Source organism: Pistacia vera, unplaced genomic scaffold (genome assembly GCF_008641045.1).
Source record: "Pistacia vera cultivar Batoury unplaced genomic scaffold, PisVer_v2 Contig260, whole genome shotgun sequence".
In the NCBI taxonomy this organism is placed as follows: domain Eukaryota; kingdom Viridiplantae; phylum Streptophyta; class Magnoliopsida; order Sapindales; family Anacardiaceae; genus Pistacia; species Pistacia vera.
In genome coordinates, this window is record NW_022196069.1 from 1,343,686 (window position 1) to 1,415,600 (window position 71,915).

General features: G+C 36.5%; 7 protein-coding genes and 1 non-coding gene across 8 annotated transcripts; 6 read left to right on the forward strand and 2 right to left on the reverse strand.

Moving 5' to 3' along the window:
* The first annotated feature begins 11,758 nt into the window (after positions 1 to 11,758).
* Positions 11,759 to 15,815, forward strand: LOC116132774. The gene is made up of 2 exons (XM_031418445.1): positions 11,759 to 12,723; positions 13,572 to 15,815. Exons 1-2 carry the CDS (start codon positions 12,057 to 12,059, stop codon positions 15,401 to 15,403), a joined length of 2,499 nt encoding a protein of 832 aa, XP_031274305.1. The 5' UTR covers positions 11,759 to 12,056; the 3' UTR covers positions 15,404 to 15,815.
* A 13,335-nt stretch (positions 15,816 to 29,150) lies between these two features.
* Positions 29,151 to 33,155, forward strand: LOC116132816. Its single transcript, XM_031418481.1, has 4 exons — positions 29,151 to 29,237; positions 29,403 to 30,063; positions 30,912 to 31,306; positions 31,349 to 33,155. The coding sequence occupies exons 1-4, from the start codon at positions 29,151 to 29,153 to the stop codon at positions 32,741 to 32,743; spliced, it is 2,538 nt and encodes an 845-aa protein (XP_031274341.1). The 3' UTR covers positions 32,744 to 33,155.
* Positions 33,156 to 33,742: 587 nt separating this feature from the next.
* Positions 33,743 to 34,891, forward strand: LOC116132819 (protein SRC2-like). The gene has a single exon (XM_031418491.1). It carries the CDS (start codon positions 33,798 to 33,800, stop codon positions 34,725 to 34,727), a length of 930 nt encoding a protein of 309 aa, XP_031274351.1. The 5' UTR covers positions 33,743 to 33,797; the 3' UTR covers positions 34,728 to 34,891.
* A 157-nt stretch (positions 34,892 to 35,048) lies between these two features.
* On the forward strand, positions 35,049 to 36,828 carry LOC116132821 (glutathione S-transferase F13-like). The gene is made up of 3 exons (XM_031418492.1): positions 35,049 to 35,905; positions 35,995 to 36,043; positions 36,111 to 36,828. The coding sequence occupies exons 1-3, from the start codon at positions 35,759 to 35,761 to the stop codon at positions 36,560 to 36,562; spliced, it is 648 nt and encodes a 215-aa protein (XP_031274352.1). The 5' UTR covers positions 35,049 to 35,758; the 3' UTR covers positions 36,563 to 36,828.
* A 151-nt stretch (positions 36,829 to 36,979) lies between these two features.
* On the forward strand, positions 36,980 to 37,959 carry LOC116132754 (glutathione S-transferase F13-like). Its single transcript, XM_031418420.1, has 3 exons — positions 36,980 to 37,153; positions 37,250 to 37,298; positions 37,373 to 37,959. The coding sequence occupies exons 1-3, from the start codon at positions 37,007 to 37,009 to the stop codon at positions 37,822 to 37,824; spliced, it is 648 nt and encodes a 215-aa protein (XP_031274280.1). The 5' UTR covers positions 36,980 to 37,006; the 3' UTR covers positions 37,825 to 37,959.
* Positions 37,960 to 45,495: 7,536 nt separating this feature from the next.
* LOC116132856 (60S ribosome subunit biogenesis protein NIP7 homolog) lies at positions 45,496 to 46,308 on the forward strand. The gene has a single exon (XM_031418528.1). It carries the CDS (start codon positions 45,568 to 45,570, stop codon positions 46,129 to 46,131), a length of 564 nt encoding a protein of 187 aa, XP_031274388.1. The 5' UTR covers positions 45,496 to 45,567; the 3' UTR covers positions 46,132 to 46,308.
* A 1,815-nt stretch (positions 46,309 to 48,123) lies between these two features.
* Positions 48,124 to 48,194, reverse strand: TRNAG-CCC. The gene has a single exon. It is a non-coding gene; the product is annotated as a tRNA-Gly (tRNA).
* A 3,909-nt stretch (positions 48,195 to 52,103) lies between these two features.
* LOC116132868 (flowering-promoting factor 1-like protein 3) lies at positions 52,104 to 52,806 on the reverse strand. Its single transcript, XM_031418549.1, has one exon. The coding sequence runs from the start codon at positions 52,692 to 52,694 to the stop codon at positions 52,395 to 52,397; it is 300 nt and encodes a 99-aa protein (XP_031274409.1). The 5' UTR covers positions 52,695 to 52,806; the 3' UTR covers positions 52,104 to 52,394.
* Between the last annotated feature and the right edge of the window lie 19,109 nt (positions 52,807 to 71,915).

Below are 71,915 nucleotides of genomic sequence, written 5' to 3' on the forward strand. Positions count from 1 at the left end.
ATGTCATGAATCCTCGTGAAAAGTAACCTTCACAATTCGTGGAGATCAATCGATGTTTCCCTCTATTGGAAACGTCAAACGTCAGCATGGTTATCTCCTCCACATTAAATGCGCCATCATTCACATTTAATGCTTTAAAAGAGAATTTCGTTTCAGCATTGATTGCATTTAATGCTCATGGTTGACACTTATTACATAAAGACACGTCTGTTAGATAAAACTTATTTTATTGACCAAAACCGCTATCAAGTGCAATGGATAACATTTGAAGAGGTCATTCGAATAAAACACTCTTCTCTATATGTAAAGCTCAAAACGAAGTGATTTCCAATTTTTGATAGCAAAATACCCTAAGTATTTTCAGGTCGCGAATAATAGATAGAGTTCGAAACACATCAGTATAGCATTGAGCAGGATCCGACATAGGTTGTTGAACCTCTTGAGATGATCACCTCAGGTCGCTTGTGTAACTCTTAAAGATCCATGTCGTGACCTCTACTCAGCTTGCTGATTGAGTTAACCCATTAACCTCATGTCGTTTTGATTGTACTCAACTGCTAGTTCGAGTAAGTTCTCCTCCAAACAAGTCAGATCGTAGCATAATCATGAAGTCCGTAAGATCCAATTCTTGAAACTTAAGAACTAGGGAGCTTCTATTAGGCCTAAAAAATCAGGGCTAATGCGAGCTTACGTCAACGGGCACCAATCAGAGTTCAAGAAGGCTTTGCATAATCCAAGAGCTCCCACGTCGTCCAAAGACAGAAAGAATAAGGTTGTCATCAACTTGGCAAATTCACTATGAGTGAATAAGGATCGCACATCTATCCATACACCAGGCGATGCGAGGAAATTTCCTAGGTCATCGGCCAATGGGAAGCAAAGAAGGATTTGCACGGTACCTGCCCACTTGCAGATTTGTAATCATTACCTTGATTTCCTCCACTATAAATAGAAGACTCTCCTTCTCATTTTTGGGATTCTGAAAGCAAAAACTACACTCTAATTGTATCTCTGCTCACTATTTGCTATACGCGACCTTATTGTAATCTATCATATATACAAAAATAGTGGACGTAGGATTCTCTTTGAGCATCCGAACCACTTTAAAAATCATCTTCCATTTATTTACCGCATTAATCATTCACGTGTAATTTCTAAGAATATCTTAGCACTTTGTACTTGCGAGTTATTGGTGTCAAAATCAAGCATCAATAGATTGTAATAATTACGATGATCAAATTGAAATTGAAGAAGAAAAATTTGGGATATAACCACGAAAACTTTAAAATAAAAAAAATTTTGGCAAAAAAGGGAGTGATTTTAGTTTATATATATATATATATATCAAAAGTTATTAGTATATATTAAGTATTTTTGCGAACAAAACATTTTTGAATAAAAACAACATTTCTCAGGTTCAAAAACGTAGATTCTGGATTCTCCAAGATTGAGAACGCTTCTTTCAAAGACTCTCCAAGAACCGGAAACTCTCACAAGAAAACCAAGATTTTTCTCAATCTTGGAGATCTTTTTAGGTTTGTTTCCCAAATTCTTAGAAATATGTCCACGAATTGTTAGTTTTCAATGCTTTATCAAATTAATGTAGTAATATTCAATGCATTTTGCAGGTACTTTTCATTTTAAGAATCAAGATTTCAAATGGACTTTCAAACTCATGAAGAACTGCGTAACATCGTAGTAGGAGCACATGAACATGAAAATCTATCTTTTGCGACAGTAAAAGAGATAAAACGAATCTTAGGTAGCTTTGGCTATTACTGGGCCCCAGATGGATTGGATGAAGTGATGGTCGGGTTCTACCAGCATAGTAATGTTGAAACTGCACAGCAGGAACTTGGTCACCTTATGGATATTGCTGTCCCTGACGACCGATTTCCCGACATTCTATTAGAGCACATTTCGGTATTGCTTGCTGAAGCCGGAACCCTGCTTTGGAGGCCAGAAAGGGCAGTGACACTTTACGCCCTTTCCTACAGAATCAGGAACATTCTGAAACCACTGCAGTTCTCTCTCCAGCACATAGTGGAACAAGTTATAGAGGGTGCAATCCAAGTGGAGGCTGCTCTTGATGAACTTGAAGGACTCTTCTAGTGATGAACTTGTGATGGCTCTTGGGCATATATCAAGTGGTGACCATGCTCACATGCTTTTCTTATATTGCTTGGATAGTTGAACTAGAGCAAAATTGTCATTTGTGATTACTCATTTCATTGGGCTATAAATTTAGGCTCATATTTCATATGAATGGAAGTGTTCGTTCATTTTTTTTTTTTTTTTGGATCAGTGAAGTTGAACTTGATGTGTAAAATACGCTTTCTCAACAATGGCTTTCTCATCTAGATTCATTGCCTATTAAGTTTTTTTCCCCATAAAGAACTCGTATGTTGCTTTTTCCCATCTATAATTGTTGTCAAAATTCATTTGTACATGTTTTGGTACGTATGGATATGGTCATAACGATCTGACATATGGATGCTATAAAAATGAAACAATTAATTCCTCGTTATTTCACTGCAAAATACTAATGAATAAGAGGAGGTCTAAAATTTTGATCAACTCTATCATTTTTATGTAGTAATAATTAAAGGATAGTGTGATGTAAATTTTGAGCTCAATTAAGTTGCATTAATTCGATTCAAGCAAGATATAAATTTAGCTTGTTTGAAAAGAACACTTTGATTATAGAATTGCTTAGATTATGAATATTAAAAAGTTTTATGAAACCGAACCATTATATTATATGGAATCAATTTTTATTTATTTATTTAAAGTTGATATATACTTGAATAAATATATAGTCAAAAGTTAATAAAGTGATAATTTCTTTGGCAACTGTTTTATTACCTAGTAAGGTTACATATTTAAGAAGATGTAGATAATGTATTTTGTAAAACTCCTAGGAGAGTTTAAATAGGTCCACCAAATTTCTTCATTTATTGTTATTAGTATGAGGAAGTTACACATTTGTTGTAATTGCATGAATTCATAGCCTATAATCGGCAAGGCTGGGCTTCTCATTGGGTGATCCTTTGGAATAAAACCGACCAACATATTCACTCACCAGTACCTCTCCCTATTTAGTAGAATTTTCTTCATATATCAACTCCTTAATGGGACCATACAGCCTTGCCGGTGGAGCAAATCGTCCCGCGAAAAAGCATATTGCAGAAACTCTTGATTTACAGAAGCACTCTATGCAAATTGTGTTGTGTTAATCTGAAGATTCACAAACTCTAAAACGCACAATCCCACACAATCAATCAAGAATCAAAACTGAAAACTAAACAAGAAGATAGGAACCCAAATTGGATAAGCTACATCCACGTTAAGCTCTAGTAAACTTGGGGCTTATTGCACTAGAGATCAATATTTTACACAAGTACAATCAGATTGAACTCAATCAAATCACTCTCCCTGCAAAACCTCCCTGGACTCAACTGTTACCCTTTTCTATGAGAATACTAACACAGATCCTCACAACATGAAGGAAACTCAACCCTCAAACACGATTACAACAATCGCACTAGCTTACAGGCCTATGAGATACACATAAGAAACCCTAATAGAGAAGAAGACCTTAATCACAAAAACAGTGAATATGAAGCTCTGAAATTTGACTAAGGACCCTTCTTTTATACTTGACCTGTTGGAGTAATTATGGTCGTCAGATTCAACTGGCCATCAATGATTAGGATCAATCTTGGAGCTATCTCCTAAAACGACAGCGTTGAACTAATGCCCAACGACATCGTTTTGAGCTTCACACCTTAAAATTCTCCACCTTAAAGCTCAAAACTCCTTGCTCAGTTCATGTCTCCCTAGTGCAGCTACCACCCAAGAACCCTTCTTAGCTCTGTAGTTTGCTATCTATTTTATAAACAGCAGGTTCAAGTAGGGCTTGAACTTTGCAACAGTTACTACCTTAGTGCCCATATCAACTGGATTATCCTCTGTTGGTATCTTCTTTAGGTCTATAACTCATTGAGTCACCAAATCCCTTACAAAGTGGAACCTCGCATTCATATGCTTTGTCCTTTCGTGGTAGACTGGATTTCTACTTAAGTGGATTGCACTTTGGTTGTTAGAAAAGATTGTTACTTCTTCATCTATCAACTCCACCTCAGACAATAACCCTTTAAGCCACAATGCCTCTTTAAACACATCTACCATTGCAACGTATTTTGCCTTCGTGGATGAAAGTGCCACAATAGGTTGGAGCTGTGACTTCCAACCTATGCAATTTCCTCCTAATGTGAAGAAGAATGAAGTGGTTGATTTTCTTGTATCCGTGTCCCTTATAAAATCAGAATCTATAAATCTCACAAGATCAAGTGAATTTCCCCTTTTTCTATATTCCAATCCAACATGTAATGTGCTATCAATGTACTTTAATAATTACTTTAGTGCTGACCAGTGTTCTATTCCTGGATTAGACATGAATTGGCTACGAAGAGAAATTGCATAGGAAAGGCTAGGTCTGGTGCTGATCATAGCGTACATAACAAATGCTATAACATTAGCATAAGGTATTTTTTCCATTCTAATTAATTCAGCATCAGACTTAGGACAATGTGTCTTACTAAGCATAAAGTGACTAGCTAGAGGGATGGAACCCAACTTAGAACCAGACATTCCAAACCTGGAAACCAATTTTAGCAAGTAGAAGGACTACTAAAGTTTTAGTTCACAATCCTTCATACTTCTATCTATTACTATCCCTTGGATCTTTTTAGCACATCATAGGTCCTTGATATCAAACTCAGAATTCAACCTTGACTTCAAATCAGTTATCCTAGACTTTGATTTACTGATTAGCAGCATGTCATCCATATAAAGGAGTAAATGTACAGGCATGTCAACATTTAAATCATAGTAAAAGCTGTTAGGAAACGACCCGGTTGCGCAGCGGAAAACAAAAATTTTACAACTACGGATCGTTCCTTAGAACCCAAAATCAGGGCATAGATTTTACAGTTTATGCATAATATGAATCTGCAGAAAAATAAATCCAAAGGTTTAGATTTATACCCACGTTTGGAGGCTCCACCAATGTTGTCTCTGAATGTGTTTGCTACCGATCCAAGTGTAGGATCGAACCAAGAAGTCCACACGAAGACAACCACCAAGAACCAAGGAGGGATTTGCTAGATCCTCCTTGGCCTTAAGAAATCAAGAAGAAGATCAGTATTTGATTTTTCAATCAAACAGTGAGATTGGCGTGAGAGAGTGTATAAGGGGCTGCTGTGTTTTCTTTTAAAAATTAAAGAATGAATCACACACTATTCTTTTTATAGGCAAACCAAGTTGCCCTATTCCCACATGGAATGGGCTTGGGCTCCAACCCAAACACCCCATGTTGCCAAACACTCCCAATTTGATATTTTAATTTAATTCATCATTATCTTAATTAAAATCAATTAATATTTAATTAACATTTAACAATAATGATGATTTAATTAAATATGTGCGAACACACATTTAACCGTAATTTCACTTATTTAATTTTTTAACAAATTAAATAATAGGCTACGACCTCAGCAAATTTAATTGCACTGTGAAATTACCAAAATACCCTTTTGCCTAAAAAGACGAAAACGCCCTTCTTTCTTCTTGGCTCTTAAATTATCTTCTATGTGTGTGACCCATAGGCTCCTCATCATACCGGTAGTGTATAGTATCGCGATTAACACCAATTAATCGTCTCACTAATACACAGACCAAGATTGGCCCCTAGCAAGGCATCATGGCCACCCGATAGATTCGGATTCAGCAAAGTAGCTACCTGTCAACGATATGGTTACCGTACAATACGATCCTTTCATCATTCGTTATCTCGACGAGACGAAGGCATAGAAATAGTGTCAACCTTCGGTTACTCTCGATATTATATATTCAGTTTCTGGACCAATGACCCGTATTATAATCTGGATAGAGCAACAACTCAATCCCACTGTGGCCACAGTTTTAGTGTCATTGCCATATACTGAATTGCGCCGTGAGATAACTTCTCCCGTACCCGGGAGTGATGAATCCTTTGTCAATCCACCATAGTCTTGATACACTCCTTGATATAGCCAATCACCACCGTACTGACAGCTCTGAATAGAACTGCGTTAGGCTAGTGTCAAACTGTACCAATCGGTGCACAAGGCGCTCCGGTGATCTCAAGTCTAAGGATCACATGCACCACCATTCGTTAGAGGATTTGTTCCATAGACACTGGGGTTACCATCCATATGGAATCCTCTGGTGGGTCAGTCCAGTGAACTTGCTGCGGTATATCCGCCTACAACAAGCACCCATGTGTTGCACCAGGTTGTCACCAAACAACCTTGACAAGTGAGATCAGTCACTGCCTTTCGACAGGGTCGTTCAACACTATGATAGCCTTACCGTATTATCTGTGCCCTTATTTCAGAATAATACTAGGGCTACGGACGTTTCTAGAATGGCCACCATATGTGCTCATAGGGTTCTCACTATCAAGATTTGAAACACTTGATACCCTCGTCACGGTTCTACCATTCTAAGGACATATATCAATACATATTGCAATAATAATAATGATTTACGCGATATAGAATAAAATGCCTTTTATTATTGATTAATGAACATTATTACAAAGAGTCAATTCCACAATAATTGATTGGCTCTAGGGCATCTACTCTAACAAAAGCAGCTATCATAATCACTCCTATTAAAACCAATGCTAGTGATAAATGTATCAAACCTTTTATAATATTACCTAGGGGCTTGTTTGAGCCCATATAAAGTCTTGTGCAAAAAACACACATGATCAGGGAATTTGCTATCAATAAAGCCAGCAAGCTATTTCATGAAGATTTTTTCCTCTAAGTTACCATGCAAGAATGCAGTTTTTATAAGCGATACTTAAGCGATCATGGCCAACACATATTAATTATGTATTTTCTCCTCAATTTGACAACCTATTTGCATCAACACATGTTAACTCTGTATTTTCTCAATTTGACAACCTATTTGCATCAACACATAGTCATTCCATCTTTTCTCCTGAATTTGACAACCTATTTGCATTAATACATATTCATTCCATTTTTTCTCTTGAATTTGACAACCTATTTGCATCAACTCATATTCATTCCATCTAACAACATCACTAAATAAACTCAAAGTCCAAAAAGGGAAAGAAATACTGAATTGCTTTATTAGAAATCTTAAATGTGTCAATTACATGAAAATACAACATTATACACATTAACTAAATGTCCTAAACCAACCCAGACTAATAGCAGCCTCGACAGGCTCCATCCTCCCTCTTCATCATTGTCTTCAGCCACTTCCCCATCCTCCAAAGTTATCTAGCACGCATTCAGCATCGGCAATAGAAGCAACAGCCTCTTCGTCTTCTTCTATAGCACCCCTTCCAACAATATCAGTTTAATGCACCACAACCCAATTATTCAATTCAAGACAACCCAGTTATCCATATAAAAAATGCATTTCACATAAACTACAAAAATCTAAGTCCAACTTCCATACCTGTTGATGATATCATCAACAATGGCTTGGATTGAATGCAACTGGCTCTAATCTTCCCCGGAATCATTGGACTCTAGGGTTGCATTCAACAACATCTCTACAGGAGCCTAACAACCAAAAGGTTGATAATTTCCATGGCGTGCTTCACAATTCTAACAGCCATAAACAAAATCTACATTAATAATGAAAACAGCCAAAATAAAAGAACTGATACAGATTAGTGATCATAAGCATACCTACCATAGTAACTAAGGGATCCATATGACCACAAAAGCACTCAACAGCCAAGCACTCCCAAAAGTTGGTCATTGTATCATCATTCAAGTTGTTCATTGGGGTGTTGGTCATGTGGAACTCAAGAAATTTTAGTGCATATACCCCGTAATCAGCATTAAAATATGAGGAAGACATTAGTATTACAATTAGCTTATAGAACAATTGTATTATGTAAGTTTTATACAAAATTTACCTTGCGTCATTTATTGGGACGGGAATGCGCTTGTGTTGCCACTTTCTTGTCAGTAGTTCATCACCTAAGTGCTTAAACATACCACTCTGTCACAACAGTTGCGGGAACAATGTACACAACGGCTTTATCTCTTTCTCCAACTGCCTTCCCTGACAAATACTTGGGTTGCAATCAAGGATCTCCAGCAAGCCCTTCTCCAATAGTCATACAACAGTTATCCAATGCATATCTTTGATGTTGATGATGTAGTATACTCTTTTCACATTTGCCCAACTCTTGCCATATTTGGGCTTTTTCCTCCTCACATACTGCATCATCCTCTCATCAAATCGGTACCTATCAAGGACACTGTCATACTCACCTGCAACCATTCTTTTTCGCTTGCCTCCCCTTGTGACTCCTCTATCATTGGCCTTTTTCATTAACTTCTCACATACGCTTACTAGACTTTGGCCAAATGATACATCGGTTATGACACAATACGGATAAAAGTTATCACCCTCAGTGCTCTGGTGCAACCTCATAAATGCCAAAACCTCATCAATGTGCTACATCAAAACAAAACAACATGATAAGTGTCATTAAATCAAAACAGATTGCTTAAACGATCACGCAATACCTCATAGAAAACATAAGCAAAAATAAGGCAAAATATGGGAAAATAACTCACCAAGTCGTCAACCTAGCGACCCATTGTCAAAATTTGATCAAACCACTTCCGGGGATAATCCTCGATCTTGCACTTCACAATCACATCGCTTTGTTCATCATTGTAATAGGCATAAAGGGATTTTTTCCCTTCCTCATCTACTACCCTAAACAAATCAAGCTTTAATTGCTTCACTACCCCACTTCCTCATTCTTCCTCCATATCAGCTTGCTTCACTTTCCTACTTCCTCCTTGTTCCTCCATATCAGCCGGTTTAGCTTCCCCACTTCCTCCAGCTTCCTCATTTTCTTTCGCAACTCTCCTCTTCTTTTCATACCTTAATTGCATGAAAGGAAATGTCACATGCTTGCTTTTTCGGGTCTCTCTTTTCTTAGGTTGAACTTCCTCCATTTCCAATAGCACGTCAACCTTTTCCTCCACCCTTTGCACCCTCTCTTCCAATTTATCTTCATTCTCATAAATGGTGCTGCTCAACATGTCAAATCGCTCAACAAGTCAAACTTGTTGTGTAGACTGTTTATGAGGTCAACCAATTTAGATTCAGGATGCATAGGCAAACCGGTACTTGGTGGCAAACTAATACTTGGTGGCAAATTGGTACTTGGTGTACCGGTTTGCCAATTAGAAGGAGGCGTATGAACCAGAGCCTCCATGTCTTCCCCCTCATCCATCCCACCTACTTAGCCTTCGGCTCAGTCACATGCTCAACAAACAGCCCTTCCACTACAGTCAAATGCGTGACTCCTTTTAAGTCTCGCATTAGGTGGTCTATCTTCTCATCAAAAACATTATCCAACCTTTTGAACGATATAACATAATCCATTAGCGATTAAGCCCTAGTAGGAGTGATGAATGGATGGACCACTCCCTACAAAAAGAAAAAAAAAATCAATCAAGTTTACAAAAACCATTTAATCTATTATATATTCAAAACACAAATCCTTTAATCTTACCCAAAGTAGTTCAATTTCCATTTCAATTTTCTCATAGTCCAAATGGGCGCTCTTCTCGGTGTGCCATTGCAACATCCTAGGAAATTGCGATGCCTCATCCGAACTCTCCATCCCCCCCCCCCCCCCCCCCCCCCCCCCCCCCCCCCCCTCCTCGCCTTAGCCAGGACAGGACAACCTCATATATCCAAACCTACATTGTAAAAAAAATAGTCCATATCATAATTAAAACACATATAATACAAAAAAAATTAACTAAAACATATTAATATTTACTTGCATTGCCCAAGGGAAGCTAAGCAAATTATATGTGCTGGGTTTCCGCTTCTCGGCATATTGGCGGTATTTAATCGCCATGTCTTTTCCTTGTAGGGAATCGATGATTAACTTAAATGATAACCTTCCCCATGGATAAGAATAAAAGAAGTCCTCATTACTTGCATATCACACCCAATCCTAGTTTATGGCTTTCATTAAGTCAGAAGCCATCAAGACTGAAAGCACGAACCATACCAAGCACATTCAGAACTTCTCTGAAGAGCTATATTAATTTTGTTCCGCTTCTAACCTCTCCTCTAAATCATGACCCGTAATTGACTGTTGCCTTGCAAACACCTTTCTAACAAACGTTTCAGCAGCCTTGCTATTCTTTACCCTTTCTTCAACTTTTACGTCTGGAAATGGCCCACAATTTAGGCCCGTCATTAAGCAGAATTCCATCATCCCAAACCGAATCGGCTTTCCATCAACCAAAAACCACATTTCATTCTTCTTTTTGCATTTAACAATGTGCACCAAAAGATAATGTGGACCCTGCCCCAGAAGGCCTTACTCCAATTATCTCCCAACCCCACAAAATGACCAAAACATGAGTTTCTGATCCCTTTCGGATGCCCACCTAGAATGTCCTTTTCTTAAACACTTGCCAACTAGACCTAACGGTAACCCTTGCTGGGAAGTATGGCACAATATCATTTACAACCTCAAGCCCATAATCCTTATAATTTATGCTTTTATAACACTGCACAATCGATATACACTACATATCAACATAACAAAAAACTAAAACAAGCAACATGTTGGAGTGCATTAGGGGAGTGGCTGTTTTTGGCTTCCAGAGGTCCATGAAGACAAGGGAGGCTGATGTGGCAGATTCGGTGCTCTGGACATCACAGAAGAGAGCTGCATAGGGGGGCTCGGGGCTTGCCTGCATATTACAAGGCTAGCTACGCATGGACAGCCCTGCAATATGCAAGGCAGCCCCCCTACCCCCTATTTCACTCTCATTGCCAATAAAAGCCATCCAAATAGCCACAAACAACCTCCCTGGGGCCTCCATTGGCTTCCCATCCCTCTAGAAGGCCAAATATCCACTTCTCCAATGCCCTCCAACTGTTTGAAAAAAATGCAACAATGACCCTAACAACACACCAACCAAATATCCCCTAAAAAACCAATAATTTCATAAAATATATAGATTATTACCTTTACTTCATCTTCTTCCTCCTTCTCGCCTGATGTTGCGCTGGCATCCTCCTTTTCATTTTCAATTTTGGCTCCTGCCCTCCCTTGTTCACCTGTCGGGCTGTCTTCTGTTGGCACTGTATTGTCTCCTGCTAGACCAACTTCAATCATCGAAATTTGCTCCACTGCAACCTCCGATTCTCCAATTTTCGAACCACTCGCATCACGATTTGAAGAGGGGTTAGGTCTCTGTCAAAATTTGTTTAGGTCAACCATTATTTCTTTCTAAGTAAGAGAGAATGTCTTCAATACAAACAACAAACGATTGCGACAATGGGTGGCGAAAAAGGACAAGAAAAACGCAGTGAAGGGTGGCTATTACGTCGGGGTTTTCTTAGGGTAGATTAAGCAATTGAGTCCGCTTAATCGATTTTGATCGGAGAAGGGGGGGTCGTTTGCAATTTTTAAAATTTAAACAAACTTCTGTTAACTATATAGTACCCACATATATTTAAATCTTTTCAGTTTAACCCGTTTTACATGTTTAATGAATCTTAAATATGCCATGTCAGTTTTTCTAACTTAGAAAAATTCAGGGTTATTATTTAAAATGCAAACTTGGGATGTCCGGTAGTTAAATTTCCTCACTTGAATAGGGTTCTTGATATTGAGCTTTGACTTGTTGAAATTAAAAGTATATGTTGTAAGTGTTCAATTGGAGACAAGTTTTGAGGAAACTAAGGGTTTTTCGAGTGGGATTTATGGGAAAGATGTAAAGTTTGCTGTTGAAGCTAAAGATAATGTAAGTACTAGGTTTGAGGCATCAAGGGTTTGTTGTGAGATTGATTATGGGGAAGAAAATTGATCCTGTGATTAGTGCTGCTAGTATGGCGTATAGTATGAGGAATGAGAAATTGACTAAGGGAGAGAAAGAAATGATTGACGATTTTGTGAATGTTTGATGAAGCAATTAGGAACCACGTATGAAGTTGGGGACATGGTATGGGCAAAGATTAAATCACATCCGTGGTGGCCGAGGCAGGTATTCCTTGAAGCTTTTGCAATGCCTTGTGTGAGTAAAACCAAGAAACAGGGGCATCTGTTGGTTGCATTTTTTGGAGATAATAGCTATGGATGGTTTGATCGAATGGAGCTTATACCATTTGACGTTAATTATGTTGAGAAATCGATGCAAACAGATGCTAGGCCGTTTTTAGATGCTGTTGAAGAGGCAGAGGATGAGGCTGGTAGGAGAGCTGCTCTTGGAGTGTCCTGTCAGTGTCATAATCCTTGTAACTTTCGGGCAACGGGTGTTAAAAGGTTTGTTGAAGTTGATATGAATGGCCATCAGCTCGGTGTGGTGTATTCAAAGCAGCAAATTAAAAATGCTAGAGAAGGGTTTCAGCCTTTCGAGATGCTTTGTTTTGTACACAAGTTAGCATCTATGCCATCTAGTGATTTGAAAAGAAGCATTGATTGGATTAAGAATATCGCTGTTGTTCTTGCTTACCGGAAGGCCGTGTTTGAGGATGTCGATAAGACCTATGCTCAGGCCTTGGGAGAACAGCCAATACATGGTGCCAAATCATTTCAGGCTTTGAATCTGCAGGAGCAAGGGCATTCTCAAGGTATTGATTCTTAAATGTTGATGAACTTGTGTATTTAAGTTTCATTGATTACCATCTTTTGTTTAACAAAGCCTATCTATGTCTGTTTCCTGTTCTGGAGGCGTTGCAAGTTTATCCTTACATATGGAAAAATAGAATAAAAGAGGGGCTATTGAGCTTGAGTTTCATTACCTTTTACTATTATTATTAAGATTGGATTTAAATTGACAGATATCAGGCTCTGGATTTCTCATATAGAATTATTAAACAGAAATCACAAATCAGTATGGCCAGAAATGGCGTTGTGCATTTTGTGATCTTTTTGTGAAATTGTGTGGCAGTCACATGGATTTCTGGTTTGTCTCATGATGATGCCCAGATATCCTAGTGTGTGTTAGTGCTTGATATTGCTCTTTATTGCCATGTTTTCTAGAAGAAGTTAGAAACTGCTCAGAAGCCTTATAGTAAAATCATCAGCTACAATTATATGAATCCAATGTTAGGCAGGATCTAGCTGACTGTTGTCATTGTGATGGTAACTGTTCCATTTCTTGCAAAATGTGGTTTTATGGTTAGTCCAAGCTGAGCCATAAGGTCATTTCATGTAGTTCCAATTGCCAGCTTATATATATGTATCAAGTGGTTTTCTTGGTCACTGGTGATAAAATGGGATGAACAAATTGTTTATCAAATATTTAGCAACTTGTCGTGTATAATATTAGTTGTGTCCAATTCATATTACTTGTCTGGCAAATTGCATTTAAATATTCTGATCTCTTGGTTTCTTTATGTTCTGTCATATGTATTTCTCATATAGTTTTTCGCCCTATTACAAAGTTCTTTTTGGTTTCTTGTTGAATATGGAACAGATCCTTTTCGCAAAGAAGCCACAACTGTAAAGAAGTCAACACTTGAAAATAATTCAATTAAGGCTACAGTTGACGGAGAACCAAAGAGGGTAAAATATTGTGACAGATCTCAAGGTTTCCAACAATGCCGGCCAAAATTCAAAAAACTAGTTGAAACTAGTCATTCTTTGGAGAATGTGCAGGTGGTTGGAAGAGTTTTGCCTCCCCCAGATGCTGTAGTAATTCGAAAGGTTACCAGTAGTGAAGGTCTGGATGAGAAACCAAGAGTTCAGGAACGTTTTGGAGGAGATTTACATTCTGAGGAAACTCTTTTAGCGGGTAAAAATAAAAGGAAGAAAGAATTTAAGTCTGAGCCAGACCTTGAATGTTCAGATAATCTCCTTAAAGATGAAAAACGAGAATCAGGCTATAAACCACACACCTTTTCTTCTGATTCTATGGCTACAGAGCAAATGGTTGGTTTAAGAAGTATTAACAGCAACTTTCCCCAGTTGCTTAGTTATCTGTTAGATCTTGCTCATAGCCCGTGTCATTGCAAGAACAATATCCCTGAAATTGTGCCGAAGTTTTTCATGAAACTCAGATCTGTAGTCTTTAAGAAAGACTTTGTTGTGGCCCCAGCAGCAGAAGCCGAATTAACTGAAAGTTCACCTACTAAATCTTCTGCCTGTTGTGTGGCTAAGAGTCCTTACAATGTAACTGCTCAAGACCTGCCTTGTGCTTTGAAACCACCAAAAAAAGGGCTCAAACCTGATGATTATGCAAATGTTGGAGTAAACAGCAGCATTTGTGATCATGTGAAAAAGATGCCTGTGGAAGAACTGAAAAAAATGAAGGAGCTTAAGTTATTGACTGCAGAAAAGCAGACTGACAGCTGGAAGCTTCTGAAACCTAAAGGTAGCAATGAGAGAAAAATGAATGTGGTAGTCCCAAAAAAGCTGACAACACATACACCCAGGAACATGCAGGAGACTTCAACAAGGGCCGCTGAACCTACAATGATAGGGATGCAATTCCCTCATCAATCAGCGCTGCCCTCAGTTTCAGAGCTCAAAGCAAGATTTGCACGCTTCGGGCAGCTTCATTCTGCTCCTCATGTGTTTTGGAAATTCTCAACATGCCAGGTTATATTCAAGTTCAAATCAAATGCTCAGGCAGCGTATGAATATGCAGTCAAAAACAGATCACTATTTGGCAGTGCAAAGGTAGAATATTATCTGCAAGCCTTCCAAGTTCCTGCCACAGAATTCCCTAAACCAGGCAAGCAGCTTGTTATAGGAAAATCCCCTGATTGGGTTCCACCTGTTATGTCCATGAGCATGGGTAATTCCACTAAACCAAGGTCTACGCCACCTCAGCTTCCAAATGTCCAGTCAAAATCATTTCTGAAGAAGCAACAGGTTGATGAGGTTATCATTATTCATAGTGACACCCCCCATGTCAAAAATATGATGAAAGGGGAGGAAAGTATTGGCACAGAGCAGTTGGCAAATCGCAATGTCAAAATCTCTGTTGGCAATCATTCAAATGATACTTCAGATGCCTATGCAACAGTCAACATTAATCCACAAAACTTGCACGAGGTCATGCCTCCTCTTCCTCTCCCTCCAAACAGGATCTCTTGCATGCTTGAGAACCACAAACTTGACCATTTTGTAGAGATTTGCAACAGGCGATATCTTCAACTTGAAGCAAGGAACAAGTGTATCTATACCCCTAGCAGCGAGAGGAGCATCAACATCTCAAATCAAACACTAAACCTTTTAATGAGATGCCATGACATAGTTGCCAACTTAAAGTGCTCACTGGGATATGTGCCTTTCAATCTCTGATGTGATGAGCAGCAGCATAACAGCCGTGAAATGCAGGAGTAAGTGTGAAATTAGGCAGTCTAGAATCGCCGAATCGCCAAACCAAGACCCTTTTTACTTTTCCTAAAGTTTCAGTGTAAAAAAGTAATGTGGATGCTTGAGAGTTACAAAAAAAAGGAAAGTTGGTATAGGAATCTATTATTATTGAAGAATGATGGGAAGTAGATAGTTGTTACATTGACACAACAGTAGTACAGCTTGTAAATGCTTTTAGAAGGTGAAAAGAAAAAGCTCCCAGAATGTTTCTTATTGTTCTGCTTAGCCATATTATTGGGATAGGTATAAGATTCTGGCGGTCCAACTCTGGAAAACTGGACAATATTTTAAGATTGCAGGGGGAAGAATGTATCATTATTGAAGGTTTCCTACCGCGTATGTACTGCGTGTTATGCATATTGCTGAAGACAATTCCTTCAGAGTTATAATGAGATAATGCCTTACAAGAGGAGTTGTTATAGTTGAACCATATCTATCTATTTTTATGAATTTACACGTTAGCTTAGTTATAAAGACACAGGTTAATTATGGCGGCGTTTCATTTACGCATAAAATAATCTGTTTTAATTAAGATCTTGTATAAGAATAGTGGTCAAACTCAAGAACAATATGCTTTAATTTTCAAATTATACTTCTTAAGTTCCACTAGCCCTTTCCTCCTCCAAAGTTATCTAGCATGCATTCGCATCGGCAGTAGGAGCACAGCCTCTTCGTCTTCTCTACAACACCCCTTCCAACAATATCAATTTATGCACCACAACCCAATTATTCAATTCAAGACAACCCATTATCCATATAAAAAATGCATTTCACATAAACTACAAAAACCAAGTCCAACTTCCATACCTGTTGTGATAACATCAACAATGGCTTGGAATGATGCAACTGCTCTAATCTTCCCCGGAATCATTGGACTCTAGGGTTGCATTCTACAACATCTCTACAGGAGCCTAACAACCAAAAGGTTGATCATTTCCATGGCGTGCTTCACAATTCTAATAGCCTCAGCAGAATCTGTATTATAATGAACAGCCAAAATAAAAGAACTTGTACAGATTAGTGATCATAAGCATACCTACCATAGTAACTAACATCCATATGACCACAAGCACTCAACAGCCAAGCGCCCCAAAAGTTGGTCATTGTATCGTCATTCAAGTTGTCCATTGGGGTGTTGGTCATGTGGAACTTAAGAAATTTTAGTGCACATACCCCGTAATCAACACACATATGAGGAAGACATTATTATTACAATCAGCTTATACACATTGTATTTGTAAGTTTTTACAAATTTACCTTGCGTCATTTGTTGGGACAGGAATGCGCTTGTGTTGCCACTTTCGCGTCAGTATTCATCACCCAAGGTCTTAAACATACTACTCTGTCGCAACAGTTGCGGGAACATGTACACAGCGACTCTATCTCTTTCTCTAACTACCTCCCTGACAATACTCAGTTGCAATCAAGGATCTCCAGCAAGCCGTCCTTCAATAGTCATACGACAGTTATCCAATGCATATCTTGGATGTTGATGATGTAGTATACTCTTTTCACATTGCCCAACTCTTGCCATATTGGGTCTTTTCCCCCTCACATACCGCATCATCCTTTCATCAACCGGTACCCAGCAAGGACACTGTCATACTCACCTGCAGCCATTCTTTTTTGCTTGCCTTCCCTTGTGACTCCTCTATCATTACCTTTTTCATTAACTTCTCACATACGCTTACTAGACTTTGGCCAAATGACACATCGGTTATGGCACAATACGGATAAAAGTTACACCCTCAGTGCTCTAGCGCAACCTCATAGTCCAAAATCTCATCAATGTGCTACATCAAAACAAACAAACATGATAAGTGTCATCAAATCAAAACAGATCGTTAAATGATCACACAATACCTCATGAAAACATAAGCAAAATAAGGCAAAATATGGGAAAATACCTCACCAAGTTTCTCACCTAGCGCCCATTTTCAAAATTTGATCAAACCACTTTCGGGGATAATCCTCGATCTTGCACTTTACAATCACATTCCTTTGTTCATCATTGTAATAGGCATAAAGGAATTTTTTCCCTTCCTCATCTACTACCCTAAAAAAATCAGCTTTAATTGCTTCACCACCCCACTTCCATTCTTCCTCCTCCATATCAGCTTGCTTCACTTCCCCACTTCCTCCTTGTTCCTCCTTACACCGTTTAGCTTCCCACTTCCTCCACTTCTCATTTTCTTCGCAACTCTCCTCGTCTTTTCATACCTTAATTGCATGAAAGGAAATGTCACATGCTTGCTTTTTCGGGTCTCTCTTTCTTAGGTTGAACTTCCTCCATTTCCAACAGCACGTCAACCTTCTCCTCCACCATTTGCACCCTCCCTTCTAATTTATCTCCTTCTCATAAATGGTGCTGCTCAACATGTCAAATCGCTTAACAAGTCAAACTTGTTGTGTAGACTGTTTATGAGGTCAACCAACTTAGATTCAGGATGCATAGGCAAACCGTACTTGGTGGCAAACTATACTTGGTGGCAAACTGATACTTGGTGTACCGGTTTGCCAATTAGAAGGAGGTGTATGAACCAAAGCCTCCATGTCTTCCTCCTCATCCATCCCGCCTACTTAGCCTTCGACCTCAGTCACATGCTCAACAAACAACCCTTCCACTACAGTCAGATGTGTGACCTCCTTTTAAGTTCCGCATTAGGCGGTCTATCTTCTCATCAAAACATCATCCAACCTTTTGAACATGTACAAATCCATCAGCATTCAGTCCTAATGGAGTGATGAACGGATGGACCAATCCCTGCAAAAAAAAAAAATCAATCAAGTTTACAAAAACCATTTAATCTATTACATATTCAAACACAAATCCTTTAATCTTACCCAAAGTAGTTCAATTTCCATTCAATTTTCTCATTGTCCCAATGGGTGCTCTTCTCGGTGTGCCATTGCAACATCCTAGGAAATTGCGGTGCCTCATCCGAACTCTCCATCCCCCCCCCCCCCCCCTCCCCCGCCCTTAGCCAGGATGACAACCTCATATATCCAAGCCTATATTGTAAAAAATAGTCCATATCAGAATTAAAACACATATAATACAAAAAAATTAACTAAAACCTATTAATATACTTGCATTGCCCAAGGGAAGCAAACAAATTATTGTGCTGGTTTCCGCTTCTTGGCATATTGGCGGTATTTAATCGCCATGTCTTTTCCTTGCAGGGAATCGATGATTAACTTAATGATAACCTTCCCCATGGATAAGAATAAAAGAAGTCCTCATTACTTTCATCGCACCCATCCTAGTTTACGCTTTCATTGAGTTAAAGCCATCAAGACGAAAGCACGAACCATACCAAGCACATTCAAACTCTCTGAAGAACTATACTAATTTGTTCCACTTCTAACCTCTCTTTAAATCATGACCCGTATTGACTGTTCCCTTGCAAACACCTTTCTAACAAACGTTTCAACAGCCTTGCTATTCTTACCATTTCTTCAACTTCTACGTCTGGAAATGTCCCACAATTTAGCCCGTCATTGAGTAGAATTCCATCATCCCAAACGCATCGGCTTTCCATCAACCAGAAACCACATTTCATTCTTCTTTTTGCATTTAACAGCGTGCACCAAAAGATAATGATAATGTGCACCCTGCCCCCAGAAGGCCTTACTCCAATTATCTCCCAACCCCACAAAATGACCAAAACATGAGTTTCTGAATCGCTTCACCCTTTCGGATGCCCACCTAGAATGTCCTTAATTTTCTTACACTTGCCAACTAGACCTAACGGTAACCCTTGCTGGGAAGTATGGCACACATCATTTACAACCTCAAGCCCATAACCTTATAATCTATGCTTTTATAACACTACACAATCGATATCACTACATATCAACATAACAAAACCAAAATAAGCAACATGTTGGAGTGCATTAAGGGAGTGGCTGTTTTGGCTTCCAGAGTCCGTGAAGACAAAGAGGTTGTTGTGGCAGGTTCGATGCTCTGGACATCGTAGAGAGAGCTGCATAGGGGGGCTCGAGACTTGCCTGCATATTACAAGGCTGGCTACGCGTGGCACGCCCCACAATATGCAGGGCAGCCCCCCTGCCCCATTCCGCTCTCTTTGCCTAAAAGCCAACCAACAGCCACAAACACCTCCCTAAGGCCTCTATTGTCTTCCCATCCCTCTGGAAGGCCAACATCCTTCTCCAATGCCTTCCAACTGTTTGAAAAAATGCAACAATGACCCTAACAACACACCAACCAAATATCCCCTAAAAAACCAATAATTTCATAAATATATAGATTATTACCTTTATTTCATCTTCTTCCTCCTTCCGCCTGACGTTGCGCTGACATCCTTCTCTCATTTTCAATTTTGGCTCCTGCCCTCCTTTGTTCACCTATCGGGTTGTCTTCTGTTGGCATCGTATCGTCTCCTGTTGGACCAACTTCAATCATCGAAATTTGCTCCACTGCAACCTCCGATTCTCCATTTTGAACCACTCGCGTCACGATTTGAAGAGGGGCTGGGTCTTGTCAAAATCTTTGTTTAGGTCAGCATTGTTTCCTTTTAAGTAAGAGAATGTCTTCAATACAACCAAACGATTGCGACAATGGTGTGCGAAAAACGACAAGAAAAACGCGGTGAAGGGTGGCTGTTTCGTCGAGGTTTTCTTAGGGTAGATTAAGCGTTGAGTCCGCTTAATCGATTTTGATTGGAGAAGGGGGTGTCGTTGCAATTTTCAAAATTTAACAAATTTTCGTTAATATATATTACCCTTTATGTTTAAATCTTTTCAATTAACCCTTTTTACATATTTAATGAATCTTAAATATGCCATGTCAGTTTTTCTAAGTTAAAAATTGCAAAAAAATCAGGGTTATTATTTAAATGCAAACTTGGGATGTCCGGGGAGTTAAATTTCCTCACTTGAATAGGGCCTTGACATTGAACTTTGATTTGTTGAAATTAAAAGCATATGTTGTAAGTGTTCACATGGAGACAAGTTTTGGGAAACTATGGGTTTTTCGAGTGGAATTTATGGGAAAGAGGTAAAGTTTGCTGTTGAGCTAAAGATAATGTAAGTACTAGGTTTGAGGCATCAGGTTTGTTGTGAGATTGATTATGGGGAAGAAATTGACCTGTGATTATGCTGCTATTATGGCGTATAGTATGAGGAATGAGAAATTGACTAAGGGAGAGAAAGAAATGATTGACTTTTGAGAATGTTGGATGAAGCAATTAGGAACCACGTATGAAGTTGGGGACATGGTATGGGGAAAGATTAAATCACATCCGTGGTGCCGGGGCAGTATTCCATGAAGCTTTTGCAATGCCTTGGGTGTGTAAAACCAAGAAACAGGGGCATCTGTTGGTTGCATTTTTTGAGATAATAGCTATGGATGGTTTGATCCATGGAGCTTATACCATTTGACGTTAATATGTTGAGAAATCGATGCAATATTGCTAGGCCGTTTTTAGTGCTGTTGAAAGGCAGAGGATGAGGCTGGTAGGAGAGCTGCTCTTGGAGTGTCCTGTCGTGGTCATAATCCTGTAACTTTCGGGCAACGGGTGTTAAAGGGTTTGTTGAAGTTGATATGAATGGCCATCAGCTCGATGTGGTGTATTCAATGCAGCAAATTAAAAATGCTAGTGAGGTTTCAGCCTTTGGAGGCGCTTTGTTTTTACACAGTTAGCATCTATGCCATCTAGTGATTTGAAAAGAAGCATTGATTGGATTAAGAATATCGCTGTTGTTCTTGCTTACCGGAAGCCGTGTTTGAGGATTCGATGAGACCTATGCTCAGGCCTTGGAGAACACGCAATACATGGTGCCAATCATTTCAGGCTTTGAATCTGCAGGACAAGGGCATTCTCAAGGTATGATTCTTAAATGTTGATGAACTGTGTGTATTAAGTTTCATTGATTACCATCTTTTGTTTAACAAAGCCTATTATGTCTGTTTCCTGTTCTGGAGGCGTTGCAAGTTTATCCTTACATATGAAAAAAGAATAAGAGGGGCATTGGCTTGATTTTCATTACCTTTTACTATTATATTAAGATTGGATTTAAATTGAGATATCAGGCTCTGGATTTCTCATATAATTATAAACAGAAATCACAAATCAGTATGGCCAGAAATGGCGTTGTGCATTTTGTGATCTTTGTGTGAAATTGTGTGGCAGTCACTTGGATTTCTGGTTTGTCTCATGATGCCCAGATATCCTGTTTTAGTTGGTGCTTGGTATTGCTCTTTATTGCCATGGTTTTCTAGAAGAAGTTAGAAACGGCTCAGAAGCCTTATAGTAAAATCATCAGCTACAATTATATGAATCCAATGTTAGGCAGGATCTAGCTGACTGTTGTCATTGTGATGGTAACTGTTCCATTTCTTGCAAAATGTGGTTTTATGGTTAGTCCAAGCTGACCAAAGGTCATTTCATGTAGTTCCAATTGCCAGCTTATATATATGTATCAAGTGGTTTTCTTGGTCAGGTGGATAATGATGAACAAATTGTTTATCAATATTTGCAACTTGTCGTGTTGATATAGTTGTGTCCAATTCAAATTACTTGTCTGGCAAATTGCATTTAAATATTCTGATCTCTTGGATTTCTTTATGTTCTGTCATATGTATTTCTCATATAGTTTTTCCGCCTATTACAAAGTTTTTTGGTTTCTTGTTGAATGGAACAGATCCTTTTCGCAAAGCAACTGGGGTGTTCGGACTCGCTTGTGTACGACTCAATTAATCCCCCGAGGTCTTGCAGCTGACAGAAGAGTAAATCCTCTTAGTGGCCACCTTTATTAGTAATCCAGGTGAATCGAACTCAGAACCTTTTAAGTAATATACCCAATGTCATAGTTGACCGCTGGGCCACCTAGTGGTGGTTAACTTACCTGATGTTTTCTTTATTGCTAGATGGAGCATGAAATTAATGTTTCATTAACATGGTATTAACTTTTAAAGTTTAAAATAATAAAATAAAAATGTAAATTAAAAAACTTAAATTTTAAACTATAATGGTGTGATCACCAATGGAATTCTTGTAACCAGAAATTTATTTTTTTAACGAATAATTCGAACTAAAGTTTTTTTAGTTTTTTTTTTTTTCAAAAGATTACTATTATCTTGATTTTGGATTTGTTTGAATTAAAATGGGATCTTTCTATTTATTGAATAAGAATCCTAATTAGTTTAGAATTAAAATGATATTACATTTGGTATATTCTTGCTTTATCACTGTCTACTATTGAGTTCTATTGTTTCACATTGATGTTATTGAATAATTCGACTGAGGACCCTTCTTTTATACTTAAGTTGTTGGAGTAATTATGGTTGTCAGATTCAACTGGCCATCAATGATTAGGATCAATCTTGGAGCTATCTCCTAAAATGACAGCGTTGAACTAATGTCCAACGACATCATTTTGAGCTTCACACTTTAAAATTCTCCACCTTAAAGCTCAAAACTCCTTTCTCAGTTCATGTCTCCCTAGTGCAGCTACGACCCAAGAACCCTTCTTAGCTCTATAGTTTACTGTCTATTTTATAAACAACAGGTTCAAGTAGGGCTTGAACTTTGTAACAGTTACTACCTTAGTGCCTATATCAACTGGATTATCCTCTGTTGGTATCTTCTTCAGGTCTATAACTCCTTGAATCACCAAATCCTCTACAAAGTGGAACCTCACATTCATATGCTTTGTCTTTTCGTGGTAGACTGGATTTCTACTTAAGTGGATTGCACTTTGGTTGTTAGAAAAGATTGTTACTTCTTCATCTATCAACTCCATCTTAGACAGTAACCCTTTAAGCCACAATGCCTCTTTAAACACATCTGCCACTACAACGTATTCTGCCTCCGTGGATGAAAGTGCCACAATGGGTTGGAGCTGTGACTTCCAACCTATGCAATTTCCTCCCAATGTGAAGAAGAATGAAGTGGTTGATTTCCTTGTGTCCGTATAAAGTCAGAATCTATAAATCCCACAAGATCAAGTGAATTTTCTCTTTTTCTATATTCCAATCCAACATGTAATGGGCTATCAATGTACTTTAATAATTACTTTAGTGCTGACCAGTGTTCTATTCATGGATTAGACATGAATTGGCTAAGAAGAGAAATTGCATAGGACAGGTCTGGTCTGGTGCTGATCATAGCGAACATAACAAATGCTATAACATTAGCATAAGGTATTTTTTCCATTCTAATTAATTCAGCATCAGACTTAGGACAATGTGTCTTACTAAGCATAAAGTGACTAGCTAGAGGCATGGAACCCAACTTAGAACCAGACATTCCAGACCTGGAAACCAATTTTAGCAAGTAGGGGGACTACTAAAGTTTTAGTTCACAATCCTTCCTACTTCTATCTATTACTATCCCTTGGATCTTCTTAGCACATCATAGGTCCTTGATATCAAACTCAGAATTCAACCTTGACTTCAAATCAGTTATCCTAGACTTTGATTTAATGATTAGCAGCATGTCATCCACATAAAGGAGTAAGTGTACAAGCATGTCAACATTTAAATCATAGTAAAAGCAGCTATCATAATCACTCCTATTAAAACCAATGCTAGTGATAAATGTATCAAACCTTTCATACCATTACCTAGGGGCTTGTTTGAGCCCATATAAAGACTTGTGCAAAAAACACACATGATCAGGGAATTTGCTATTAATAAAGCCAACAGGCTATTTCATGAAGATTTTTTCCTCTAAGTTACCATGCAAGAATGCAATTTTTATAAGCGATATATGTCGTCACTTAAGCGATCATGGCCAACACATATTAATTATGTATTTTCTCCTCAATTTGACAACCTATTTGCATCAACACATATTAACTCTGTATTTTCTCAATTTGACAACCAATTTGAATCAACACATAGTCATTCCATCTTTTCTTCTGAATTTGACAACATATTTGCATCAATACATATTTATTCCATTTTTTCTCTTGAATTTGACGACCTATTTGCATCAACACATATTCATTCCATCTAACAACATCACTAAATAAACTCAAAGTCCAAAAAGGGAAAGAAATACTGAATTGCTTTATTAGAAATCTTAAATGTGTCAATTACATGAAAATACAACATTATACACATTAACTAAATGTCCTAAACCCACCCAAACTGATAGCAGCCTCGACAGGCTCCATCCTCCCTCTTCATCATTGTCTTCAGCCACTTTCCCATCCTCCAAAGTTATCTAGCATGCATTCAGCATCGGCAGTAGGAGCAGCAGCCTCTTCGTCTTCTTCTACAACACCCCTTCCAACAATATCAATTTAATGCACCACAACCCAATTATTCAATTCAAGACAACCCAATTATCCATATAAAAAATGCATTTCACATAAACTACAAAAATCCAAGTCCAACTTCCATACCTGTTGATGATAACATCAACAATGGCTTGGAATGAATGCAACTGGCTCTAATCTTCCCCGGAATCATTGGACTCTAGGGTTGCATTCTACAACATCTCTACAGGAGCCTAACAACCAAAAGGTTGATCATTTCCATGGCGTGCTTCACAATTCTAATAGCCATCAGCAGAATCTGTATTAATAATGAAAACAGCCAAAATAAAAGAACTTGTACAGATTAGTGATCATAAGCATACCTACCATAGTAACTAACGGATCCATATGACCACAAAAGCACTCAACAGCCAAGCGCTCCCAAAAGTTGGTCATTGTATCGTCATTCAAGTTGTCCATTGGGGTGTTGGTCATGTGGAACTTAAGAAATTTTAGTGCACATACCCCGTAATCAACACTACAATATGAGGAAGACATTAGTATTACAATCAGCTTATAAAACAATTGTATTATGTAAGTTTTATACAAAATTTACCTTGCGTCATTTGTTGGGACAGGAATGCGCTTGTGTTGCCACTTTCGCGTCAGTAGTTCATCACCCAAGTGCTTAAACATACTACTCTGTCGCAACAGTTGCGGGAACAATGTACACAGCGACTCTATCTCTTTCTCTAACTACCTCCCCTGACAAATACTCAGGTTGCAATCAAGGATCTCCAGCAAGCCGTCCTTCAATAGTCATACGACAGTTATCCAATGCATATCTTTGATGTTGATGATGTAGTATACTCTTTTCACATTTGCCCAACTCTTGCCATATTTGGGTCTTTTCCCCCTCACATACCGCATCATCCTTTCATCAAACCGGTACCCAGCAAGGACACTGTCATACTCACCTGCAGCCATTCTTTTTTGCTTGCCTTCCCTTGTGACTCCTCTATCATTAACCTTTTTCATTAACTTCTCACATACGCTTACTAGACTTTGGCCAAATGACACATCGGTTATGGCACAATACGGATAAAAGTTATCACCCTCAGTGCTCTAGCGCAACCTCATAAGTGCCAAAATCTCATCAATGTGCTACATCAAAACAAAACAACATGATAAGTGTCATCAAATCAAAACAGATCGCTTAAATGATCACACAATACCTCATGGAAAACATAAGCAAAAATAAGGCAAAATATGGGAAAATAACTCACCAAGTTGTCAACCTAGCGGCCCATTTTCAAAATTTGATCAAACCACTTTCGGGGATAATCCTCGATCTTGCACTTTACAATCACATTCCTTTGTTCATCATTGTAATAGGCATAAAGGAATTTTTTCCCTTCCTCATCTACTACCCTAAAAAAATCAAGCTTTAATTGCTTCACCACCCCACTTCCTCATTCTTCCTCCATATCAGCTTGCTTCACTTCCCCACTTCCTCCTTGTTCCTCCGTATCAGCCGGTTTAGCTTCCCCACTTCCTCCAGCTTCCTCATTTTCTTTCGCAACTCTCCTCGTCTTTTCATACCTTAATTGCATGAAAGGAAATGTCACATGCTTGCTTTTTCGGGTCTCTCTTTTCTTAGGTTGAACTTCCTCCATTTCCAACAGCACGTCAACCTTCTCCTCCACCATTTGCACCCTCCCTTCTAATTTATCTTCCTTCTCATAAATGGTGCTGCTCAACATGTCAAATCGCTTAACAAGTCAAACTTGTTGTGTAGACTGTTTATGAGGTCAACCAACTTAGATTCAGGATGCATAGGCAAACCGGTACTTGGTGGCAAACTAATACTTGGTGGCAAACTGATACTTGGTGTACCGGTTTGCCAATTAGAAGGAGGTGTATGAACCAAAGCCTCCATGTCTTCCTCCTCATCCATCCCGCCTACTTAGCCTTCGACCTCAGTCACATGCTCAACAAACAACCCTTCCACTACAGTCAGATGTGTGACTCCTTTTAAGTTCCGCATTAGGCGGTCTATCTTCTCATCAAAAACATCATCCAACCTTTTGAACGATGTAACATAATCCATCAGCGATTCAGTCCTAATAGGAGTGATGAACGGATGGACCAATCCCTGCAAAAAGAAAAAAAAAAATCAATCAAGTTTACAAAAACCATTTAATCTATTACATATTCAAAACACAAATCCTTTAATCTTACCCAAAGTAGTTCAATTTCCATTTCAATTTTCTCATTGTCCCAATGGGTGCTCTTCTCGGTGTGCCATTGCAACATCCTAGGAAATTGCGGTGCCTCATCCGAACTCTCCATCCCCCCCCCCCCCCCCCCCCCCCCCCTCCCCTCCGGCCTTAGCCAGGATAGGGACAACCTCATATATCCAAGCCTATATTGTAAAAAAAATAGTCCATATCAGAATTAAAACACATATAATACAAAAAAAATTAACTAAAACCTATTAATATTTACTTGCATTGCCCAAGGGAAGCCAAACAAATTATATGTGCTGGGTTTCCGCTTCTTGGCATATTGGCGGTATTTAATCGCCATGTCTTTTCCTTGCAGGGAATCGATGATTAACTTAAATGATAACCTTCCCCATGGATAAGAATAAAAGAAGTCCTCATTACTTTCATATCGCACCCAATCCTAGTTTACGGCTTTCATTGAGTTAGAAGCCATCAAGACTGAAAGCACGAACCATACCAAGCACATTCAGAACTTCTCTGAAGAACTATACTAATTTTGTTCCACTTCTAACCTCTCTTTTAAATCATGACCCGTAATTGACTGTTCCCTTGCAAACACCTTTCTAACAAACGTTTCAACAGCCTTGCTATTCTTTACCATTTCTTCAACTTCTACGTCTGGAAATGTCCCACAATTTAGGCCCGTCATTGAGTAGAATTCCATCATCCCAAACCGAATCGGCTTTCCATCAACCAGAAACCACATTTCATTCTTCTTTTTGCATTTAACAGCGTGCACCAAAAGATAATGATAATGTGCACCCTGCCCCCAGAAGGCCTTACTCCAATTATCTCCCAACCCCACAAAATGACCAAAACATGAGTTTCTGAATCGCTTCATCCCTTTCGGATGCCCACCTAGAATGTCCTTAATTTTCTTAAACACTTGCCAACTAGACCTAACGGTAACCCTTGCTGGGAAGTATGGCACAACATCATTTACAACCTCAAGCCCATAATCCTTATAATCTATGCTTTTATAACACTACACAATCGATATACACTACATATCAACATAACAAAAAACCAAAATAAGCAACATGTTGGAGTGCATTAAGGGAGTGGCTGTTTTTGGCTTCCAGAGGTCCGTGAAGACAAGAGAGGTTGTTGTGGCAGGTTCGATGCTCTGGACATCGTAGAAGAGAGCTGCATAGGGGGGCTCGAGACTTGCCTGCATATTACAAGGCTGGCTACGCGTGGACAGCCCCACAATATGCAGGGCAGCCCCCCTGCCCCCTATTCCGCTCTCTTTGCCAATAAAAGCCAACCAAACAGCCACAAACAACCTCCCTAAGGCCTCTATTGTCTTCCCATCCCTCTGGAAGGCCAAACATCCACTTCTCCAATGCCTTCCAACTGTTTGAAAAAATGCAACAATGACCCTAACAACACACCAACCAAATATCCCCTAAAAAACCAATAATTTCATAAAATATATAGATTATTACCTTTATTTCATCTTCTTCCTCCTTCTCGCCTGACGTTGCGCTGACATCCTTCTCTTCATTTTCAATTTTGGCTCCTGCCCTCCTTTGTTCACCTATCGGGTTGTCTTCTGTTGGCATCGTATCGTCTCCTGTTGGACCAACTTCAATCATCGAAATTTGCTCCACTGCAACCTCCGATTCTCCAATTTTCGAACCACTCGCGTCACGATTTGAAGAGGGGCTGGGTCTTTGTCAAAATCTTTGTTTAGGTCAGCCATTGTTTCCTTTTAAGTAAGAGAGAATGTCTTCAATACAAACAGCAAACGATTGCGACAATGGGTGGCGAAAAACGACAAGAAAAACGCGGTGAAGGGTGGCTGTTTCGTCGAGGTTTTCTTAGGGTAGATTAAGCGATTGAGTCCGCTTAATCGATTTTGATTGGAGAAGGGGGGTCGTTTGCAATTTTCAAAATTTAAACAAATTTTCGTTAATTATATATTACCCATTTATGTTTAAATCTTTTCAATTTAACCCGTTTTACATATTTAATGAATCTTAAATATGCCATGTCAGTTTTTCTAAGTTAAAAAAATTGCAAAAAAAATTCAGGGTTATTATTTAAAATGCAAACTTGGGATGTCCGGGGAGTTAAATTTCCTCACTTGAATAGGGCTCTTGACATTGAACTTTGATTTGTTGAAATTAAAAGCATATGTTGTAAGTGTTCACATGGAGACAAGTTTTGAGGAAACTATGGGTTTTTCGAGTGGAATTTATGGGAAAGATGTAAAGTTTGCTGTTGAAGCTAAAGATAATGTAAGTACTAGGTTTGAGGCATCAAGGGTTTGTTGTGAGATTGATTATGGGGAAGAAAATTGATCCTGTGATTAGTGCTGCTAGTATGGCGTATAGTATGAGGAATGAGAAATTGACTAAGGGAGAGAAAGAAATGATTGACGATTTTGAGAATGTTTGATGAAGCAATTAGGAACCACGTATGAAGTTGGGGACATGGTATGGGGAAAGATTAAATCACATCCGTGGTGGCCGGGGCAGGTATTCCATGAAGCTTTTGCAATGCCTTGGGTGTGTAAAACCAAGAAACAGGGGCATCTGTTGGTTGCATTTTTTGGAGATAATAGCTATGGATGGTTTGATCCAATGGAGCTTATACCATTTGACGTTAATTATGTTGAGAAATCGATGCAAACAGATGCTAGGCCGTTTTTAGATGCTGTTGAAGAGGCAGAGGATGAGGCTGGTAGGAGAGCTGCTCTTGGAGTGTCCTGTCAGTGTCATAATCCTTGTAACTTTCGGGCAACGGGTGTTAAAAGGTTTGTTGAAGTTGATATGAATGGCCATCAGCTCGGTGTGGTGTATTCAAAGCAGCAAATTAAAAATGCTAGAGAAGGGTTTCAGCCTTTCGAGATGCTTTGTTTTGTACACAAGTTAGCATCTATGCCATCTAGTGATTTGAAAAGAAGCATTGATTGGATTAAGAATATCGCTGTTGTTCTTGCTTACCGGAAGGCCGTGTTTGAGGATGTCGATAAGACCTATGCTCAGGCCTTGGGAGAACAGCCAATACATGGTGCCAAATCATTTCAGGCTTTGAATCTGCAGGAGCAAGGGCATTCTCAAGGTATTGATTCTTAAATGTTGATGAACTTGTGTATTTAAGTTTCATTGATTACCATCTTTTGTTTAACAAAGCCTATCTATGTCTGTTTCCTGTTCTGGAGGCGTTGCAAGTTTATCCTTACATATGGAAAAATAGAATAAAAGAGGGGCTATTGAGCTTGAGTTTCATTACCTTTTACTATTATTATTAAGATTGGATTTAAATTGACAGATATCAGGCTCTGGATTTCTCATATAGAATTATTAAACAGAAATCACAAATCAGTATGGCCAGAAATGGCGTTGTGCATTTTGTGATCTTTTTGTGAAATTGTGTGGCAGTCACATGGATTTCTGGTTTGTCTCATGATGATGCCCAGATATCCTAGTGTGTGTTAGTGCTTGATATTGCTCTTTATTGCCATGTTTTCTAGAAGAAGTTAGAAACTGCTCAGAAGCCTTATAGTAAAATCATCAGCTACAATTATATGAATCCAATGTTAGGCAGGATCTAGCTGACTGTTGTCATTGTGATGGTAACTGTTCCATTTCTTGCAAAATGTGGTTTTATGGTTAGTCCAAGCTGAGCCATAAGGTCATTTCATGTAGTTCCAATTGCCAGCTTATATATATGTATCAAGTGGTTTTCTTGGTCACTGGTGATAAAATGGGATGAACAAATTGTTTATCAAATATTTAGCAACTTGTCGTGTATAATATTAGTTGTGTCCAATTCATATTACTTGTCTGGCAAATTGCATTTAAATATTCTGATCTCTTGGTTTCTTTATGTTCTGTCATATGTATTTCTCATATAGTTTTTCGCCCTATTACAAAGTTCTTTTTGGTTTCTTGTTGAATATGGAACAGATCCTTTTCGCAAAGAAGCCACAACTGTAAAGAAGTCAACACTTGAAAATAATTCAATTAAGGCTACAGTTGACGGAGAACCAAAGAGGGTAAAATATTGTGACAGATCTCAAGGTTTCCAACAATGCCGGCCAAAATTCAAAAAACTAGTTGAAACTAGTCATTCTTTGGAGAATGTGCAGGTGGTTGGAAGAGTTTTGCCTCCCCCAGATGCTGTAGTAATTCGAAAGGTTACCAGTAGTGAAGGTCTGGATGAGAAACCAAGAGTTCAGAAACGTTTTGGAGGAGATTTACATTCTGGGGAAACTCTTTTAGCGGGTAAAAATAAAAGGAAGAAAGAATTTAAGTCTGAACCAGACCTTGAATGTTCAGATAATCTCCTTAAAGATGAAAAAAGATAATCAGGCTATAAACCACACACCTTTTCTTTTGATTCTATGGCTACAGAGCAAATGGTTGGTTTAAGAAGTATTAACAGCAACTTTCCCCAGTTGCTTAGTTATCTGTTAGATCTTGCTCATAGCCCGTGTCATTGCAAGAACAATATCCCTGAAATTGTGCTGAAGTTTTTCATGAAACTCAGATCTGTAGTCTTTAAGAAAGACTTTGTTGTGGCCCCAGCAGCAGAAGCCGAATTAACTGAAAGTTCACCTACTAAATCTTCTGCCTGTTGTGTGGCTAAGAGTCCTTACAATGTAACTGCTCAAGACCTGCCTTGTGCTTTGAAACCACCAAAAAAAGGGCTCAAACCTGATGATTATGCAAATGTTGGAGTAAACAGCAGCATTTGTGATCATGTGAAAAAGATGCCTGTGGAAGAACTGAAAAAAATGAAGGAGCTTAAGTTATTGACTGCAGAAAAGCAGACTGACAGCTGGAAGCTTCTGAAACCTAAAGGTAGCAATGAGAGAAAAATGAATGTGGTAGTCCCAAAAAAGCTGACAACACATACACCCAGGAACATGCAGGAGACTTCAACAAGGGCCGCTGAACCTACAATGATAGGGATGCAATTCCCTCATCAATCAGCGCTGCCCTCAGTTTCAGAGCTCAAAGCAAGATTTGCACGCTTCGGGCAGCTTCATTCTGCTCCTCATGTGTTTTGGAAATTCTCAACATGCCAGGTTATATTCAAGTTCAAATCAAATGCTCAGGCAGCGTATGAATATGCAGTCAAAAACAGATCACTATTTGGCAGTGCAAAGGTAGAATATTATCTGCAAGCCTTCCAAGTTCCTGCCACAGAATTCCCTAAACCAGGCAAGCAGCTTGTTATAGGAAAATCCCCTGATTGGGTTCCACCTGTTATGTCCATGAGCATGGGTAATTCCACTAAACCAAGGTCTACGCCACCTCAGCTTCCAAATGTCCAGTCAAAATCATTTCTGAAGAAGCAACAGGTTGATGAGGTTATCATTATTCATAGTGACACCCCCCATGTCAAAAATATGATGAAAGGGGAGGAAAGTATTGGCACAGAGCAGTTGGCAAATCGCAATGTCAAAATCTCTGTTGGCAATCATTCAAATGATACTTCAGATGCCTATGCAACAGTCAACATTAATCCACAAAACTTGCACGAGGTCATGCCTCCTCTTCCTCTCCCTCCAAACAGGATCTCTTGCATGCTTGAGAACCACAAACTTGACCATTTTGTAGAGATTTGCAACAGGCGATATCTTCAACTTGAAGCAAGGAACAAGTGTATCTATACCCCTAGCAGCGAGAGGAGCATCAACATCTCAAATCAAACACTAAACCTTTTAATGAGATGCCATGACATAGTTGCCAACTTAAAGTGCTCACTGGGATATGTGCCTTTCAATCTCTGATGTGATGAGCAGCAGCATAACAGCCGTGAAATGCAGGAGTAAGTGTGAAATTAGGCAGTCTAGAATCGCCGAATCGCCAAACCAAGACCCTTTTTACTTTTCCTAAAGTTTCAGTGTAAAAAAGTAATGTGGATGCTTGAGAGTTACAAAAAAAAGGAAAGTTGGTATAGGAATCTATTATTATTGAAGAATGATGGGAAGTAGATAGTTGTTACATTGACACAACAGTAGTACAGCTTGTAAATGCTTTTAGAAGGTGAAAAGAAAAAGCTCCCAGAATGTTTCTTATTGTTCTGCTTAGCCATATTATTGGGATAGGTATAAGATTCTGGCGGTCCAACTCTGGAAAACTGGACAATATTTTAAGATTGCAGGGGGAAGAATGTATCATTATTGAAGGTTTCCTACCGCGTATGTACTGCGTGTTATGCATATTGCTGAAGACAATTCCTTCAGAGTTATAATGAGATAATGCCTTACAAGAGGAGTTGTTATAGTTGAACCATATCTATCTATTTTTATGAATTTACACGTTAGCTTAGTTATAAAGACACAGGTTAATTATGGCGGCGTTTCATTTACGCATAAAAAATAATCTATTTTAATTAAGATCTTGTATAAGAATAGTGGTCAAACTCAAGAACAATATGCTTTAATTTTCAAATTATACTTCTTAAGTTCCACTACATAAAATAATTTAGAAAACCGAAAGTTATTTGAATGGAATGTAGTTGTTTTGTTTTACTTTTAGAAAAGCATCTCTTAAGTTGAATTAAAATACTAATTTAAATCGATTTTTAAAAAATCTAAAAAGTCAATGGAATAAATTTTTCCTTTGAACCGTTGAAGACTGTTTACTCGGAACAAAAGAACAATCGCAATTCGCAAGACTTCTTAACCGTGGTTAACAGATTACTTAACCATGGTTAATTCCGCGTTTTCAGAACCCAAACTGCTACGCGTTGACAGGGACTTTGTTTGATCCACAGGATAAACGCTCTATAAAATCCCCCACCTCTTCAACTCTCCCATCTTTTTTAATCCAGTCTTAGCTATGGCTTATCGCCCCTTAGAGCTCAACATAATCTCCGCTAAACACCTTAAAGATGTCAATCTCATCTCCAAGATGGACTTGTACGTCGTCGCTTCACTCGTCGGCGATTACTCGAAGAAGAAACAGAAGGCCAAGTCCCGTGTGGATCACGACTGTGGCCCAAATCCCACCTGGAACTTCCCCGTGAAGTTCACCATCGACGAGTCATTGGCCCAACAGAACCGCCTTAGCCTCGATTTGAAGATCAGGTGCGACGGTATCCTCGGTGATAAAGATGTTGGTGAAGTCAACGTCCGGGTCAAAGAGCTCTTGGACGCGCCTGGAGATCTCAAAAATTTCAAGTCTCAGACTTATCAAGTCATGACTCCCTCTGGAAAACCCAAGGGTGAGTTAACTTTTTCGTACAAGTTCGGTGATATAATCCCGGCACCCGCAGCCGGAGCCGCCGCCGCCATGCCCATGAATGCTGGTGGGGTGTATGGGTCTTATGGTAATGGTAAAGTTAAAGCTGATGAGCCTGTTATGGCATATCCGGCGGCGGTGGGGTCCAGTTCCACACCGTACGGTGTACATGCACATGCGCCGTACCCGCCGCCACCTCAACAAGGATACGTGTACCCACCACCGCCTGCTAAAGCGACAGCAAACGGAACTGGTGGGTATCCACCGCCTCCTCCTCCTCAGGGTTATGGGTATCCACCGCCTCCTCCTCAGGGTTATGGTTATCCGCCGCCACCTCCTCCGGCTTATGGGTATCCGGGTCAGCCCGGATACGGGTATCCGCCAGTGCAACAACCGCCTAAGAAGAACAAACTTGGAGCGGGAGCGGGATTGGGAGCTGGGTTGATTGGAGGAATGCTTGGTGGTCTTTTGCTTGGAGATATTGTTTCCGATGCAGCAGACGGTTTCGATGGCGGTTTTGATTTTTGATTTTATTTAGTAATTTAGCTGTTAAAGTTGGAACTTTTTTTTTTTTTCTATTTTTTTTGGTTGTTTTTAAAAGGTTGTTTGGATGGTGTGGTTGGGAATGGAATAAATTACTACTATCACGATCATGTATATACCCATAGAAGAATATGAATATTTCTTTTGCACTTTTAATGGTTTTGTACAGCCCTAAGCTTTGTGTTCTAACTTCTAATGGACACAATTTGCTCTTCTTTTCTTTTCAGAATAATTCGTATCCAATGGATTGGATATGTTTTCAGTGTCCTGGAATGTTACTTAGACCCAATATTTTCACTGGGACTATTCCTATGAAATGACTAAAGATAGGTCGAAAAAGAATTCTTTTGTGGGTCTGAAGATTGATATTGTGGCAATTGATTAGTGATTATAAAGTTGGAATACAAAGTACAAAAGGAGATTTCCTATGTTTTTGAGTACGAGTGCCTCCAAGCCCCAATAGGGGTGGTCACTACCTGATTACGGTCTAACTTTCAGGGTTCAGAGGATTAGATTTACAGCATTACTTATATTTAATTTATATGGGTTTGGAGCTAGTTAATCCATTCTGCTGAATTGGCTTTGCTTGGATATATTGTCTCCAGAACCTTTATATTTCGATCTTAAACGGGATTGCAATCCAGAAAAAACAGTATCTTATGGACTTATAATAACAATGAGTAGTCTCTCGTTTCATAGCTCTTTGTATATAGGATGTTCTTAAATCTGTAGATATACATATGCATCAAATAGTTTATTCAAAAGGATAAATCATTGGCCATTTTGTCTGGCATTCGTCTGTAAAGATTCAGTTTCCGGTAGAAAGATAACAAAAATGCCGGCAGAAATTGCGTACAACTTAGCAGAGACAAAATGTGAGGCGATAGATCATATACAACTTCAAACTACCTGCTGTCAACTCCTCCCTTAAATATATACATCTACATACATATATAAATTCAAAACCCCATAAAGCATTTTGTGTCATCAGTTATCTCCATTAGAGTTTCTTTTCAATGGCAATCAAGGTTCATGGATTGGCGGTGGCAGCCTGCACTGTACGCGTCCTGCTTTGCCTTCACGAAAAGGGCCTCGAATATGAGCTTGTACCTGTTGATGTTTTCAATGGAGCCCATAAGAAACAACCTTATTTATCTCTAAATGTGACAACTAGACTACTACTTTTTTTCATACCATAGACAAAAGTGCTTCCAATATTGATCTAACATAATTTCCATTGTTTTTGTTATAGCCATTTGGGCAGATTCCTGCATTGGAAGACGAAGATATCAAACTCTTTGGTAAAGTTACAACTTTTTTGCAATTATTTGTTTTCACAGATCTTATGTAATGGTGATGTGTTTACAGAATCCAGAGCCATCTGCAAGTATCTGGCAAACAAGTACAAGGACAAAGGAACTGATTTGTTAAGGTCAAGTAGTCTAAAGGAGTCGGCAATTGCAGAGATTTGGATGGAAGTAGAAGCTCACCAGTTAAATGGTCCACTAAGGGCACTTATCCACCAATTTGTCTTGAATCCACTCCGCGGGAAAGTTCCTGACGAGAAGATTGTGGAAGGTGAGCTGGAGAAGCTGGAGAAAGTTCTTGACGTCTATGAAGAAAGACTGTCAAAATCTAAATATTTGGGCGGTGATTTTTACACCATGGCTGATTTGAACAACTTACCATATCTTCTGTATTTCATGAAAACTCCCAAAGCCAGTTATGTGACTTCTCGTCCCCATGTTAATGCTTGGTGGAATGATATTTCTTCCAGGCCTGCAACCATTAAAGTTTCAGAAGGCATGACAATGATCTAGGAAATTAATGGAAATGAACTGTATTATCAAATATAGAATAAAAGGGTGTTTTAACAGGTTGATGTTGTCTCAATTCACGAATCTTAATTTTGTTGGTTTTTATGTATAATCTGCTATGTGCCAGAATAAAATATTTGGTTCTATTGAACTTTGTAATTTTACAAGCATGCATAAATATTTTATTCAAATCAATACCTCAGAATCCATCCTGTCTTGATTTCATCTCCAAGAATGTTATTCTCGGCCGCAAGATAACAAAAAATGCCGGCATAAATTGGATACAAATAAACAGAGGGAACATAAGAGGCAATAGATTATATAAAACCTCAAGAGAACCTGTCGACTCCTGCTCAGCTATTTAACTCTAGCTAGACCCTGTGTGTTTTTCTATGCTCCATTCTCAATTTTGGCATAGCTTCTCCTGCTTAGCCAAAGCCTATAGCAATGGTAATCAAAGTTCATGGATTGGCATTGACCACCAGCACTGCACGTGTGTTGCTCTGTCTTTCTGAAAAAAATGTAGACTATCAACTGCTCCCTGTTGACGTTTTCAACCGTGCCCATAAGCAACAACCTTACTTATCTCTAAGTGTGAGACTCACAATTTCTTTAATCTCTTCTTCTATTTTTTCTGTGGGAATTACTTCAGAAAAGTCTTACAGGAATTATTTCATTGTTTCTTATCAGCCATTTGGGCAGATACCCGCCTTCGAAGACGAAGATGTCAAACTCTTTGGTGAGATTATAGCCATCTTTGCTTTAGTTTGTTTTCAGAAATTTAACAGCATAGTGGTCGTGCTTCATGTGCAGAATCAAGGGCCATCTCCAGGTACATAGCAAACAAATACAAGAACACAGGAACTGATTTGCTAAGATCAAATAGTCTCAAGGAGTCAGCGATTGTAGAGACTTGGATGGAAGTTGAAACTCAGCAATTTGATGGTCCAATAAGGACAATAGTTCGCCATTTGATCTTGAATCCAATAGTTGGGAAACCTCTAGATGAAAAGATTGTTGAAGCCGAATTGCAGAAACTGGGGAAAGTTCTTAATGTCTATGAAGAAAGGTTGAGTAAATCCATATATTTGGCGGGAGACTTTTACACCATGGCTGATATGCACCATTTACCATATCTAATTTACTTTATGAAAACTTCCAAAGCCACTTTAGTAACTTCTCGTCCCCATGTTAATGCTTGGTGGAATAATATTTCTTCAAGGCCTGCAACGATTGAAGTGTCCGAAAGAATGACGCTTGCTTAGGAAGTTTCTGTGACAGACACCATAAAGGGTAGTGTTTTAATAAGGTTATATTTTTTTTTTTTTTAATCCGAGGGTACCTGAACCAGTTTGCACACACTTCAATTAGTCTCTCAAGAACCTGAAGTTAGCGGCCAAATAAACCTCTAGTGATTATCTCTTATTAATAATCGTAAACTACCTAGAGATAGTTGTTTTAATAAGTTGTTGTCGGGTTATTATTTAGATATAATATTTCCGTTATTGCTTCAATTTGGTTTTTCTCTTCTGTGTTTCAGATTATTATTGACTTTGCCCAGATGCATTTCCAATTTATACTCCATTGCACAAAATAAAAAACAGAGCATGCTCTGTTAACAATTAATTGTAATTAATTAACATGCATTATTGAGAAATATTTTAGATCATTCACAATTTATCAATTTTACAATTCAAATGTTGTTTAAAACATTTTTACATTTACATTTATGAAAAACAAATCATATAGAAAGAAATTTGTTTAGTTATACTCGAAGTGATGCTTCACCAATCTTCCGATGTGGACGATGCCACACCCCCTTTAATCAATAAATCACTTTCCTGGAATGTGTTGAATTTTAATTGGTCCCTGCATAATTAAAAAATGACAAAATTAACCCCAAATATAAATGACAATTTGACATGTGAACAACGTAAAAGAGACAAAATTAGAGGTGGGCAGGGATCGGTCCCTTGCGGGTCCAGGCTTTCGCCCGTTTGAGACTGGTCCCAAATGGGACCAGTCACTCATAGGCCTAGGACCGGTCCTAGGCCCATCAGAAAAACCAAGACCCGGACCAGGCCTTAGGCTTGGTCGAGACTGGTCCCATGGGCCCAAGACCGGTCCTAGGACCAGTCCCGTGGGGCTTGGATAATTTTATTTTCCCCTCAATTTTTTTTATATTTTGGGGGCAAAACAAAATTTTATAGGGGTTTTTAGTATTTTGTTGGGGTAAAATTTATAAAATTTATAAATTTTTTAGACCTGGAAGATTTTTTTTTTTATAAAATTTTATTTTAGCCCTCATAATTTATATTTATTTTCAAATTAACAGGGGGTTTTATGTAATTTGGCAGGGGACTATATTGAAAAAATACAAAAAATTTTGGGCCCAGGCCTGGGCCTTGGAGGAGGGCCAAGTGGAGGGCCCAGGCCCTCCTCCTTAGGCCTAGTCCCGTTTTGGGACCAGGCCTCCTAGGTCCGGTCCTCTCAAGGACCGGTCCTAGGACCGGGTTTTGGAGCTAGGCTTTTGGGCCCGGTCCCAAATGCCCAGCTCTAGACAAAATCAACTATAATCAATAAATCACTCCCTAATATCAATTTACATAATCTCAAATTTCAATTCAAGCATGCAAAATAGTAAGAAAACTTTATAATGCAATTTTTCATGAATAAATTCATAAATTCTTTAATTGTCTCAATATAATTTCAATTAAATTACAAATGGGATATTTTTACCACCTAAATAGGGTCATTTTCATGACTCTAACACACTCTCCAATTTACTCTTTGCTCGTCCTTGAGTAAAGTTAAGTGAACTCTTTCATCATTAAATTACAAATTGGGTATTTGGTTTTAATTTTGGCTAGGTGTTATGAGTTAATTTTAGTAATTGTTGGATATGGTGGTTGACTGAAATTTTGGAGATTGAAAGCAATAGTTTTATATGGGTAGAGCATATATGTTGATCCCCAAGAACCAAGAGTTATTAAAGTATGTTTTTGGATATAAAAAATTATTTTGTGAAATTCTGACAGCCTAAACTTCTGAAAAATTATATCTATGCTTTGGGTTTACAATTGAAGCTCAATCTCAGATATTTTTTCTTTAAACTTCTTGAGGATGGTTTGAAATTTGATTTCGCTCAAAAATTCTTTATGCATTTATGATGTCTACTCTGTAAATCCTGGAATTGATGTCTTCTGTAGAGTATGCATTTTCAGGAACTGATTTGATGCACCTATACTAATCCAAAATTAGTGATTTTAAATGCTGGTAAATCTTGTATGTGTCTTGTTTAATTCTGGAAATTTTTAGGATTTTTCAAGTTAAGGTTGAACTCTGGAACCAGTTTGACAATTTTGAAAAGTGGAAAGAAAATCATGTTTTAAATAGTTTTTTATCATGAAACGGCTTGAAAATATTACTAGATCAACATATGGTCTAAAATGCCCTGTTAAGGTCCGTTTGTTTTATTATTTTGGATAGGATTTTGGAAATAATATTGGGTAGTTGAATAAGGGAGTATTACGAGTTAAAATTTAAAAATTTATAAAAAAACCCCTACGTTTGCTAATTTAACTAAACACCCCAATATATAAATTTTTTGTAAAATGACAAAAACACCCCCACCACTTGCAATGCCAGATTCCGGCCACCATCGCTGAAATCTGGCCGAAAAATTGCGTAATGGCACATACCGGTAGGATCTGGTGGGTATGGTATTGATATGACATTTTTTGACCAGATCCAGGCCAGATCTACAGCCAGATGTGGCCATCGACGGCCGCAAAAGTCCATCTTTGGTCGTCAGCGAAAGATATGGCCGTCGTTGTCGGTCAACGATGGCCAAGATTTGGTCGTCATTGACCGTCAACGACGGTCATTTAATTGGTCGTCGCTGCCTGCCAGATCGGTGAATTATAGGCCAGTTCTGATCGTGGTGTAGGCCGTTGTGATAGATTCTGGCTACCACCGACGGTGGTTGTTGAAATCTGACAAGTATGGGTCGGTGGGGGTGTTTTTATTAATTTTTAAATTTTTTTTTGGTATTTAATGAAATTAATAAACTTAAGGGGTCTAAAAATAATTAAAAAATAGTAATATTTCTCAAATAATGTGCCAAATAATATTTGAGGAATAAAATTGGGAATACAAGTAGAAATATGGAACCAAAAGTCACCTAAGATTTTTCCTTCAAATTCAAGCTTGCATGTTTAAATTGAAATGACCATTGCAACGGGTTTGAAAGTTTGTGTTGAATTAATGTGTTTACTTGAGTTTTTGACTTGAAATTGTTGATGGAACTTAGAGTATCATTGTGTCCAAAAGGATTGCATGTATTGGATATGTTGTTTTTAGACTTTTATAATGGGATAACATAAGTTACAATTTGTTAAATTAGGGGACAGCTAACATATATTTTCCGTTAACTTTAACGAAAAATGATAAAATGACTTAGATGCTCTTGATGTTTTTTTGTTTCTTTTTTGTGAGCGAATTTATTTCTTAAAACCTAAATTGTATAAACTTTGCAATTATTTAAAAAAAAAAAAAAAAAACCAAAACCAAAACCAATTTTTTTAAAAGAAATAAAAAATTAAGAAATTTAATACCAAAAAAAACTTTAACTATTTAAAAAGGGACAATTTTAATTTTTTGTGTAAAGGGTTGTATTAATCCATCTCAATTTTGACATGAAAAATGTTACACCCACAACCTCTTCTTACAAACTTCCTCTCACAACATTAATGTGACAGTTTGTAATTGGTCAGCTCACAATAAATCTCACTTAGGTCTCATCTGATAACTTATGACTAATCGAGCTATCATATCAGAGTTGTGAGAAAGAAATTGTGGATATAGCATTACTCTTTGATATTCAAAAAAAAAAAAAAAAAAAAAGTTATAGAAAATTGCTTTCTAAGTACCCACTGCCCAGAATTCAAGTAGCCAAGGGTGCGTTTGGTTTAGTATTTTGGATAGGATTTTAGGGGTAGTATTGGGTTATTGGATATGGGAGTATTACGAGGTAAATTTNTTTGTGTACTAACTAAAGCATAGTACCTGTACTATGCGCATAGTACAGGTACTATGCTTTAGTTAGTACACAAATTAGTACCCATCCATTAGTACCCATAGCATCACTCTTCCAGGAAAGTGGTTTATATTTTGAAAAATACTATGCTTACTCACCACTTGTACTAACTGCCATACAATCTTTGTTAAAATTTTACATGGTACTCGTACTATGCGTATAGTACCAGTACTATGCGTTATATTTATAAAAGATAGTAAGATGGTTAGTAAGATGGTGAATAAGTATAGTATGGTTCTTAGTACCCAAAGTATTATTCTTCCTGGAATGTGTTGAATTTCAAATTGGTCCCTACATAATTAAAAAGTGGCAAAATCAACCCCAAATTAAATTACAATTTGATCCCTGAACAACATAAGAGAGACTAAATCAACTCTAATCAATAACTCACTCCCTAATATCAACTTACATAATCTCAAATTTCAATCCAAACATGCAAAATAGTAAGAAAACTTTATAATGCGATTTTTTATGAATAAATTCATAAATTTTTTAATTGTATCGATATAATTTCAATTAAATTACAAATGGGATATTTTTATCACCTAAATAGGGTCATTTTCAAGACTCTAACATACTTTCCAACTTACTCTTTACTTGTCCTCGAGTAAAGTCAAGTGAACTCTTTCATCATTAAATTACAAATTGGGTATTTGCATGTTGAAGCAACGTTTTAATTTTGGCTAGGTGTTATGAGTTAATTTTAGCAAATGTTGGATATGGTGGTTGAGTATTGTTGTTGACTGAAAATTTGGAGATTGAATGCAATAGTTTTATATGGGTAGAGCATATATGTTGATCCCCAAGAACCAAGAGTTATTAAAGTATGTTTTTGGATATAAAAAATTATTTTGTGAAATTCTGACAGCCTAAACTTCTGAAAAATTATATCTATGCTTTGGGTTTACAATTGAAGCTCAATCTCAGATATTTTTTCTTTAAACTTCTTGAGGATAGTTTGAAATTTGATTTCGCTCAAAAATTCTTTATGCATTTATGATGTCTACTTTGTAAATCCTGGAATTTATGTCTTCTGCAGAGTATGCATTTTCAGGAACTGATTTGATGCACCTATACTAATCCAAAATTAGTGATTTTAAATGCTGGTAAATCTTGTATGTGTCTTGTTTAATTCTGGAAATTTTCAGGATTTTTCAAGTTAAGGTTGAACTCTGGAACCAGTTTGACAATTTTGAAAAGTGGAAAGAAAATCATGTTTTAAATAGTTTTTTATCATCAAACAGCTTGAAAATATTACTAGATCAACATATGGTCTAAAATGCCCTGTTAAGGTCCGTTTGTTTTATTGTTTTGGATAGGATTTTGGAAATAATATTAGGTAGTTGAATAGGAGAGTATTACGAGGTAAAATTTAAAATTTTATAAAAAAAAAACCCCCTAGATTTGCTGATTTAACTAAACACCCTCATATATAAAAATTTTATAAAATAACAAAAACACCCCCACCACCTGAAATCTGGCCGAAAAATTGCGTAATGACACATACCAGTAGGATCTGGCGAGTATGGTATCGATATGACCTTTTCTGACTAGATCCACCACGGATCTGGCCGAAAAAGGCCAGATCTACGGTCAGATGTGGCCATCGACGGTCGCAAAAGTCCATCTTTAACCGTCGGCGAAAGATATGGACATCGTTGTCGGTCAACGATGGCCAAGATTTAGTTGTCGTTAACCGTCAACAACGGACATTTATTTGGCCGTCAGATCGGTGAATTGCAGGCCAGTTCCGGTCGTGGTGTAGGCCATTGTGACAGATTTTGGCTACCACCAACGGTGGTTGCCGGCATTTGGCAAGTATTGGTCGGTGGGGGTGCTTTTGTTAATTTTTAAACTTTTTTTGGGTATTTAATGAAATTAATAAACTTAAGGGGTCTAAAAATAATTAAAAAAATCGTAATATATCTCAAATAATGTGCCAAACAATATTTGGGGATTAGGATTGGGAATATGAGTAGAAATATGAAACCCATCTCACCTAAGATTTTTCCTTCGAATTCAAGCTTGCATGTTTAAATTGAAATGACCATTGCAACGGGTTTGAAGGTTTGTGTTGAATTAATGTGTTTACTCGAGTTTTTGACTTGACATTGTTGATGGAACTTAGAGTATCATTGTTTCCGAAAGGATTGCATGTATTGGATGTGTTGTTTTTCGGTAGAATTGATGAGTTGTGTTTGTTGTTGTTGAAACAAAATCTTTATATATAAACAGGATTGTCAATGTTAATGGGATAACATAAGTTACAATTTGTTAAATTAGGGGACAGCTAACATATATTTTCCGTTAACTTTAACGAAAAATGATAAAATGACTTAAATGCTCTTGATGTTTTTCTGTTTCTTTTTTGTGAGCGAATTTTTTTCTTAAAACCTAAATTCTATAAACTTTGCAATTATTAAAAAAAAAAAAACCAAAACCAATTTTTTTAAAGGAAATAAAAAATTAAGAAATTTAATACCAAAAAAAAACTTTAACTATTTAAAAAGGGATAATTTTAATTTTCTGTGTAAAGTGTTGTATTAATCCATCTCAATTTTGACATGGAAAATGTTACACTCACAACCTCTTCTTACAAACTTTCTCTCATAACATTAATGTGATAGTTCGTAATTAATCAGCTCACAATGAGTCTCACTTAGGTCTCATTTGATAAATTATGACTAATCGAGCTATCATATCGAGATTAGGACTGTAAACGAGCCAAGCCGAGTCGAACTTTTGGCTTATCGAGCTCGACTCGTTTACACTAGTGTCGAGCTCGAGCTCTGGCGAGCCTCAGAATTGAGACTTGAACTTGAGCTCGGTCGAGTTCGAGTCGAGCTCGAGTCAGCTCGTGAGCCCTGATCCTTATATTTTAAAAAATGACAAAACACCCCCCCCCCATTTTTTAAGTTTTAAAAAATGACAAAACACCCCCAGATTTTTTAATTCCTAAAACCAGTAAACCACAACACTTCTCATTTACGATAGCTAGCAGCACCAACACACCTCCCAGTCGTCGTAATCCCCAAAATTTCATCGATCTCCACCATGGTTTGTTGGCAACACCAACACACCTCCTAGTCGCCATCAACTCTTCGCTGTGAACCACGCCTTCTTCATCGGATTTGTGTCGCAAAGCTGTCACCATCAACTCTTCGCCGTGAACCACGTCTTCTTCATCGGATTTGCGTTACAGATCTATCGCCGTCAAACCCATTGAAGTCTCACTTGCTTGCTTTGTTTGCGATTTGGGATTTAGGGCAAGTGGGATTGGGAACTGAAATTGATTTGGGATTTTGGTGTATCGTGTTTAAGAATTCGCACTTTTGGTTTTTTTTTTTTTGGGGGGGGGGGGGACTGTCATTTTTTAAAACTTTTTTTACCAGAAAATATCAGTTTAATACCTAATCGTTTAAAAAATCACCAAAGTACTATGTGTAAGTGTACAGTGCTTACTCGAGTCGGACCAAGCTCGTGAGCCCACGAGCCGAGCTTCACTATGTTCGAACTCGACTCGGTTAACAAACCGAGTTCGAGTCAAGTCAAGTTAAGCCTTATCGAGCCGAGCTCTAAACGAGCTTTTACCAAGTCGAGCCGAGTTGGCTCGCGAGCCTACTCGGCTCATTTACAGCCTTAATCGGGATTGTGAGAAAAAATTATGGATGTAGCATTACCCTTTCATATTCAAAAAAAAGTTTTAGAAAATTGTTTTCTAAGTACCCACTGCCCAGAATTCAAGTAGCCAAACAACTCCAATGAACCATTGGGTTTAGATAACCTTCGGCCCATAGAAAGATTAAGGAAAAAAGGACTTAATAGACAATTCATCTTCTTAAACCCTAAACAAACGACATCACAACAAACCCGAAAAAACAGACACAAAACCCTCCTTCACATCACAAAAATGCGCCCACTTGACGAAGCCGAAACGACCGCCGTTTTCGAAAAGCTCTTCAAGTTCACCGGCAATAACCTCAAGAACATTGTCGAAAACCCATCTCATGAGGGACCCGACCCGAACCCGGGCCGATACTGTTTCCGGCTTCATAAGAACCGGGTCTATTACGTCAGTGAGTCCCTCGTTAAACGCGCCACGAACATCGCAAGAGCCAACCTGGTCTCTCTCGGCATGTGCATCGGCAAGTTCACGCACAGCGGCAAATTTCATCTCACCATACAAGCTTTGAATTTGGTTGCGGCGAATGCGAGGCATAAAGTGTGGATAAAACCGACATCAGAGATGTCGTTTTTGTACGGAAACCACGTGTTGAAAGGCGGGTTGGGGAGGATAACGGACAGTATTGCCCCTGGTGATGGGGTGGTGGTGTTTTCAATGTCTGACGTGGCGTTAGGGTTTGGTGTGGCGGCGAAGAGTACCCAAGATTGTCGGAAACTGGACCCCAATGGAATTGTGGTGCTGCACCAGGCTGATATTGGAGAGTATTTGAGGATGGAGGATGAACTCTGAAAAGAATTTATGGTTTTTTTGGGGAAATTTTTGAGAGGTTTTGTAAGTGGGATCTTTAATTTTATGGGGTTTAAATGTTATGATTGTTATTGTTGTTTAATTATAATGAACTTGGATTATGTTTAAAACCAAATGCATGCTATACTGAGTTTAGTAGACATATTTTTTTTTTTATTTTTAATTTTCAGTCTTGAGTTTGATTTTTTGAGCTTTTGCGTTGATCTTGAGTTGTGTGTAAGTTGCACGGTTTATATATAATGAGTTTGAGATTGTTACTATTGAGCATTAATGTTATGTTGGGTTCAAACACATATGAGAAACTTATTGTTGGTCCAGTTATTAGTTTTACTTCCCATACCCAAAACGATTTCAAGGTAGAGCGCCAAAAGAGGCTGTCAACACAGCCAGAATTATGTCTAATTTGAATAATATGATGAGAAGGTTTTATTAGGGGAGTTTTTGAGGGTTAAGGAAAATATCTGGGGAGATTTTGAAGTTTTATCAGTGGATTTTATTTGATTGTGTGTTATGCGAAGTTTGTTTTAGAAAGTATGGTTTGGATGGTTTTGTTATGTCGATTGTTATAGGTAATATTTTTTACTTTAATATGTGAATTTGAATATAGCTATCTGGTCGAATCCCAGATGGAGGTTGTGTTTGCCTAGGCGATTGTTTGGACATGATTTTGGGAGCTGGCTGCGATCCTCTGTGCTTCCTTCTTGTATGAAAATGAGCAAGTTAAATATGTAGTTTTCTAGGTGTTGATTTATTTATAGTGTCTTTGCCATTTTTTGTCAAAAATATGGAAGTGCTTTCTCAATTTTGTTTACAATTATTCAGGTTAGCAGTTGTATAGATGACTATCTATCATAGTTGGAAATTATATTCATCTTGGATTTGTTAACTGTATTTTGCAAATTCAAAATCTATGTAGGAATGCAAATATGGAATCAAATTTATGTTTGTTTGTAGCCTGTAGGCTTATGTTAGGATTGAGTTGGTTTTCTTCTGATTGATAATATTAGAGTAATAAGAGTTAGGATGTTATGTAGTAATGCAAATCCTTTATACATTCTATGATTCCCAAATGAAAATTAATGGTATGCCTGTCTAATGCTTTATTACTGCTTGAAGGTCTCTTTTCTGCTCATGGGCATGGTACTCTGTCTTTTCCTGTCTGAGAGTTAAAATTAACTTAAATTATAAACTATATTAACTCTAAATCTTAGGTCTTCGATTTGCATGCATAAATTATAGCCTGGTTTGATCTCTTCTGCATCTGTTAATTGTTAATAATGCTGGTATCCAGCTAAATGTAATGACTTTGCATACAGGTTATGGAAAGAAAAAAATCACCAATCTGTTGTGCTATTTTTCTCAGTTGAAAGTTCTGGGGTTAACTTGTTCACTTGCCTTACTCTATTTTATGTCATCCGTTTACTTCAGGTTTTGTTATTGATTCTATCATTTCAATCTCTTTCTGCTTTCATACAACTGAAAGAACTTTAAAAGAAGAAAAAGTGAAACTGCGCATGAAATATATCAAATTGTGACGATCATGTAAATCCTTTGGCTATCATTTTGTTGCCTGATGCATCAGTAAGTTGTCACTACACAATAAATTTGCATTAATATCAGAGTAGAGTATATTGCTGAAAATATGCAGCAGTTTATACTCTTTAAGGCCTGTAAGCCACAAAGTGCTGTATCTGGAAGAAAGCAATCACAGTGGCTCATGAATGCAATTTTAGCTATTAGGAAGAAGAGGCAGACAGAAATGTCAAGTAAAAAGCATGCTGCTTGCACAATCTTGCTCTGCTTTTTCCATTGATTGACATGCATCTTCTTCCTATTCGGTCATCAAAATTACTGAAGTTTTTGCTGATAATACAGTATTCATCAGCATGTCCAACAGTGTTTGTTTTCAAACTTTATCTTCTGCAGCAAAAACATTGTTTTCAAACTTAATCCTCTGCAGCAAAAACTTAACTTTGCGCATCCGGGGAATCGAACCCGGGTCAGTACCGTGGGAGGGTACTATGATACCACTACACCAGATGCGCTTCTGGGTCGGTTTTGTTGCCTACAATTAATTTTCGTTTTGAAAGTACAGTAAATAGATCTGTTCTTTAAATACAGTTCAATAAATTATAGGTAATCGGGTACTAGCTTCAATGCAATATTAAGAAACCAACTATATTCTCACAGAATACATATTGTCTTAACTAACTCTCAGTAAGCCCCAAACATAATGTGGGACGAATAGCACTACATCTTTTACTGCCTTTTGCTCTTTTTGACTATCATTTTCTTCAAAAACTTTCGTATCATAATTCATAACTTCAATATTTAATTTACCTATCGTTTTCATTATCTGTCTCCCATTTCCACTCCCCAGGACCAGAAATGACAACTGTGACTTATGTTTATAGAATGACATAACCCTTGAGCAATTTTCACCATGTAGAGTGCAGATAGGGCCCCTCATAAATTCTTAATATATTACTTCCAGGTATCACAAGTCATGCTTTCAACCAAACTCAACACTTTTTAAAAGCTAACTTTTTATTATTGTAATTTGTAATGCACCAATTTTCTCAGAGCTTACTCACCAGTCACCATGACTGCCTAATTTGAGTCTCACGAAATTAAGGTAGGCCGGTTCCCCAAAAGCACTTTTGCAACAATAGCTTGCTTCCTTCCACGTAGTTTGAAAACCAGAAAATTATTGACAAAGAACTGCAAAATTTCATCACATGAAGAACATAATAAGCTGATAATGCTAGTAAAATAAGAGGGCTAGCCAGCTACAGCCTGCTTAGAAAGCATGAAATTTTGCGAAGTTTGAACCGCTCCCTTATAGTAATCATCAATTCGTTTTCGTTTTCATTTTATTTGTTGTTTAATAGTTTTTAGTGGAAAATAACCTCACTTTGAAGGAATCTCGTACGAAATGGACAGATTTCTGATCAAGTAATATTTTTTAACCTATTGTTTGAGCTAGAGTGTAGCATTGAAAATGCTAATACTTTTGATCTTTAATTCTAAAGGGACATTATATATTGTGGAGTTCAAGCTTTACAACTGTTGGACTCCTGTTTTTCGGCAAGAAATGTCAAATATTTTGCATACATATTGACTGTATAAACAAACCAATCCACTTATCTTTGCATGTTTCTAGATTTTCAACTCCAATTAAGTTTGAAACACCATATATATTATATAGTATATGAATCTTGTAACAGCCTAACAGGTTAAAACTCCTCAAAGAAAAAGAGAAAAAAACAATAATAATTAAGAAGAGCCTGTGAGACCTCATTGCATGTGATATGATAAGAAAAAAGCTCTGGCGCTCTCTCTGCAATCAAATCAAACTATGAGAAGACAAAATATAAAATTTATTGCCAGTTGCGCTATCCTTTTGTGGATAGATAGAACCAAAGAGGCAGCTCATGTTTCTTTTCCCATATGATAGTTTGATTTGAGCATTAATTTCTTCTCTCTGAAAGGAGACGAGAGAAGGAACTGACTACTCACTGAGAAAGTACAATGAAGCCCATATCCAACAAATGGGCTTGAATCTCCAATTGGTGGATGGGTTCTCATCTCTTCTCTCCAGCCATATGATCAAGACACGTGTTGATTACACCCTTATCCACACGAGGTTGCAGTGCTATAATACAACTTTGTCAATACATGTAAGGTTCCAGCAAAATAGGGCTAAAAGATCGTCTAACTTTTACAGGAACATGTTGCTTGGAGCCATGCAGCATGGCTTAGCCATAAAGTTTTGGATTCATGTATTGTGGATATTATATATATCTTTTGAAAAAATTTACATGCACAAGATCGAATTCAAAACAGCAAGAATGGGTTTCTCTTATATACATTTGTTATGCATTGTCCTCTTTCTTTTATCCACAATTTTCAGTTTGTCCTTTGACTGCGTTGCTGCTGTCTCTAGTGGAAATATCATCGCTTGCAAAAGGGAGGCAGGTTTCCCCAGCTTATAATTAAATTGAAAATGCATTTTTGGATATATTATGTTTGGTTTGCCATTTGAACTCATATGAATATTTTGTATTTCAATATATACTCTTCTCCTTTATCTTCATCATTATCCTGTCTAGCTTGTTTAGTTTATGTTACATGGAGCATACGTGGCATGCAGTAGTTGGATCCAGGAGGCCTAATCAGAAAATCTAATGAACATTTATCCCAATCTGATGAGATCTCAAGTTCCAGCGTCTTCGTTCCATTAATATACAAACTGCTCTCAAATTTTAGCGATAAGAAAGCCAATTATAATCAATATGGCGGCCCCACGTAATTTAAGGGTAAAGCTAATGGTTTCGATACAATTCTGAAACTTCCAAGAGAGTAAGAATGACATGCTACCATCTATGGGTGACAGCACTGACAGGCTAAGTTTTGTCTAATATAATAGCTGACAATGTAGTTCTGTGTAGTCATGTCTAGTATGGGATTGGTCGAACAGTCCATATGCTTCAAAAAAAATATCACTTATACTTTGATCTTGGAGAATTACAGATAGAAGAGCTAGTTCCCTCATATTTTCATGTCAAATTCTTTTTTTTTTTTCACCTTTAATGTTCATTTTACCTACTGTAAGAACTTTTAATTATCCGCAGCCTGCAGCATGAAATCTAATTAAGAACTAACTCAGAATAAGGTGGTATTATGCCTGAAAAGTCAAGACTGACGTAGAGTCTTGTCAGTATAAAGTGGCCAGAACTTGAGAAGGTTTTGCAATCGTTCAGACGCAACTACATCACGTAATAACGTAAGTGGCACGCCCATATCAATGCAGTGGGTGAGTGCTAGGTTGGGAATCACTTTAAATATTGTCTTTCACTCTTTATTTAACTAAATATTCACATATCATGTATGACGTCAAAGTCTGTTTAGCATTTCACACGTGCGAGTAGTTGGTGTCAAAAACCAAGCATCAACAGTTAGTATTACTTCCAAGTTCCTAAGGACCAAAACCCCATTTTATACATAGTATTATAAATATGTATATATGCATACATGTGGCTGCTGAAATTTGGTACCACTTTGGTCAATCTGCTTGCGGAATCTTTGGTTGTTCTAGCTTACAGCCTGAGAAGTTTGCAGGCAGTTGTACACCAGCTGGCAGCTTCAGTTTATGGTGACCCACCTCCTTTCTTGGGCATGGACTATCAGTTTATCCTATTATATACGTTGTCCTTTTCTATATCTGGAAAAGTATAATGATTCTGAATTGGGTAAATCAGCCGTTTGCTTTTGCTATATAATTAATGTACCCAGATAAACTATTTGTTTTTTTGCTATAAGTGAAATGGTAATTTAGTAGTCAAAAATCTTTTGCACATTCTGGGTTTGGAGAGAGGAAGGATAGGTTTTTGCATTAGCCTGCGCACAATTGCATAAAATATACGACCAGGTGAATGGAATTTATATGGGGTCAGCTGTGGTTTCTTGAAGTCTTTGTAATGAATTGAAAGAGCGAGTAGTGACCACCAAGACACTTATCTTCTCTCCATGGAGAAATTCTGCTGCATATTTATGATATATGTGGACCTGTCCACTTGATAATCGCCATGATGGCAAGCAAACCAAGAAATGTGGCTTCACGTGACCAACCCTTATGCCCCTCTCTACAATCCGCTCTTTCATTTGCATCTCACAATACACAAACATTCAATTCTATTCGTAGCAAGTGTAGCCACACTTTCTAATATTCTTCCAAGATATGTTTATTATTATTATTAAACCTAAAATTCATAAACACACAAGCAAATATTGATACGTACTACGTGTCATTGCCCCTTAATTCGATTTGTCACCTCACCACATCTTACATGACAGCATGTCACAACAGATATTGCCACTAAAGTGCCATGTCAACTCCAACGATTTGGATTTTGTTTTGTTTTAGCAGAAGAAGTAGTAAAGTAGAAAAACAATTAACACACACAAAACAACCCATTCGCATTACTTCCACAATGATTGTCATAGTAATATACAGAACGTTCCAATATGACTGACTCCAAGCAAGCCCTTGTTTACATAGATAATTAACTTCCCTAAACTATATTTAACAGTGATTAAACTCAGAAATAAACCCATATGGTAAAGTCAGGAAACTACTAAATTCGACCCTTTAATTACTCAAACAAATAGAGGAAAGATCTTAACTTAACACACACAAATTACTAACACGTCCACAGATTCCACTGGCCAAAAGGGCTAGCTATCTACATATCTCTAACTTCGAAAACGTTGCGATTCTTCACAACGATGTCGTACATGTGCACGGACTTGAACTTTTTGAAGTCTTTAGGAAGAGAGATGAGATGGACGGTGGATTGTTTATGGAACTGAAGCAGAGAAGGATCGTCATAGTACCTCTCCCATCCGAGAGCCGATAGCTTATGCTCAAGAACTTCGTAAGAAGTGATAACTTCATTGGTGGGAATATGCACTAGCACTTTGCGAGAGGATTCACCATCAACTAAACGAACAACTCCACCTTTGAAAACCCAAACGCCGGACATTTTGTATATGTTAAGAGGCTTTCAAGGCGGGAATGGGGAAATGGGTAGATGAATATGTAGCTAAAGAGAGTGAAAATTTACAAGATTGTGAGTTTGAAGATCGAGTCGAGTATGGTATTTATATAGGTGAAATGAGCAATAAGATAATAATAAGTGTGACAAGATATAATAGGGGGATGTTTGGGTGAAGGTGTAGATGAGGGTAGGGGTCCAGTGAGAGAGGGAGTTAAGTTTTAATATAGGATGCAATTGGGTCACGTTTGTTTGGGACACACGTACCATCACATATGTGAGCATGATAGGATTGAAGAGAATCCTGTTTATTTTTTTATTACTATACTCTTCTGATCAACTCCACTATGGGAATCTTTGTTGTTTGTATGAAGAAAAATATTTAGATGGAGACGTATTCTAGAGAAAGCGAAAAGAAAATGACTGGGAGAAAGAGTGTATATGTTAATAGCGTAGCTCTCCAAAAGGGTTTTTACTATATTTATATTATATATATATATTCTACGGACTAAATTAAGATTTAAGATATCAACTGTCATTCTGTCAATATTCGCAGTTTACCAATGAAGATTCGACGCCGATGGTTCTCATACACAATTCAAAGAATTAAGATCAGGGAGCAGTAATTAACATGAATGTAAATTTTGGCATACTATATTGAGTGTTAAATGTATAATAAAGGAAGAAGAAAGAGAAAGAGGAAGAGAATCGGAGTTGAATAAAATTTTCCGTAAGCAGAAAGGAGAGATGCTTCGAACAACCAGGTCGAGTACGTATTAGTATTAAGAGTATTATAATAATATGTCTTTTTCCAAAATCAATGACTGGTTGCGACTTGTGAGAAAACAATTGAATAATGTTGGGGGGTGGCCGGGTGGGACCAAAATGGAAGGGATTCTCAATTCTGGTTGTTGGAAGTGGAAGATTTCTTTTACAGTAGGGCTGCTTTGTGCCTAACTGTGTTGACTATTCACTTCATTAGTTTGGCCTTCTTTTACAATTCATGATATAACTTTCTTTTACCTAATTTTCTTGGGAGGATGAGAGATCACATAGTACTGATCGATCAAACAAATCACTGCCACACTTTGTTTTTTTTTTTTTTTTTTTTTTTAATTGGCATTATCAGAACTACTCTCATCAGTTGATCATTTCCTAGATATGAACCAGCTCAATTATATTATATTAAGAGCTTTATATTGTGGCTTCTAATATTATTTAAATAACTTTATGCCATGGGTATCTAATGTGTTTCAGTTTCCAGGAAGTTTTTAGGTCACTAGTTGATGAGGATGAGAAGTTTATTCCATTAAAGTTTAAGGATGAAAAGGACGCTAAGGATAACTGGTTAGGGTATATTACCATTGGAATAAATTAAAGTTCATTCTAGTGCTGCAGCTACGTAATTGGGTTGTATAAGTGTTGCTCTTTTGTATAAAAAGAAGCGACTCTTTTCACACTGTACACAAATTTATATTTAGGCTTTAGAATACTTGAAAAATACACTTTTTCTTACATTTTTCATCCTCACACCTATTACTTTGTGTCATCTTAATTAGCCTTCTTCCAAAAGTGGCTTTAATGGAAAAATATCAATGAGTCAAAGTTTTCTCGAAGAAGAGGCAAGGCAACAACTTAAAAGTCCGTAAAAATAATGCCAGATTCTGGCACCAATTTAACACAACTAAACTAAAGTTTGATTGATATTGTGCAGGCCTTTGGGATGCACAATCTCTCTTTATCCAGCACCATGGTCACACCCACACTTGGTTTGCATCCCCCTCCTCGTGCCTCATGGTCCTCTGATGCATATTTTAACCGACCAAACCCAACACACCCCTCATGAACAAAGATCTCTTTGCTTCTTCAACAAAACTATATTTATTAATATGTCTGTCAACTTCCCTAAAATTCTTCTCAATCTTTATTGATTATTGGACCACAAAGAATTTCCCCCAAGTTGTTTCTTTCATTCAACAGTTCATACTACTGTTCAAACTTTACATTACGTAGTTGATTTCGAGCTTACTTGTGCAAAGAACGTGACTTAATTAGTAATTGATTTAGTATATAATTTTTAAGGCTTTCAAGACCATATATAGAATATTAATTAATGATGACGAGGTGGCATCTTTGAAGATTTTGCATCCCATATTTTGAGACCACCTCAGACATGGACAGTTGTTTACAACTACCAATGTATATAGTTTAGGTTCGACGACAAGCCACATCAGCTTTTCTCCTACATATTTTCTGCGAAATTCTATTCTTATAAAGTTATTCAAGAAGATAAAATATGGCTCAACCCGACCCACCTTTCTGAAAATGAATGGCTGCTTTAATCCTTTATCGCGGTGATGACAGAATCATTAAGCATTAAAGCTCAACATAAAACGAAAGCTCTATGCATATCTCAATCCTTCACTATACTACAAGCCCATGTGGTTATTGTCGTCTCTTAGAAAAGCCAAAATTGTGAATCCTAAATCTAACAAAGCAGGATCTTTTCATCATATTTCCTTTTCAAATGCATTTGCTGTTCTCTATAAACCTCTTCTTTTTGGGCAAACAAAAGCACAGATACATCCTAAATGCACTCTAGCAACATGTAGGGTTTATGCTATCAGTCCACTTTTGGATAACTCAAGTAGTAGGATTGAGATGTGTGGTTAAGGTGCACGGTTTCAGGTTCGAATTCCTCTTAGTCCCAAGATTTAAGTAGTGGGGGAGGCTTTGACGGTGGACTGTTACACTAGTCTCTCTCGAAGATTAATCGAAGTACACGTAAACTGAACCAAATATTTTAATTAAAAAAAAAAAAGTTTATGCTATCAGATGCATGGTTTTTATCTAATGCGTTTAAGTAAATAATAATCAAACCTTAATTTAATTTATGTTATGATGATCACTTTATTCAGAATTTTTTAATTAGTTGTTAATTATACTTTTAAGATACCTAATTTTGGTAATAGGGGACTTTGACAACATACTTTTACAGACACAGATAAATATACCAATACAATTATAGATAGTATGTATTAATATATATAATGAATTAATATTCAACTTCTTGTGTTAATGATGCTAGGTAGCTCTTCTCTAGCTATTGTCCAATAACTCAAATTAATTTATACCATCACCTTGGGCGGCTGAGACAGGATTAGAAGAAGATTATATATTCCATTTAGCAAAAGGTGAATATTAAATATATGATTATTGCATATAGTTGATCATCATCTTTTAACACACTTTTCTATCATTAATTGGCTTCAAAAATTAAGTACAAAGTAAATTGCATCTTTTAGAAGCAAAATAAGATGATTAATTATAACATTCTACATGTTAAATTAAGAATATTTCTTCTTCCAATTAAGACGAAGAAGAAAAATGATGTGGGACTTGAGGAACGTGATGCTTTGATTATCTCTCTCTCTCTCTGTATCTCCTAATGGAGAAGAACTGTAAACCACTATGCGAAAAAGGCCAATGGCATACTTAAATATGATAAATTAGCAATATTCAAAGAGAAATTCTCTTAACAAAAACTAAGTATATATAAATTCATCTTAATCACACAGTTGGGGTATCTTCACATTAAATTACGTCTGTCTCTTCTCTAGTGTATATGAACTTATTCTCCATAACTTGTTAAACTAATGAGAGGAAAAAAACAATTGGGTATATTAAAGGTTGAGTAATTTAGAATGGTGCTTGTCTGGACATCGATGGGAATTTTTCTTCTAGGAAATTAGTTTTAAAAAAAAAAGAGTGAGAATTTTGCTGTAAAGGGAATAAGTTTAAAGCTAATAAAGAATGTTTTTTGCTTATCTATTGTTAGGATTATGCCTAACTTTGATTAAAGAAGATGGGAATGTAGACCATTTACATTGATTTCAAGAATAAAGTATTCAACATTTGGAATGTGGGATCAATTCCTTTATATTTGAGGGAACAAATTAAGAGGTTTAATCCTTCCAAAACTCACATGATTAATGTATCTAATCATATACTTGAAGCCACACAAATTTTGTAATTGGTCTTATTATGGGGCTGCTCTAGAAACTTACCCAGCAATATTCATGCCCATATATTTATGATTGGATTTATGTAAATGGCCTGAAGATTTTTGTTTTGGGATTCAATTCTCTTAAACAATATGGTACTGCATGCTTTCTTAATTTTTTTTTCGGGATTTCATTGTATTTTTTATGCTTTTATATGCCATTTGAAGATTAAAAACAAATATGGACTTAAAGAGAATAAAATAAAACAAAAAATTGAAAGAGAGATTGATTGCTCATCTTGAACCAGAGTTTATTTCAAATCTGAAATTCTCATATTACCTTGACTATATTTTATATATGTTTTCTATTGTTGTTAATATATTTCTGTGTATAATATCTTTGCAAATTTTTATGGCTATGGTAATTCTTGAATTTAATAATTAGCTGTAATGGATCCTAAATTCCTAATGAAGACATATATATATATAATAAAGAAAGAAAACAGACACAGGGTGGTTTTATTTTAGTCTCAATAAAATTATATTTAAACCTCATTTCTAGTTGTAATTGATTTAAAAATTCTATTTTAAATAATTCCAGCTTATTAAGAAAATACCCTTTAATTAATTCTCTTCTAAAACAGTTTCTTCGTTTTGACTCTCCTTATTTCTTGAAGTACTAATACATGTAGAACATATCAAAATCTTCTGCCGTTTCATCATGGCCTCATTCTCAATCCTTATACCGTGCAAGACATCTCGACTTCAATAATTGGACACTTAAAAAAAATTCTCTTCGCGATAAAGGTTCGTTAATAAACCTTGAGTTTCCATTAAAGAATCCAAAAAGTCGTGTCAAAATTATAGGTTCCTGGAAGGGCTTAATTTGTTTATCTCTTGATTATTTCAAAGACTTGTTTATATGTGTTGATGTTTGATTTTAACACNAGTTTAAAAAAAAAAAAGTTTATGCTATCAGATGAATGGCTTTTATCAAATGCGTTTAAGTAAATAATAATCAAACCTTAATTTAATTTATGTTATGATGATCACTTTATTCAGAATTTTTTAATTAGTTGTTAATTATACTTTTAAGATACCTAATTTTGGTAATAGGGGACCTTGACAACATACTTTTACAGACACAGATAAATATACCAATACAATTATAGATAGTATGTATTAATATATATAATGAATTAATATTCAACTTCTTGTGTTAATGATGCTAGGTAGCTCTTCTCTAGCTATTGTCCAATAACTCAAATTAATTTATACCATCACCTTGGGCGGCTGAGACAGGATTAGAAGAAGATTATATATTCCATTTAGCAAAAGGTGAATATTAAATATATGATTATTGCATATAGTTGATCATCATCTTTTAACACACTTTTCTATCATTAATTGGCTTCAAAAATTAAGTACAAAGTAAATTGCATCTTTTAGAAGCAAAATAAGATGATTAATTATAACATTCTACATGTTAAATTAAGAATATTTCTTCTTCCAATTAAGACGAAGAAGAAAAATGATGTGGGACTTGAGGAACGTGATGCTTTGATTATCTCTCTCTCTCTCTGTATCTCCTAATGGAGAAGAACTGTAAACCACTATGCGAAAAAGGCCAATGGCATACTTAAATATGATAAATTAGCAATATTCAAAGAGAAATTCTCTTAACAAAAACTAAGTATATATAAATTCATCTTAATCACACAGTTGGGGTATCTTCACATTAAATTACGTCTGTCTCTTCTCTAGTGTATATGAACTTATTCTCCATAACTTGTTAAACTAATGAGAGGAAAAAAACAATTGGGTATATTAAAGGTTGAGTAATTTAGAATGGTGCTTGTCTGGACATCGATGGGAATTTTTCTTCTAGGAAATTAGTTTTAAAAAAAAAAGAGTGAGAATTTTGCTGTAAAGGGAATAAGTTTAAAGCTAATAAAGAATGTTTTTTGCTTATCTATTGTTAGGATTATGCCTAACTTTGATTAAAGAAGATGGGAATGTAGACCATTTACATTGATTTCAAGAATAAAGTATTCAACATTTGGAATGTGGGATCAATTCCTTTATATTTGAGGGAACAAATTAAGAGGTTTAATCCTTCCAAAACTCACATGATTAATGTATCTAATCATATACTTGAAGCCACACAAATTTTGTAATTGGTCTTATTATGGGGCTGCTCTAGAAACTTACCCAGCAATATTCATGCCCATATATTTATGATTGGATTTATGTAAATGGCCTGAAGATTTTTGTTTTGGGATTCAATTCTCTTAAACAATATGGTACTGCATGCTTTCTTAATTTTTTTTTCGGGATTTCATTGTATTTTTTATGCTTTTATATGCCATTTGAAGATTAAAAACAAATATGGACTTAAAGAGAATAAAATAAAACAAAAAATTGAAAGAGAGATTGATTGCTCATCTTGAACCAGAGTTTATTTCAAATCTGAAATTCTCATATTACCTTGACTATATTTTATATATGTTTTCTATTGTTGTTAATATATTTCTGTGTATAATATCTTTGCAAATTTTTATGGCTATGGTAATTCTTGAATTTAATAATTAGCTGTAATGGATCCTAAATTCCTAATGAAGACATATATATATATAATAAAGAAAGAAAACAGACACAGGGTGGTTTTATTTTAGTCTCAATAAAATTATATTTAAACCTCATTTCTAGTTGTAATTGATTTAAAAATTCTATTTTAAATAATTCCAGCTTATTAAGAAAATACCCTTTAATTAATTCTCTTCTAAAACAGTTTCTTCGTTTTGACTCTCCTTATTTCTTGAAGTACTAATACATGTAGAACATATCAAAATCTTCTGCCGTTTCATCATGGCCTCATTCTCAATCCTTATACCGTGCAGGACATCTCGACTTCAATAATTGGACACTTAAAAAATTCTCTTCGCGATAAAGGTTCGTTAATAAACCTTGAGTTTCCATTAAAGAATCCAAAAAGTCGTGTCAAAATTATAGGTTCTTGGAAAGGCTTAATTTGTTTATCTCTTGATTATTTCAAAGACTTGTTTATATGTGTTGATGTTTGATTTTAACACCAACTACTCGTACGTATAAAATGCTAAAATGACTTAGAAGTCACACGTGATATAGGGGATTAAATCAAATAAAAGGTGAAGAGCAATATTTAAAGTAGTTCAGATGCTCTAAAGTGAATCATACGTTCATTGCTATTGTATTAATAAGAGAGAGTGATCAGGTCGCGTTTAGCGAGTTAAGTTACGTTTTAGAGAGAGAGAGAGAGAGAGAGAGAGAGAGAGCTATTTCAGCGTAAAATTAGTTAATCCCTGTAAATGAGAGAGAAGTTCTCTATTTATAGTGGAAAAGTTCAAGGCAATGATTATGAAAGCTGCAAATAGGTAGGTGCCGTGTAAATCTTTTCTTTGCGTCATATTGATTACCTGCTTGAGGGATTTCCTCGATTAAAGCAAGGCTTTGACACGTGGGCGATCTCCAGTTGCTTGCTGGTCTGACACTCACCTGCTACACTGATAAGAGCCATGCCACTTGCGCTAGGCGCTACGTGGCTACACCTGGACGGCGCAGAACCCTTCTGAACTCTAACTATCCTTTACTGCCGGCATAACAATATGGAATCCATGCACTGGAGTGTACAGAAAATTACCCCAATTTGACATGATATTACCATCCAAATTGCTTTATACGGTTTCGTTTATGATTCATCTTCTGATGATTTCAAGGTTGTTGCGGGTTATCAGTTATCACCATGAATATTGGGATTGTCTTTACAAATATACGAGTTGCAATTTTCTAAATGAAAACAGATTCCTGGAGGAATATCAAGTTTCAATCTAGAGTTCAATATCGTAGCGATTTGTTCAGCCTGCGAGGCTGCTTTCAAGGGACCCTTGCGAATGAAGCTCTCCATTGGTTAATAAACTGGGATTGTCATCTCGAACCCGCTGAAATTTTAGCTTTTGATTTAGCAATGGAGAAATGAGGAGAAGTGCCAATGCCGCCTGATCTTGCATCTCATTTTAGAATATTAGACCCACTCAGAGTTGTTGAAGAATGCCTTTGTTTATTCTATGATAATGGTGTATAGCTTATGGGTGATGAAGAAATATGGGGTTAAAATTTTCTTGGGAAAATTTTACCGGATTATCGAAAGAAAATCATAAAAAAAAAAAAAAGAAATTAGGGGTGCGTTTGGCTCAGTATTTCTACCCATATTCTCAATCGTATTCCCCAAATATTGTTTGGCACATTATTCTAGAAATATTAGTGAATTAATTACTTTTAGCCCCATTAAGTTTATTAATTTTACTAAATACCCCCAAAAAGTTTAAAAATTAGCAAAAACACTCTCACTTAGCCATACTTGCCAGATTCCGACAACCACCATCGGTGGTAGTTGAAATCTGTCACAACAGCCGTCGATGGACCTTTGCGGCCATCAACGGCCACATTTGGGCGTAGATCTGGCCTTTTCCGGCCAGATCTGTGGTGGATCTAGCCGAAAAATGTCATAGTGACGCATTACGATCTGTGTCGTAACGAAATTTTCTAGCCAGATTCTAGCGGTGGTGGCCGGAATCTAGCACTACGGGTACTGGGGGTATTTTTGTCATTTTACATATTGAAGTGTTTAATTAAATTAGTAAACCTTGAGGTTTTTTTATAAATTTTTAAAGTTTACATCGTAATACTCCCCTACCCAAAATTATTCCAAAATCTTATCCAAAATAATGAACCAAATGCACCCGTTTAATAGAAGATTCAACCCACTCAGAGTTGACCGTTAAAGTTAACTGATGGCATGGTTTTTTTTATATTTAAACTTTTTAGAAGGGCACTATTGTCTTTGCAAATTTTATGGAAAAACCAGAGGTGTCTTTTTCTATTTTCTCCCCTTCTTCTTTCTTTTCTCTTTCGCCTCCCTCTTCTTCCTCCTTCTCCCCCACCTTTTTGGTTCCCAGATCTGGCCTTGCGCTGCGCCGACGAGGCTAGATCATACCTCTTGTTGCTGCATCAAGGTCCGAATAGCCCTCCTCGTAGCTAGCCGGCTACCAAAGGCCAAAAATAGCCTCCTCATGGAAGCTGATGGAGGTCGTTCTCGGCCACAACAACTATCGTCAGTCTGTTCTCATTCTCTATCAGTTGTCGTGAGGCTGGCTAACCAAAAGCCATTCTCGACCTGAAGCGGCTAGTATGAGGATGCATTTTTTTAGGCATTTTGGGTTTATATTTTGGGTTTAAAATATCAGTAATGATACAAATATCAATGATTTGCACCGAATTTTGTACTGATGTACGTAACATCTAGACAAATATGGCCAAGTTGGAGGCAATACACTTTTTTCGTGAATGAATGGTCATCTAACAATTATAAAATTTTGTTCATATGATATAGACTGGAATCCATTTATTATGGACAACCATCTATCTTATATGGATGTCCCTTCATAAAATTTTAAAAATAATGAATGCTGGCCCATCTCCATTTATTATGGACAACCATCTATCTTATATGGATGTCCCTTCATAAAATTTTAAAAATAATGAATGTTGGTCCATCTCCATTTATTATGGACAACCATCTATCTTATATAGATGTCCCTCCATAAAATTTTAAAAATAATGAATGCTGGTCCATCTTATATGAACGGACGTTCGGATACAATGCACCATAAAAAAAAAAAAATAAAAAAAAAATTTCAAGATAAAAATTGCTTTGGGGCGGCGCAATCCCTTTGAATCTGGTTAAATGAAGACAATTTGGAAAACAAAAGTCTTACTTATGACCAATTATAGACCCAATTGCTCTTCCTTGGTGCTTAAATCAATACCATTTTCTTGAAAAACTTATATTTTATAATTCGATTATTATAATCTAATAATTACACAAATGAAGTTAAAATATATTTTTTTTATTTAATAACTAAGATGTCTAGTTCAGTTTACGCACACCTTAGCTAATTATGGGATATATTGAATATTCTATAAGCGTCACAATTAATCCCCGTAGTCCATTGAACATCTTATAAGCCCCAATAGGCTAAGTGATTATTTTATGAGACTCAAATATAAGACCTCTAAGTAACCCATCACATGGCTAGAATCTTGTGACCACAAAAACTAGTAGTTAATTTATATTACTATGTTTATCAATTTAGTAGTTCCCTTTAAACTTTGAAAAATAATGAACCTCACGGTTTTTATGGATTATGGAAAAAAACAAATGTGGTGTTGGTGAGATATGTGGTCAATCGACATTTGACTTTACAGTCTCTCATAAATAAAGATTCCAAGGGTGAATTTGATAGTGCATTTTATGGACGGACGCCCATATAATAGGGATGTCTATCCATTGAATATGGACGTTCATCCATATAATATGGACAAGCGTCCATTATTATTATTTTATAATTTAAACTATGGACGAGATGGACATCCGTCCATAGTAAATGGACTCTCATCTATATAATATGGATGGAAGTCCATTGTTATTTTCGTATGAACGGGAGTCCATTTAAAATGAACGTTCCATATTTAATGGACGGTCGTTCATTCGCAGAATACTTATTAGTGTGCTACGTGGCTACGTCTGACTCAAATGACAGGTCTGTCGGTGCAAAAATTCAGTATAAACCTTCAGTGTTCATAGCATTATTGTTAAAATATTATGGGTTTTACTTCTCATTTTTTTAAGTTTAGATGTTAAAATCTATTTCACTAAGTTTTTGGCTTGTAAGTTGCAACTACAAATTTCATAAGTTTGAAGTAACGTTTAAGTTTCTAAACTTTGGTTGAAGGGTAAACACGTCATTTCTTAAATTCTGTTAATTTTGTAAAACATTTAACAGAAATGGGGTTAGTACTAATTTTAAATACAAGCGGGTGTTTAGAGTCATAATAGTTGGGTTTTTTTTTTTTTTTGAATTCTTTGCTGAATTGAATCTAAATAAGGAGAAAAACTTACAAAACCTACATAAAGAGTTTAAAATTCGTACTGTCTACTCTAGTTATATTGACTTTAATTTTTTTTTTTTTTTTTTTTCTCCCCAATAAAAAAAAATTGTTAAACTAATGAGAGGAAAAAAACAATTGGGTATATTAAAGGTTGAGTAATTTAGAATGGTGCTTGTCTGGACATCATGGGAATTTTCTTCTAGGAAATTAGTTTTAAAAAAAAAAAAGTGAGATTTTGCTGTAAAGGGAATAAGTTTAAAGCTAATAAAGAATGTTTTTTGCTATCTATTGTTGGATTATGCCTAACTTGATTAAAGAAGATGGGAATGTAGACCATTTACATTGATTTCAAGAATAAAGTATTCAACATTTGGAATGTGGGATCAATTCCTTTATATTTGAGGGAACAAATTAAGAGGTATATCCTTCCAAAACTCACATGATTAATGTATCTAATCATACTTGAAGCCACACAAATTTTGTAATTGGTCTTGTATGGGGCGCTCTTGAAACTTACCCAGCAATATTCATGCCATATATTTATGATTGGATTTATGTAAATGGCCTGAAGATTTGTTTTGGGATTCAATTCTCTTAAACAATATGGTAGCATGCTTTCTTAATTTTTTTTTCGGGATTTCATTGTATTTTTATGCTTTATATGCCATTTGAAGATAAAAACAAATATGGACTTAGAAAATAAAATAAAACAAAAAATTGAAAGAGAGATTGATGCTCATCTTGAACCAGAGTTTATTTCATATCTGAAATTCTCATATTACCTGACTATATTTATATATGTTTTCTATTGTTGTTAATATATTCTGTGTATAATATCTTTGCAAATTTTTATGGCTATGGTAATTCTGAATTTAATAATTAGCTGTAATGGATCCTAAATTCCTATGAAACATATATATTATAAGAAGAAAACAGACAGAGGAGGGTTTTATTTTAGTCTCAATAAAATTATATTTAAACTCATTTCTAGTTGTAATTGATTTAAAAATTCTATTTTAAATAATTCCAGCTTATTAAGAAAATACCCTTTAATTAATTCTCTTCTAAAACAGTTTCTTCGTTTTGACTCCTTATTTCTTGAAGTACTAATACATGTAGAACATATCAAAATCTTTGCCGTTTCATCATGGCTCATTTCAATCCTATACCGGCAGGAAATCTCGACTTCCATAATTGGACACTTAAAAAATTCTCTTCGCGATAAAGGTTCGTTAATAACCTTGAGTTTCCATTAAAGAATCCAAAAGTCGTGTCAAAATTATAGGTTCTGGAAAGGCAATTTGTTTATCTCTTGATTATTTCAAAGACTTGTTATATGTGTTGATGTTTGATTTTAACACCAACTACTCGTACGTATAAAATGCTAAAATGACTTAGAAGTCACACGTGATATAGGGGATTAAATCAAATAAAAGTGAAGAGCAATATTTAAAGTAGTTCAGATGCTCTAAAGTGAATCATACGTTCATTGCTATTGTATTAATAAGAGAGAGTGATCAGGTGCGCGTTAGCGAGTTAAGTTACGTTTTAGAGAGAGAGAGAGAGAGAGAGAGAGAGAGAGCATTCAGCGTAAAATTAGTTAATCCCTGTAAATGAGAGAGAAGTTCTCTATTTATAGTGGAAAAGTCAAGGCAATGATTATGAAAGCTGCAAATAGGTAGGTGCCGTGTAAATCTTTTCTTTGCGTCATATGATTACTGCTTGAGGGATTCCTCGATTAAAGCAGGCTTTGACACGTGGGCGCTCTCAGTTGCTTGCTGGTCTGACACTCACTGCTACACTGATAAGAGCCATGCCACTTGCGCTAGGCGCTACGTGGCTACACCTGGACGCGGCAGAACCCTTCTGAACTCTAACTACCTTACTGCCGGATAACAATATGGAATCCATGCACTGGAGTGTACAGAAAATTACCCCAATTTGACATTAATTACCATCCAATTGCTTTATACGGTTCGTTTATGATTCATCTTCTGATGATTTCAAGGTTGTTGCGGGTTATCAGTTATCACCATGAATATTGGGATTGTCTTTACAAATATACGAGTTGCAATTTTCTAAATGAAAACAGATTCTGGAGGAATATCAAGTTTCAATCTAGAGTTCATATTCGTAGCGATTTGTTCAGCCTGCGAGGCTGCTTTCAAGGGACCCTTGCGAATGAAGCTCTCCATGGTTATAAACTGGGATTGTCATCTCGAACCCGCTGAAATTTTAGCTTTTGATTTAGCAAGGAGAAATGAGAGAAGTGCCAATGCCGCCTGATCTTGCATCTCATTTTAGAATATAGACCACTCAGAGTTGTTGAAGAATGCCTTTGTTTATTCTATGATAATGGTGTATAGCTATGGGTGATGAAGAAATATGGGGTTAAAATTTTCTTGGGAAAATTTTACCGGATTATCGAAAGAAAATCAATAAAAAAAAAAAAAGAAATTAGGGGTGCGTTTGGCTCAGTATTTCTACCCATATTCTCAATCGTATTCCCAAATATTGGTTGCACATTATTCTAGAAATATTAGGAATTAATTACTTTTAGCCATTAAGTTTATTAATTTTACTAAATACCCCCAAAAAGTTAAAAATTAGCAAAAACACTCTCACTTAGCCATACTTGCCAGATTCCGACAACCACATCGGTGGTAGTGAAATCTGTCACAACAGCCGTCGTGGACTTTGCGGCCATCAACGGCCACATTTGGGCGTAGATCTGGCCTTTCCGGCCAGACTCTCTTTTTTTTTTTTTTTAATTGGCATTATCAGAACTACTCTCATCAGTTGATCATTTCCTAGATATGAACCAGCTCAATTATATTATATTAAGAGCTTTATATTGTGGCTTCTAATATTATTTAAATAACTTTATGCCATGGGTATCTAATGTGTTTCAGTTTCCAGGAAGTTTTTAGGTCACTAGTTGATGAGGATGAGAAGTTTATTCCATTAAAGTTTAAGGATGAAAAGGACGCTAAGGATAACTGGTTAGGGTATATTACCATTGGAATAAATTAAAGTTCATTCTAGTGCTGCAGCTACGTAATTGGGTTGTATAAGTGTTGCTCTTTTGTATAAAAAGAAGCGACTCTTTTCACACTGTACACAAATTTATATTTAGGCTTTAGAATACTTGAAAAATACACTTTTTCTTACATTTTTCATCCTCACACCTATTACTTTGTGTCATCTTAATTAGCCTTGTTCCAAAAGTGGCTTTAATGGAAAAATATCAATGAGTCAAAGTTTTCTCGAAGAAGAGGCAAGGCAACAACTTAAAAGTCCGTAAAAATAATGCCAGATTCTGGCACCAATTTAACACAACCAAACTAAAGTTTGATTGATATTGTGCAGGCCTTTGGGATGCACAATCTCTCTTTATCCAGCACCATGGTCACACCCACACTTGGTTTGCATCCCCCTCCTCGTGCCTCATGGTCCTCTGATGCATATTTTAACCGACCAAACCCAACACACCCCTCATGAACAAAGATCTCTTTGCTTCTTCAACAAAACTATATTTATTAATATGTCTGTCAACTTCCCTAAAATTCTTCTCAATCTTTATTGATTATTGGACCACAAAGAATTTCCCCCAAGTTGTTTCTTTCATTCAACAGTTCATACTACTGTTCAAACTTTACATTACGTAGTTGATTTCGAGCTTACTTGTGCAAAGAACGTGACTTAATTAGTAATTGATTTAGTATATAATTTTTAAGGTTTTCAAGGCCATATATAGAATATTAATTAATGATGACGAGGTGGCATCTTTGAAGATTTTGCATCCCATATTTTTGAGACCACCTCAGACATGGACAGTTGTTTACAACTACCAATGTATATAGTTTAGGTTCGACGACAAGCCACATCAGCTTTTCTCCTACATATTTTCTGCGAAATTCTATTCTTATAAAGTTATTCAAGTAAGATAACATTTGTCTCAACCCGACCACCTTTCTGAAAATGAATGGCTGCTTTAATCCTTTATCGCGGTGATGACAGAATCATTAAGCATTAAAGCTCAGCATAAAACGAAAGCTCTATGCATACCTCAATCATTCACTATACTACAAGCCCATGTGGTTATTGTCGACTCTTAGAAAAGCCAAAATTTTGAACCCTAAATTAAACAAAGCAGGATCTTTTCATCATATTTCCTTTTCAAATGCATTTGCTGTTCTCTATAAACCTCTTCTTTTTGGGCAAACAAAAGCATAGATACATCCCAAATGCACTCTAGCAACATGTAGGGTTTATGCTATCAGTCCACTTTTGGATAACTCAAGTAGTAGGATTGAGATGTGTGGTTAAGGTGCACGGTTTCAGGTTCGAATTCCTCTTAGTCCCAAGATTTAAGTAGTGGGGGAGGCTTTGACGGTGGACTGTTACACTAGTCTCTCTCGAAGATTAATCGAAGTACACGTAAACTGAACCAAATATTTTAATTAAAAAAAAAAAAGTTTATGCTATCAGATGAATGGCTTTTATCAAATGCGTTTAAGTAAATAATAATCAAACCTTAATTTAATTTATGTTATGATGATCACTTCATTCAGAATTTTTTAATTAGTTGTTAATTATACTTTTAAGATACCTAATTTTGGTAATAGGGGACCTTGACAACATACTTTTACAGACACAGATAAATATACCAATACAATTATAGATAGTATGTATTAATATATATAATGAATTAATATTCAACTTCTTGTGTTAATGATGCTAGGTAGCTCTTCTCTAGCTATTGTCCAATAACTCAAATTAATTTATACCATCACCTTGGGCGGCTGAGACAGGATTAGAAGAAGATTATATATTCCATTTAGCAAAAGGTGAATATTAAATATATGATTATTGCATATAGTTGATCATCATCTTTTAACACACTTTTCTATCATTAATTGGCTTCAAAAATTAAGTACAAAGTAAATTGCATCTTTTAGAAGCAAAATAAGATGATTAATTATAACATTCTACATGTTAAATTAAGAATATTTCTTCTTCCAATTAAGACGAAGAAGAAAAATGATGTGGGACTTGAGGAACGTGATGCTTTGATTATCTCTCTCTCTCTCTGTATCTCCTAATGGAGAAGAACTGTAAACCACTATGCGAAAAAGGCCAATGGCATACTTAAATATGATAAATTAGCAATATTCAAAGAGAAATTCTCTTAACAAAAACTAAGTATATATAAATTCATCTTAATCACACAGTTGGGGTATCTTCACATTAAATTACGTCTGTCTCTTCTCTAGTGTATATGAACTTATTCTCCATAACTTGTTAAACTAATGAGAGGAAAAAAACAATTGGGTATATTAAAGGTTGAGTAATTTAGAATGGTGCTTGTCTGGACATCGATGGGAATTTTTCTTCTAGGAAATTAGTTTTAAAAAAAAAAGAGTGAGAATTTTGCTGTAAAGGGAATAAGTTTAAAGCTAATAAAGAATGTTTTTTGCTTATCTATTGTTAGGATTATGCCTAACTTTGATTAAAGAAGATGGGAATGTAGACCATTTACATTGATTTCAAGAATAAAGTATTCAACATTTGGAATGTGGGATCAATTCCTTTATATTTGAGGGAACAAATTAAGAGGTTTAATCCTTCCAAAACTCACATGATTAATGTATCTAATCATATACTTGAAGCCACACAAATTTTGTAATTGGTCTTATTATGGGGCTGCTCTAGAAACTTACCCAGCAATATTCATGCCCATATATTTATGATTGGATTTATGTAAATGGCCTGAAGATTTTTGTTTTGGGATTCAATTCTCTTAAACAATATGGTACTGCATGCTTTCTTAATTTTTTTTTCGGGATTTCATTGTATTTTTTATGCTTTTATATGCCATTTGAAGATTAAAAACAAATATGGACTTAAAGAGAATAAAATAAAACAAAAAATTGAAAGAGAGATTGATTGCTCATCTTGAACCAGAGTTTATTTCAAATCTGAAATTCTCATATTACCTTGACTATATTTTATATATGTTTTCTATTGTTGTTAATATATTTCTGTGTATAATATCTTTGCAAATTTTTATGGCTATGGTAATTCTTGAATTTAATAATTAGCTGTAATGGATCCTAAATTCCTAATGAAGACATATATATATATAATAAAGAAAGAAAACAGACACAGGGTGGTTTTATTTTAGTCTCAATAAAATTATATTTAAACCTCATTTCTAGTTGTAATTGATTTAAAAATTCTATTTTAAATAATTCCAGCTTATTAAGAAAATACCCTTTAATTAATTCTCTTCTAAAACAGCTTCTTCGTTTTGACTCTCCTTATTTCTTGAAGTACTAATACATGTAGAACATATCAAAATCTTCTGCCGTTTCATCATGGCCTCATTCTCAATCCTTATACCGTGCAAGACATCTCGACTTCAATAATTGGACACTTAAAAAAAATTCTCTTCGCGATAAAGGTTCGTTAATAAACCTTGAGTTTCCATTAAAGAATCCAAAAAGTCGTGTCAAAATTATAGGTTCCTGGAAGGGCTTAATTTGTTTATCTCTTGATTATTTCAAAGATTTGTTTATATGTGTTGATGTTTGATTTTAACACTAACTACTCATACGTGTAAAATGTTAAAATGACTTAAAAGTCATACGTAATATGAGGGGATTAAATCAAATAAAAGATAAAGAACAATATTTAAAATGGTTTGGATACTCTAAAGTGAATTATACGTTCACTGCTATTGTATTAATAAGAGAGAGTGATCAGGTCGCGTTCAGCGAGCTAAGTTACAGTTTAGAGAGAGAGAGAGAAAGAGCTATTTCAGCATAAAATTAGCTAATCCCCGCAAATGAGAGAGAAGTCTTTTATTTATAGTGGAAAAGCTCGAGGCAATGATTATGAAAAAAGCTGCAAATAGATAGGTGCCGTACAAATCTTTTCTTTGCGTCCTATTGATCACCTGCTTAAGGGATTTCTTCGATTAAAGCAGGGCTTTGACACGTGGGCAATCTCCATTCGCTTGCTGGTCTAACACTCACCTGCTGCATTGACAGGAGCCATGCCACTTATGTTAGGCGCGACGTGGTTATACCTGAACGGTGCAGAACCCTTCTGAACTCTGACTATCTTTTACTGCCGGCATAACAATATGGAATCCATGCACTGGAGTGTACAGAAAATTACCCCAATTTGACATTGATATTACCATCCAAATTGCTTTATATGGTTTCGTTTATGATTCATCTTCTGATGATTTCAAGGTTGTTGCGGGTTATCAGTTATCACCATGAATATTGGGATTGTCTTTACAAATATACGAGTTGCAATTTTCTAAATGAAAACAGATTCCTGGAGGAATATCAAGTTTGAATCTAGAGTTCAATATCGTAGCGATTTGTTCAGCCTGCGAGGCTGCTTTCAAGGGACCTTTTGAATGGAGCTCTCAATTGGTTAATATACTGGGATTGTCATCTCGAACCCGCTGAAATTTTAGCTTTTGATTTAGCAATGGAGAAATGAGGAGAAGTGCCAATGCCGCCTGATATTACATCTCATTTTAGAATATTAGACCCACTCAGAGTTGTTGAAGAATGCCTTTGCTAATTCTATGATAATGGTGTATAGCCTTATGGGTGATGAAGAAATATGGGGTTAAAATTTTCTTGGGAAAATTTTACTGGATTATCGAAAGAAAATCATAAAAAAAAAATTAGGTTTAATAGAAGATTCAACCCACTCAGAGTTGACCGTTAAAGTTAACTGATGGCAAGGTTTTTTTGATATTTAAACTTTTTAGAAGAGCACTATTGCCTTTGCAAATTTTATGGAAAAACCAGAGGTGTCTTTTTCTATTTTCTCCGCTGGTAATACTATAGACATCGACGCTTTACACCAAAATATTAAACCAAACAACGTGTCACCTGAGTCAGACGAGCTACATAGCATGTTAAGAAATATTTTGCGAATGAACGACTGTCCATCAAATATAGACAGTCGTCCATTTTTATTGGATGACCGTTCATTTAAAATGGACTCCCGTCCATGCAAAAATAAAAATGGATGTCCGTCCATATATTATGAACGAGCATCCCTACTTAATAAACGGACGTCATATTAATTAGGAACGTCCATTCATATTTTATGGACAGTCGTGTATTACAAATGGACGATCGTCTATCAATCTGAACGAATTATATTGAAATAACTATAGATGTGCA

Bases quoted from the DNA above. Each gene is read 5' to 3' on its own strand.
- LOC116132774 (XM_031418445.1), top strand. From the start codon at position 12,057: ATGAAGCAATTAGGAACCACGTATGAAGTTGGGGACATGGTATGGGCA. The intron at 12,724-13,571 runs GTATTGATTCTT...AATATGGAACAG, and splicing joins GGAGCAAGGGCATTCTCAAG to ATCCTTTTCGCAAAGAAGCC.
- LOC116132816 (XM_031418481.1), top strand. From the start codon at position 29,151: ATGGAGACAAGTTTTGAGGAAACTATGGGTTTTTCGAGTGGAATTTAT. The intron at 30,064-30,911 runs GTATTGATTCTT...AATATGGAACAG, and splicing joins GGAGCAAGGGCATTCTCAAG to ATCCTTTTCGCAAAGAAGCC. The intron at 31,307-31,348 runs AGATAATCAGGC...TCTTTTGATTCT, and splicing joins ATCTCCTTAAAGATGAAAAA to ATGGCTACAGAGCAAATGGT.
- LOC116132819 (XM_031418491.1), top strand. From the start codon at position 33,798: ATGGCTTATCGCCCCTTAGAGCTCAACATAATCTCCGCTAAACACCTT.
- LOC116132821 (XM_031418492.1), top strand. From the start codon at position 35,759: ATGGCAATCAAGGTTCATGGATTGGCGGTGGCAGCCTGCACTGTACGC. The intron at 35,906-35,994 runs GTGACAACTAGA...TTTTTGTTATAG, and splicing joins AACCTTATTTATCTCTAAAT to CCATTTGGGCAGATTCCTGC. The intron at 36,044-36,110 runs GTAAAGTTACAA...ATGTGTTTACAG, and splicing joins CGAAGATATCAAACTCTTTG to AATCCAGAGCCATCTGCAAG.
- LOC116132754 (XM_031418420.1), top strand. From the start codon at position 37,007: ATGGTAATCAAAGTTCATGGATTGGCATTGACCACCAGCACTGCACGT. The intron at 37,154-37,249 runs GTGAGACTCACA...GTTTCTTATCAG, and splicing joins AACCTTACTTATCTCTAAGT to CCATTTGGGCAGATACCCGC. The intron at 37,299-37,372 runs GTGAGATTATAG...CTTCATGTGCAG, and splicing joins CGAAGATGTCAAACTCTTTG to AATCAAGGGCCATCTCCAGG.
- LOC116132856 (XM_031418528.1), top strand. From the start codon at position 45,568: ATGCGCCCACTTGACGAAGCCGAAACGACCGCCGTTTTCGAAAAGCTC.
- LOC116132868 (XM_031418549.1), bottom strand. From the start codon at position 52,694: ATGTCCGGCGTTTGGGTTTTCAAAGGTGGAGTTGTTCGTTTAGTTGAT.